We start from the raw sequence: 72,089 nt of genomic DNA, 5'->3' as shown, positions 1-72,089 counted from the left end.
TCTCTCAGCGGTTAACTAAAGATGGGGCGAGGAATGTTCTCGGCTTAGGGATTGGGGGTGTGCTCTGGCTATGTGCTAGACCGTGTGGATTGAACAACAGTATTAGGGTCATAGTTTAGCTAGAATATTTATACAGGAGTATGTCCGACGCGAGTATAAAGGTCCAGACTGTGATGTGGGCGGTCTCGCGCTCGTGGTGTGTCAGAGAGGCAAAGCAGACGATTTTGAGTCATCATAGGTGACTTAGGTTAGTGGCTTCGTTTGCCAAAATTTTCTTGTGTTTGGTGGCGGAACACGAACTGACCATCAGAACTGAAGCTTGGCTTATTTGTATAGACAGAATGTGATATAAATCAATGTGGGTTAGTGCACGTTAGTGCACGTTAGTAAACGGAAGCAAGCATTAGTACATGTTAGCCAACGAACATGGGTCGGTAAAAGGACGTGGTGGCCGGTAGGGACTTTAACTATTTCATTTCAAGTCCAGGTGGGTGTGGCAGTGGCGAAAATTGATTCCAAGTCTAGGTGGACGTAGCAGTTTTCCGCATCAGAGAGGTTAATTAATTGATCAGATTAATTAAATAGTCATACGGACTTTGTTACATTCACTTGCGGAGGTACTAAGCTAGGTGCGCGCGATGGCTCATGTGTACGGACGTGTGTTTTCGTCAAGATCCTGGATTAGATAATCGAAGCATGTGGGCTGAATAATGAGAATCATGTGATCAGTTAACTTAGTGAGAGCGTTCTTTGTCTGACAGAGCCACGTGGTCGATCGCTCGTTGTGACGTCAAGAAAGTCTCCAACTCGGTAGAAAAACCATTCCAGTTCGAGCGTGTCGGTTCCTGTCTATCGGTCTTGAATTGCAAAGTTTATGGGGCTGAGGGCGTCCTTTGTGCTCCATCACACGTGCTGGTGGGGCGGTATGTGGCGTGAGGGTGGTTTGGACTGAGCAAGTGTGTCGGTTCCTGTCCGTCGGTGCTGAGAATTTGCGAACTTTAGGACCAATATAGCTTTTAGCGTGTCACGTGATAGAACTTTCCAAACATCTCGGGCGGTTGTGCAAGGTAGGTATCGGCAAGTTCGAACCTGTTCAGAAAAATAAATTTGCGGTGGAACGTGTCCTTTGTCCAGCACGTGGTCGTCAGTTTCCATCCTGTCCAGTGTTAAGTGCTCGCGTGCGCGGAAAGATGTTTACGTAGTCGGACTCTGAGGCGAGCGCCGCTGACCGTTTGTGGTGGGACCCTGAAGGCCAGTTCCCACTAGGGCTGCCGCGCGTCAAAACCGCGCGTCAGCGGCGTGGTTGCCATGGAAACGGCGTCAGCGGCACGGCGCGGCGGGCTCTGCGTCGCGGTTTGCCCATGTCGAACCGCTTCCGCTGCCGCGTGACGCACGCCAGGTGCGCGCCGCCAATCACAGAACGCGCTGAGCGTGACGTCAGGTACGGCACTCCGGGCCACACGAACTTCCGCCGAAGCGCTGGCGCGGACGCGGCGGCAGCTATGAAAAACATATCATCCGATTCCAAGGAAACTATTCGGTAGAAAAATTTGATTCTTGGGCATGTTATAGCCTGATATCTTCTCTCGATAAAGGACCGAATTTCTTTTCGTTATTCGTCGTAGTTACTTGCTGTATCGCATTTACATAAACCTTTACACGAAATTTTAATGAGTGTGCAGAGGTGAAAACGCATTGCGTGGACTTTGCGTACAGTTCATTTTAGGTTATACATTATTGCGTATGAAATTTAGTCAACATATCGAAATTGTTTTTAAAGCTGAGAGCAGATCGATAGCTATCACCGTTCTCGAGATATTGAATGATATGTCGGCGGACGGGCTGTGCCGTGACCGACCGCGGCTCGCTCGCGACGTGACCGGTACTTCGTCCTGCTCGTCGTAAACCATGTGGTTGTATCAACCGCAAATTTCGTAAACGTTTCAAGAAATCGAAACGTGTGTTTTTGCAAACGATAACTTGTGAAAAGTCATGTATTTCGTCGCATGATAAATATCCTAAATCTGTTTATCTACCGAAATATGAAAGTAACTACAGTTTTTCAGAAGGGATAGATGAATTTTTTTAAACGGCATTAATAGCATGTCGAATGAGAAGTTAAACTGAAACTAATTTGCTGGTATGTCATAAGATGTAATTTACTAAATATGTAGAGCTATTGATTATTTCCTTTCTTTTTTCTTTATCCAGTGTACTTTACTGATTCAAGACGCGTTTCGCCTTTTACTTTAAGGCATCTTCGGTGGAATCTAGAATGATTCTGTTTTGTTTTGATATGTGATACTTGCAGATTATAAAACAGTTCACATCTTTTTTTACGTGAATGACTGATTACTTTCAGTGAATCGAATTTTTGGCGGACATATACGTCACCCCTCACCTGGTCACATGCTGGAGGTTGAACTAAAACTTAGATTATGGAACATAAGCACATTTTCATGTTCGCTCTTTTTTCTTCTGTCACTAGCAGTAGACGTTTTACTGAAAACTCTGATTTGACGCCGTAACTACAGTGTGTTCACCTCATGTCCCTTCCTGTCTGGTTTGTTTATGTACATGTTGCCAAACTGCAGAATTATATGCTGAAAACTAATGTTTGTTTATTTTCGTTCTCCTTATATCTGTATGTGTGTGTGGCTAGCTGGTGATAGTTATAGAAAGTTGAAAGTGAATCCAGTAGTTGTCAGACAGTGGTTGAAAGATTTGGTGTTCAGCTGATTTCAGTTTTGGTTTAAATGTTTTGTGGAGGAGTGCATGGAAGAGTAAATTCACTGCTTACATTAACAGATAAAATAGTAGAATAGTATTTCAACAGATGATTATTATCAGAATAGTATCAACCAACCCCTTTGTCCTCACTCTTTGACGCCCCATAATACGTCCTGTCAACTAACCCCTATTGTTGTCAAAGTTGTGCCATAATTTCCTCTTCCTCCTCTATTTAATTCCGTACCTCTTCTTTAGTCACACGATCCTCGTATCTAATGTTCAGCATTCTTATGAATCACCACGTTTTGAAAGCGTCTATTGTCTTTTTGACAGAACTGTTCATCATCCACGTTTCACTTACGTACAAGGCTGCACTCCACACAAATACCTTTGTATAATAGTATCCAACCATTAGAATTTATATTCGGCATGAACAAATTTTCTTTTTCAGAACGCTTTTCTTGCTATTGACAGTCTTCAGTCAGGTTTGCGTCTGCATCAGGAAATGCCTTACAATTTAAAATCTGGTTTCGAAAACTGTTCGAAATATACACTCCTGGAAATGGAAAAAAGAACACATTGACACCGGTGTGTCAGACCCACCATACTTGCTCCGGACACTGCGAGAGGGCTGTACAAGCAATGATCACACGCACGGCACAGCGGACACACCAGGAACCGCGGTGTTGGCCGTCGAATGGCGCTAGCTGCGCAGCATTTGTGCACCGCCGCCGTCAGTGTCAGCCAGTTTGCCGTGGCATACGGAGCTCCATCGCAGTCTTTAACACTGGTAGCATGCCGCGACAGCGTGGACGTGAACCGTATGTGCAGTTGACGGACTTTGAGCGAGGGCGTATAGTGGGCATGCGGGAGGCCGGGTGGACGTACCGCCGAATTGCTCAACACGTGGGGCGTGAGGTCTCCACAGTACATCGATGTTGTCGCCAGTGGTCGGCGGAAGGTGCACGTGCCCGTCGACCTGGGACCGGACCGCAGCGACGCACGGATGCACGCCAAGACCGTAGGATCCTACGCAGTGCCGTAGGGGACCGCACCGCCACTTCCCAGCAAATTAGGGACAATGTTGCTCCTGGGGTATCGGCGAGGACCATTCGCAACCGTCTCCATGAAGCTGGGCTACGGTCCCGCACACCGTTAGGCCGTCTTCCGCTCACGCCCCAACATCGTGCAGCCCGCCTCCAGTGGTGTCGCGACAGGCGTGAATGGAGGGACGAATGGAGACGTGTCGTCTTCAGCGATGAGAGTCGCTTCTGCCTTGGTGCCAATGATGGTCGTATGCGTGTTTGGCGCCGTGCAGGTGAGCGCCACAATCAGGACTGCATACGACCGAGGCATACAGGGCCAACACCCGGCATCATGGTGTGGGGAGCGATCTCCTACACTGGCCGTACACCACTGGTGATCGTCGAGGGGACACTGAATAGTGCACGGTACATCCAAACCGTCATCGAACCCATCGTTCTACCATTCCTAGACCGGCAAGGGAACTTGCTGTTCCAACAGGACAATGCACGTCCACATGTATCCCGTGCCACCCAACGTGCTCTAGAACGTGTAAGTCAACTACCCTGGCCAGCAAAATCTCCGGATCTTTCCCCCATTGAGCATGTTTGGGACTGGATGAAGCGTCGTCTCACGCGGTCTGCACGTCCAGCACGAACGCTGGTCCAACTGAGGCGCCAGGTGGAAATGGCATGGCAAGCCGTTCCACAGGACTACATCCAGCATCTCTACGATCGTCTCCATGGGAGAATAGCAGCCTGCATTGCTGCAAAAGGTGGATATACACTGTACTAGTGCCGCCATTGTGCATGCTACCTTGCCCGTGTCTATGTGCCTGTGGTTCTGTCAGTGTGTTCATGTGATGTATCTGACCCCAGGAATGTGTCAATAAAGTTTCCCCTTCCTGGGACAATGAATTCACGGTGTTCTTATTTCAATTTCCAGGAGTGTATATTATTCTTTCGTGATTCTTAAGCAAGGTGCTGGCGATGATTACATTATGCTCTGTGGGAAATTCTATCAGGTGGCTTCCACTTTCTTCCCTTCCCCCTAGCCTTTGTGTTCTTACTGTTTCGTGTACCTGCTACCGTATCACATTTTAAATTTTTGTCTCGCTTAACTATCTGAATAATTTCTTTTGTTGTACATTGTTTCAATGTGTTAGGAGATAGTGAACAATCGTGAACGGTAGTCATGAAATCTGTTCATGGTGAAATGAGAAAACATGAATAATGAAATATGTGAAAGAGTACATTGTACAGAAAATGAAAAATTGGTATGTCTTCACCCAACTTCGTCTTTCCTTCATGTAGGTGTAAGATATAGTTAATCAAACGCACCGCGCGTTTCGGTGGGTCCCACCCCGTACCTCAGTGGCTGTCCGTCATTGGCTACCGCTAACGTCTGCCGCTTCCAGATGGGGACGCCAATTCCGCGAGCCGCCGCGTCAACGCGGAAAACGCTTGCCGCTGCCGTTGCCGCACGCCGCGCTCTAGTGGGAACCGGCCTTGAGGCGCCGCTCGCTGCCTACCTGGCCGTAGGGGTGTGCGGGCACTGCTGGTCGCTTGACGTCAGCCGGCCAGGGAGCTGCCGATGGAGCGGGCTCAGCCGGACACGCATACGTCAGCTGCGCTCTGAAGTTTCGCTGTGTGAGCATTGAGAAGTCAGTTGGGACACACCTGCATGACCGTCATGTCTGAAAAAAGTGTCATTTTCCAGGTATTTACAGAAGGCTATGTCTGTCGCGTCTATGGAGGATGTGTGACGTAAGCGGGGCGGCGGCGCAGCGATTGTACAGTTATTACGCGCGCGCGAGAGCGAGTCAATTAGCGAGCGTTCTAGTGCGGACCAAACGTGCTGTTATATAGCCATGGCGGATTCCACTGTCGAGCAAACTTTGCCGCCAAAAGTGTAGCACTGCGTTCTCGATCGCACAAGGACACGTGGTGGACGGTCAGCGGTCGGCATCGACAGGTTTGAACGTGGCGCCGAAAGTGTTGCAGGGAAATGGCCGACCGTTGTGCGATTCAGCTCCGAGGCAGACAATTTTGGCGGGAAACGTGTGGAGGCGACGAATACACGTGGTGAGCGGACAAGGGCCGTTGTGACGTCAAACTCGACAAGTTCCAGCGTGTCCAGCGAAAACATGTTTACGACGTGGGAGCGATCGCTGGGCTCGCCCCCGCGCTAGTGGTCGGCCGCCTCACGTGACAGGCATAGGCAGTGTCTCTGCGCGCTGGCCAGGCGGTGGCGAGGATTTGAACTAATTCAGTAGTAGCGCAGACGTCGTGGTGACTGCACTCCGATATCAAAGATGTGTGTGCTGACTGTGTTGGAGAACAAGTGACGAACGTACTGCTTGAAATAAAGTCTTCAGTCCCTTCCCCCCTGCAAAATCAAAGGACGTGAATTACGTTACTATAAGTGCAGTTTATTATTTGACGCGATTATGATAGGCTACCAGTGAAAAAAGATAAGTGACGGAGAAAGCTCGTACATGTGATCAATTATGGTGTTGGGGATTTGAACTTGTGATAGATTTTTGTTATGGATGTAAGGAGAATGGCTTTCTCACCGAGAAAATCGGACATCTTGAATAAATAATAAATGATAATAATACATAGAAGTACAGTTTTCGAGAGAATATCGTGTTGGAATTTGAATTTGGCGCATTTTCTAGTGGAGGTAGGCCTATAATAATAAATGATCATGAATGATAATAAATCCTAATGAGTGACAATAAGTGATAATGAATGATAATAAATGACAATGAATGATAATGAATGTTAATAAACGATAATGAATAATAATAAACAAAAGTAAGGTTTTGCAGCCATTATCATGCTGGAATTTGAATTTTGAGGGAATTTTCTAGTGGAAGCAGGTCAATAACAATAAACAATAATAAATGATAATAAATAATAATAAATGATAATAAAAAAGAAGACTTCCCAGAAGCGCAAGAAATAACTGTTTTCACGGTCTTTAACGGCCAAATTTGTATAATAATAAAAATAATAATGATAATAAATAATAATATACGATAATGAATCTTAATAAATGATAATCAATAATAATGAAGAAAAGTTCGGTTTTGTATGCGTTATCATGTTGGAATTCAAACTTCCTGCCATTTTTTCTTGAGGTCAGGTGAGTGGACGTAGCACAATTGGCCTATTCTCCCGCCATATTGGATGACGTCATGCGATGTTGCCAAGTGTACATGCCACCATCTTGGATGACGTCATCGCCGCCATCTTGAATAAATTTGGCAACAATGCAATGTGTCTTGGTGCGCCCTTTTCCCTTAACCGTCAGCAGCCGGTGGAGGTCTGCAGGTGTCCTAGTTGCCGATCCTCTTCAGGACAGGTTGCCGGCAACTTTTTCTTCTTTATGCCTCTTGCATGAGCGGAAACTGACCGGATGTGCGCCGCCGCATAGGTGGCATGTAGGGGATTCTCCTCTGCTGGGTGAGCATTCCCTGCTGTCGTTAAACTAAGTTACACTAAGGACAACTCACACACTCATGCCCGAGGGGAGCCACCCGAACTGTGACAAGGTGCCGTAGACCGCATGGCTACCCTGGGCGGCGTGGCAAGAATCTTGACACCGGAAACACTGAACCGGGCTGTGGAACTTGAGGAGCTGTTCCACTGTTATACAAAGGTCGTAGAACTGTGAGAGATTGTAGATTTCTCTGGCAGCCAGCGGGTCTGACAGTATGACAATGCAGCGTACAGTGAGCTGGTTGGTACCTGTCATCCCGTGGTGCTTAACGCTCAACGTGAGGAATCCGTGGTCTTCCAGCTTTTCTTTCACATCATCATTTGAGAGCGACTTAGGAACTCCCTTAAAGAGTGCTTTGAGTGTTGGCGGGCGCACCGCCGGAAACATATAGTTGAACATCTGTTGGTCCATCATGGCCTGGAGACATGGGCGTGTGCAGGGAGGAGACCCCCAAGAGAGATCATTGCCGATAAAATTTTATTAAATAATTTTTCCATTCATAATGTACGGCCGTAGCCGGCTTGGGCATACTTTGGTGGAAGGTGCTGGCCGGAAGACCGTGGTCGGCACATTCCCGCCACGTGCTCCCAGTCAGACTCTAGTCCCACGGTTTGGTTGCGCTGATGTGGGTACACTACTAGCAAGGCGGGTTGGTGGAATCAACCCTCTAATCAAAGACTAGTCGTGTGATCACGTGGGAAGGCTGCCGGGAGCGGCGAGGGTGGCTTGGAAACAGCTCCGCACTCTCTTAGCTTCAGACCTCAGCCCCGAGTAGTAGCTCCTCTAGCTTCTGCTGCTCTCCTCAAACCTCCTGATGAGCAGACGGCAACCCTTCTTGGGGCTGCTCAGCCCTATGTAGGCACCCATGTACCAACGTTAAATGAATAAACAGGGACCATTTCAACTTCACTTCTTTTAATTTTCACAACGTCCACCTCTCCTGACCTCTATCTTGACGAGCAGGCGGGTAAGTACTTTTCAATGTCAATAAATGTCACCAACGGTCGTGTATTTTGATATATTTTATTTTATTCCGAAAGTAATCAGTGTTGGCAGTTCATTTTGCAATCTTCAGGCCTGTGCTTTCAGAATGAAGTAAAATATCTCAAAATGTATGGCTCTTGGTGAAGATGATTCACATTGAAAAGCAAAAAAAAAAAAAAAAAAGTATAGTTGGGGACGCCATCTTCTCCTTGCATGCCCATTACCATGACGTAATGATAATGAATGATAATAAATGATAATGAGTATTAATAAATGACAATGAATGATAATGAATGTTAATAAATCATAATGAATAATAATAAACAAAAGTAAGGTTTTGCAGCCATTATCGTGTAGGAATTTGAATTTGGAGGCAGGTCAATAATAATAAATAATAATAAATAATAATAAATGATAATAAATAATAATGAATGATAATGAATGATAATGAATGATAATAAATGACAATGAATGATAATGAATGTTAATAAATGATAATGAATGATAATGAATAACAAACAAAAGTAAGGTTTTGCAGCCATTATCATGTTGGAATTTGAATTTTGAGGGGATTTTCTAGTGGAGGCAGGTCAATAACAATAAATAATAATAAATGATAATAAATAATAATAAATAATAATAAATAATAATAAATAATAATAAATAATAATAAATGATAATAAATAATAATAAATGATAATGAATGTTAATAAATGATAATAAATAATAATGAAGAGAAGTACGGTTTTGCATGCATTATCATGTTGGAATTCAAACTTCTCACAATTTTTTCTTGAGGTTAGGTTCGTGGACGTAGCACATTTGGCCTATTCTCCCGCCAAAATCCGCCATCTTGGATGATGTCATGTGATGTTGCCAAGTGTACATGCCGCCATCTTGGATGACGTCATCGCCACCATCTTGAATAAATTTGGCAAAAATGCAACGTGTCTTGGAGCGCCCCTTGTCCTCCTACTGCTGACACCAGGTCTTGGCCGATGGTCATGGATTGTCGAGCACCAAACACCCTCTCTGATTCTGGATATGTTGATGCACTGCGCTGGCCGTCGCAACCGACTGCCCCACCTGGCACATAACATCACAACGCCCACCTGTACCGGCATGCTCCACTGTTCCGCAGAATCAACAACAGCAGGCGTCTTCCACCTCGAGGAAAGCACCTCAGCGCACTCCTATAGACATCATGACACTGCTAGCGCAAAAGACAGATGTCACCAAACAACTGGCGCAATTACCCACCACCATTGTCACCGCCGTCGAACAGGCGATCAGCAGAGCCCTTGCGGCAACCACAGACGCATCCACCACCGTTCATCATGGCTAGAGCCCCACGATTGGACGAACAGCGGATTGTTACCTACAAGCCGATAATCTCACCCACGATGTGCCTCAATTACAGCAGTTCATCATGGACGACAATATTGACATCTGCATGGTCACTGAGACCTTTTCAAGTCTTGTACACGTTCGAACATACCGAACTTTCGCTGTTATCGAACGGACTATCTGATACATGGTGGGGGAACAGCGATCTTCATGAAACAGTCCATCCATCATTGCAAAAAGCAGCCACCTGCCTGCCGCACCATCGAGACAACTGCCATTCAAGTTGAGACGCAAGTTGGACCCACCACATTCGTCTCTGTCTGTCACAGCCAGAGAAGAGTGCTGGATCTTGACGATGCCCGAACGATGCTTCGCATGCCTGGGAAATAATACTTCATCGCTGGTGAGCTCAACAGCAAGAATGCACTGTGGAACTTTCTTTGGCACCAACATGAGCGGCCGCCTTCTTATGCAAGGAGTTGAAGAGCTCATACGTATGTCTATGGCCCTGACGAACCCATGTGTTTCCCATCTCGTGGTCGTCCCGACGTCCTCGACGTCGCTATTACTAAAGTAATACCGCACTACATGACAGCTGAGGTAGTCCACAAGCTAAACTCCAACCACCTGCCGGTACTTTCCACTCTTTCACCAACCTGGCGGGATTAACCTCAAGAGATCAGATTGGAAGGCCTTCAAGAATTATGTCTCCTTCTTGGTAGATGAACTCCAAGATACTGAAGCAATGTCTGAATACTCTGTGGAACGCCTGAAGGCGGTCATCACGGAAGCTCTCGAGCTAGCTACTCTACCAACGATGCCTCCCCACCTACCTACACCTGGGCTCCCGCCAGACGTTTTGGATGCTATCTGGGAACGAAATAGGCTCTGCCGCGAATGGAGCATCACTTGACACCAGACCTCAAGAGATACATAAATCGTCTGCAGCGGGACATCAAGGCCAGCATCATTGTCCATAAAAATCAGCAATGGTCGGCAAAACTCCGGTCCTTTACCCTGGACCCACTTTACTGTCATACCATCAAATTTTTCACGAAGAGCTGCACCAGGATATCGCCGCTTACGCTGCAAGACAGAACGGTCTATCGCCCCAAAGAAAAAGCCAACATGTTGGCTGACACATTTCAAGCAAATTTCCAACCGCTGAAAAATGGAGTGGACCCACATCGAGTCGCCATGATCGAGCAGGAAGCTGCAGCCCTCCTCCCAGACGATGAAGCAGATGCAGACCCAATCCTGCCTATCACCACAGAAGAAGCAACAAGCCCATGATTGCAAACAAAGCTCCAGGCTCTGACGATATCCCGGCCGCATAGAGAAGCAGCATCCATGGCTGTTCAACTGGAGCCTCACATCAGCGGCCTACCCCACTCCCCAAGCCAGGGAAGAACAGAAAGCACCCACAGAGCTACCATCCAATTAGCCATTTCAGCACATTAGCAAACTTCCCAATCTCTTCCCAAGATCTAGGTCCTCAGCGGACGCCAGAATCTCCACCTCAACCTCAGGCACAGAGCTTGTAGGTAGCGGTGGTGTGGGTGCCACCACAGTGCCTTGGTTCTTGGGGGTGTTCTTTTTTTAAGGTTTCTCTCACTGCTCCTTTGGTTTGTCCAGCTGGGAGGACTTCACTGAATCAGTCTCAGGGACTGAGGAGGACCTTGAAGCCCCACAATTTCCCAATCAAATGAGTCTGACAGCGCCTTGGTGGCGAAGGCTGTGTGAGGATGGGCGTTGTTGTGCAACAAGCACACTCCTCTCGTCGCCATTCCCCTCCTTTCGTTTTGAGTGCTGTTTTTCAGTTCCTTTAGGGCCTCACAATATCGTTGTGCACTAATGGGCTCCCCCTGAGACAGAAATTCGACGAAAGCGATGCCTATTCAGTTCCAGAACACTGAGGCCATGATTTTTTGCCCGAAATTGTGGTTTTCAACGTTTTGGCAGATGGGGTTCAAAATGGTTCAAATGGCTCTGAGCACTATGGGACTTAACTTCTGTGGTCATCAGTCCCCTAGAACTTAGAACTACTTAAACCTAACTAACCTAAGGACATCACACACATCTATGCCCGAGGCAGGATTCGAACCTGCGACCGGAGCGGTCACGCGGTTCCAGACTGAAGCGCCAAGACCGCACGGCCACACCGGCCGGCGGCAGATGGGGAATTAATGTGCACACGACTGTCCCCTTGTCTCAGGTGTGTAATAATTCACCTAAGTTTCATCTCCATTCAAAAGATAGCTCAGAAAATCCTCACCTCCCAATTCAAGTCGCTCAAAAAACCCCCGGGCGCTACTGACTCGAATTTTCTTGTGCTGCTCTGTCAGCTGTGTTGGGACCCATCTCGCGCACAGTTTCCGGTACCTCAGCGTTTCTCTGAGTGTCTCGTATAAGAGAGCTGGAGAGTGATGAAAACATAAGGAAAATTTCATGCACTGTCAATAGCCGCTGTTCACTAACAGCGTCCTCAATTTTTTGCACCAAATCATCAGCCGGCCGGGGTGGCCGAGCGGTTCTAGGCGCTACAGTGTGGAACCGCTCGACCGCTACGGTCGTAGGTTCGAATCCTGTCTCGGGCATGGATGTGTGTGGATGTGTGTGATGTCGTTAGGTTAGTTAGGTTTAAGTAGTTCTAAGTTCTAGGGGACTGATGACCTCAGAAGTTAAATCCCATAGTGCTCAGAGGCATTTGAACCATTTTGAACCAAATCGTCAGCCTAAATCGAAGGTCTTCCATTCCTCTGTTCGTCTCCACTTAAAGTCATTCTCGTATCGTGTGGGCTTTCACGGCCGGCGTTTTCGTTAATTACAACTTCCGAGCTAAGAAGCTGTGGTCGAACAGTAGAAATTCTTCCTCCTGACGTTTCATTGCCAACTGCGGGTAACATCTTCCGAGGTGAGCCAACGACTCGTTCTGTTCATAACATCTTCATCGTAAACCGTTTATCTTCACGAAAAAATTTCGGTACTTGTTATATCTTCTGCGAGTAGGAAGCGGATCACAGCAGGTGCTTGTACTTGGCGGGATTTATTACCAACACCTTTCACAGAGTTGGACACTAAAAAGTGAGTTTACGTACTACCGTGTTTCTGTGACCCTCGTTCTGGTCAGGGAACCAACCTTTTACAACTCAGTGTTGCCAATCCACAAAAAAAAAAAAAAAAAAATACGACTGAGCCGTGGTAAAATTTGCTGTTTTGAAGAGCGCGCCACAGCGCGTTGTGTGAAGCACTCGCCCTCCGTTTCTGCCGGTGGCGCCGCTGTGGGAATCGCGGCTTTGGTGTTCTCTCTGGTGGAAATGGGGAAAGGTTTCCTGTTCACGTGCATTTAAGAGGCGCTATAAGCTCAGTCAGTCGGAGTGAGGTTGGGTGAGTCTCGCGTCACCAGTTGCTGGTATGTCTCTCGTTCGCATTTCTGCGGCAGTTAGTCTGTCGTTTGGATCAAACTTTAAAGCCCGAAAATGAATCTTGCCACTCCGCCAGTAACAGAACTCAGCTAGTGGTCACCCGGTCGGGGCTGAGTTCCTGCTTCTGAGTCTGTGCATTTGGCCGCCAGTCTGCTCGAGTTGCTCGGGCAACGGTCATTGGCGGTTGGATCATACGGTTGGTCGGTCGCGCACTGAGACACAAGGTGACTTGTCCACCTTGAGCGTCGGCACATGTGAGGTTCTCACGTCAGTCCAGTGAGCCGCGGCGCATAGCGAGGGGAAGTGACTTCGCGGTCGACACGAGAGCAACAGGAGTCAAACCATGACATCGGGCTGGCCGGTGCGAGCTGCGACGCCGTGAGGCGGGAGATCGGCGCGCCTTCCTGTGTCCGTTGAAGCGGCTGGCAGCGGACGGTTCGGGAGAGCGTCGGGGGTGCTGCGCCAGATCTTCACCAGAAATCGCAGGTTATTAGAAGTTAAGAGATTGGAGATATGTTGTTTCATTTACTTGTTAAATTCTACTTGTTTTCTTGGTGAGGTCACCAGCCGCTTTGTTTCGGGGTCGTCCCACCTTTCTTCTCCGTTTGCCCATTCGCGGGAAGGTGGTTATTTATGAATTGGGTGGTCCGTTTTTCCCTTGTGGAGTAGGGGCGGGTTAGAGCAATCTGCGGTCCGGGTTGTTCAGTAATCCCCCTGCCAATCTGCCATACGTTAATAGCTGCCTCTGTCATGTTTGTCTGATTCGGTGTTAACGAATTTATTGCTTGAAGTGTAACGGCCTAATTCCTGAAATACGTTTTTATCTTGCCTATCATCTTGAGAGGCGGTATATGTGTAATGTAGAGCATGTCTGTAGATTTTATGTAAGACTGCGTTTCATGGGTTTTTATTTGGTCATTTTAGTATATAAAGTTGCCACCCTTCCACCGAAAGAGTTTTCTTTTAAAAACAAGTTGCACTTTCGGTGGCAAGAAATTTTTTTAAATGTGGGTGTTTTGTACCATTCCCATCCCTCCTACGGGGTGCATAGTTTATGTGTTTGTGTGAGTTATTAAAATTTTTAGTTTAAAGTAATCTGGTGTGTTGCAGATTTGCACCAGTGTAGTCTTTCAGAGGTTGTTGTGTTGTTGTGAGCGGTCGTGACTACGGCCGTGTTAAAACGGAGCGGCAAGGTTCGCAGCCCGAAAGCTCATACTGTCAAAAAAAAAAAAAAAAAAAACAAAAAAAAATGTTATTTCTGCCTCTGAATAAATTGTAACTTGATATTTAGAGGGTGCTTTCTGATATTAGTTTTTAAATTTGTTTTTTTTTTTTAAAAAAAAGAAAGAGTTTTTAGGAATAAAATTTCCATTTGTTGAAAGAAATTTGTTTTCATCAGTTACTCACTGGCAACTACTTCCACGCTCATATAGTGTGATTAAATGTGTTAATGTTCTTGATGAATCGCTAGTAAATATAGTAAATTCTTTAAGAAAAGATTTTGAAAGTAAATCCATGGTTCAGCGGCCCTTTATGGTCACAGTACACTTACTTTCTGAACATGTCTCGTACAATCTCTGTTTCAGTACACTCGAGGGACTCCGAGTACTAGGAACAAAATATTGGGAAAAAAAAGAAGTACTAAGTGCCTTTCTTCCGCGTTTCGTTCAATCAGAGAAGGCCGGAGCTGCTCTCGGAGAAGACGCTCAGCGACTTGACAGGGGTGATTCTGTTTGGGGTGCTATTAGGCGGCAGCACGTGTCCCGGGGGACGGCGGCGAGCTGTAATCGGATTACGGGAGTCGGGGGCCGGCCGGCAGCTGACTCGGCGCCTGCCTGCCTGCCGCTAACAGAGCGGCCTTTCATCCGCCTCCACACCGCGACCAAGCGCCACCTACGAGAGCGCCGAGCCGCCCGTCATTTGTCACGTCTCAACAGGGCCGCCAACCGGCTGTGGTGGCGTTTCACTTCCGTTCTAATTAACAACACGGCGCAACAGCGTAGGAGAGGCATCTGTAGCATGTGTTCTTTTTCATTTAGCATTAGTTAGCTTTTGGAGAAAATGGAGAGGGAGAACATCAGCCATAGTGGCTATAACAAATTACACTCCAATAGATCTCCTGGAATAATAACGATTGATTGTTCTAGAAATGACGTTATCCGTATAATTTTCAGGTTGTCTTCCTTTTCTTTAGAGCAATAATTATGTGACTGCTTGTTTTACAGATTTAGCAGCGATATTGTACGGTTACTATCTGTTTTGTTTATCATGATGTAATCTCGATAATCTTTGCTAGTAGTAGGCCTGCGTTTGGTGGTCTTGTGAACTCTCGGGCTATTTTGTAGTATTTTGTGTGTCTATCTACTTTCTTCACGTTCTCTTGATTGACACAAGACCACCTACGATATCACCAGCAAAGATGACCGAAATTACAGCATGATAAACAAAACTGATTGTAACAAAACATTATCGTTGGTACATCTGTCAGATAAACTTCACCTAATTACTGCTCTAAAGAGAAGGAAGACAAGCTGAAAATTGACAGATAACAAGTTGTACCTAGTGTAACAAACCGTTATTACTCCAAGGACGCTAATGGAGTGCAATTAAATCAAAGACCTTGACAGAACCACGATAACACATGGATAACAAATTAACTTTTGTCGTTTAATCAACTACCATGCTGAGAGAGATGTATATCCGTGAACTCGATGTGTTAGAATAGGTGCGATAAATTCGTTGTTCTTTTACATGAAGCAAAGGAAGTTTCTTAGGATCTTACTTCACACTCTTTCTTCTATCTAGACGCATATGAGATAGCCATGTTTGTAGTTTTATGCTAATTATGAATAATAATCTCGTTCTTCCATTAAAACGACTTACTATTTATTGAATACGTACCTTAAATATCACTAACTCTCAGCATAAGTTTCTTACATGTTTCAGCAGTTAAATTCCGCTGGGAAGCGAGAGTTTGGTGACTGACGATTACGCGGCACAAGCGTGCTATCATATCTATATTTGCATCCTTTTTCTTAGAACCCGCAGCCTAAATTGTTTATTATACGAAGTACGTTTATTCTTGCTATGGACTAAGACAAATCTCATCGCGTGGTCCTCCATTTTTTAGACGGAGAACAACTACCTAACTTATCACCCGCCTACAGCGATCTCTGCCCCTGGTTTCATCGTAACAGGAAATTTAAAAGGTAACAAAGCACAGAATCAGCTTCAGCGAGGAATTTATTCAAATTATATCTTAACTGAATATTGAAATGATCATTTTCACCCCCGCTCCAGTCTTTCTGGTTTATCCCGTCTTTGAACAATTGGTATTCTGAGACTATATCCGTTACCGTTATAATTTGCTTGTAAAATGACTGTGACACAACACTAACCTAACTTCCACCATCAATTAACGCCTGAGTTTCCATTTCATATACAGTAATAGGTATCATAATTCGATCATATCGCTTCGGTTCATTACACTTCCCTTCCCATAACAGGTCTTGTTACACTTCCAAATCACAAGGCGTCATGCTGTCTACGTAGCTTATACGAGGGTTTTACCCGAATTCCCCTGTTCCCTTGTGACACAAAACGTACCTTATTTCATCCTTACTCGAATGATCGACAGGTTCACTTTCATCGTTATCATCGCCTCCGCGAGTCACATCTGTTTTGACTTCATATACATTACAACCATCTGCTCGCTCATTAATTTTATTCGGCTCTTGTAAGCTATATAATCAGACTGCACATCAGTCTCTGGCTAGTCGATCAAATACGACGAATTTCGCTGAATCGGGAAAGGCATCTACCAGACATCTACCCATCTGCACCTCACGTGCCCCACCATACCCACTATATTCATTAATCTCATCATCATTACTCTTTATGTTCCTATTAACTTCATTTGCTTCGCGCAGGTCTCCCTCAGATCGCCTGCCCCCACTGCCACACACACTTCACAATTTTATCATCCTCCACACTGACTAATTTTCGCACCAAAACATCCTTTCCTGTTTCTTTTCCACTCCTCTGACCCATCATACACTTCACCTAATTGCCTCAGCCATTCCTAATCTTTGCCTACTGTTCTGACTTCATTAACTACCATAACACGCGTCTCCACGACCGGTCACTGCTCTTTTATCGTCGCCGCTGTACCACTTGTACTCACCATACCCGCTACCGCTTCGACATCACAAACAATTTCATTTGTTATCGCTTATGATTTGTCCTGTATACGAAGTTCATTGCTCTTTCATTGTTTCCTAAATACCTGACTCCTTACGTGAGCCCGCCACCGCTGTTACATTGTTTTCTTTGTGAGAGCCGGGTACCGCCAGCCTCACCAGTTTGCCTGACCCTTTTCTGTTGCGGACTTGCGTTTTCCCAGCAGTAATTTTCCCAAACTCAGCCGTTAAGACGACTTATTCCACGACCGTCACCTCTTCCTCCTCTCCTACCTCCATCTACGTGCACACCTCACGTCGTAATCACTGTGACGGTTATTGTTTCGGTTGCTATTGAAATTGTTGAGAAAGTATGGTTCAAATGGCTCTAAGCACTATGGGACTTAACATCTGAGTTCACCAGTCCCCCACGCGACCGCTACGGTCGCACGTTCGAATCCTGCCTCGGGCATAGGTGTGTGTGTTGTCCTTAGTTTAGTGAGGTTTAAGTAGTTCTAAGTTCTAGGGGGCTGATGACCTCAGACGTTAAGTCCCATAGTGCTCAGTGGCATTTGAACCATCATCAATCCCCTAGACATGGAACTATTTAAACCTAACTAACCTAAGGACATCACACATATCCATCCCCGAGACAGGATTCGAATCTGCGACCGTAGCAGCAGTGCGGTTCCAGACTGAAGCGCCTAGAACCGCTCGGCCACAGCGGCCGGCTCAGAAAGTATGTTTTATCGTTTTCGCTCATAAGATAGCCTCGGATACGCCACTATAATTTTCCACGAAGTATCGTTAATATACTCTTTCCTGACATCCGAACTTCACATATTCTACTTTTTTAAATAGCTCCTCGAAATACAATTTCAAATTTGTCTCTTTTAGCCGGCCGAGCGATTCGAACCGCGCGACCGCTACGGTCGCAGGTTAGAATCCTGCCTCGGGCATGGATGTATATGATGTCTTAGGTTCGTTAGGTTTATGAAGTTCTAAGTTCTAACCTCAGAAGTTAAGTCCCATAGAGCTCAGAGCCAGTTTTTAAACCATTTGCCTCTTTACTCAGTCGGTATGGAGAAGCTTACATAAATTTCTGCAAAACCTCGTCCTGTTTATAAAAAGATCAGTATTTCTCTTCAAATTTCCTCAAAAATTCATCGTCAGTGGCATGCACTACTCTGCTACTTCCGTCCCCTACTAACTTCGTCCTCGCTATTCTGAATCGATCCTCATCAGGCAATGCTGAAGGGATTATCTTCCTGCAAGCGTCTAGGAAAATAACTGGATGCATTCCTCCCTTTGGATCGAACTTTTCAATTTTGAAGGTAGCGTGACTGGGATATGCCCCTCCTAAAGTGAACAAAGAAGCCAAATTCGCTACACTTTCTAGATTTTTTTACCTGCTCTTTGCTTTTATTAGTTTCAGATCTCAAATTCTCTACTCCATTGTTTTTGAACTCCACAAGTTTGTGATTTACGTCAGCTTCTAAAGAATGAGTTTTGTCCTGAACATCAGTAGTAATCGCCTCTAGTGTTTCTTCTAATTTCTTTTCTGTTTCACTTGGAACCTTCCCTATCCAGTGGCGGATTTACGTATAGGCCCACTAGGCACAGGCTTAGGGGAGGTACCTTAGGGGGGGGGGGCGGCATTTTTTGCTCGGTACTCGTTTTAACCTTTTACGTTTTAAAATAACTGATCTTACAAACGACAAAAAATTTTAATATTGTTAAACAACTTGCTAGTTTAAATAAGCCCGAAGAACGAAATTTGACAATGCAAGCTTGGAAATATACATAGTTTACTTGGTGACTGAGTGGAAATTTAACATTGGGCTTCTGTCTGGTATCATCTTCTTGACTGTTCAAAATATTTTGAAGTAAGCTGTAAGGACGGCAATCTACAATACAATGTTTGAAACGTTATTATTCCGAGAATGTTGTCGACTTCTACTTAACCCTACCATCTTTTCCCCTCGAAAATACCGGGACCCCTGAAAAGCTGTGATAAACCAATCAGCAGTTTCTTAAATAATGTAACATGTGTGGGCCTCAGTATGTAAAACCCGACTCTACTTAAATTTCTTGTAGAAATTACGGGTAAGTATCAAGTCAACCCACCATTACTGTAATTAATGTGAAATCTCTGTGGTCTTCAATATCTGAGCTTTGATTTAACAAACATGTCGACACTGGGAATGTTTCACATTTTTAAACACATGTTTATACGAAAAGAACATAAGCGGAATATCTAATAATGTGTGGAATAGACTTCACAACAGTTTAAAAATTTTATTTATTTATTTTCTTAGTTATTTTTTTTGGCGAAAAAAGGAGAAACCAACTTTCGTTTGTCTCATTTATTGTGCTGCAGCCTGCACGATATCAAAGTTCCCACTTTGTGCAATAGAATAGTACGTGACATTGCAAATTTTATATTAAACTTCTTAACTAAGCTTTTTTTCTTCGAGGAAAAGTTATTTGTATTTTATGTTGGAACAAAAGGTGCATTTGCGTGTAGACATAATAGCAGTGTTCACAAAAATAACAACACACCACTTCAACTGCCAAGAAGATTACTTAAACTTTGTAGTCTGTCATCTCTACCCACAGAAACCTCTAAAATGTTGTAACAATAAGTGGGATAAGAAATTACAAAAATTATTTAATTTTTAAATTAGAAAGACACTGTCAAGAATATTCAGAACATATTTGCGTCCCAGCTAAAATTCCGCTGACGCGGGAAACAGAAGCCAAGAAAGGGACTGTCCCGTTTTCTTTACGAGACGAATTCCAGCCGGCATGTGTGATTCTACTGGTCACTGACAACATAGGAACAGGCGACAGTGAAATTAAATTATTCTGCATTGTCGTTCTTTCATAGCACAGTTGCGTCGAGTAATCCGAGTTGGTCACGTCATTGCTCCGAGTTTAAAGGAAAAATCTTTGTGCTCGTGTGCCGTGTTCAAAGTAAAAAAATTTGTGCTCATGTGCGGATTAGTACGATTGGAACTGGATACAATCTTTCTTTTTTTCCTTTTGCTATTTTTTTTATTTTGTTTTGACTGTTGGTTGACATTTTTGTAACTGCCTTAACATGAATAACAGTGAAAAAAAGCAAATGTACAAAATTAACTGGGGCGGCATTTCGGAAATTGTCGAAGGAAAGGCGACAACGGGAAGCCAATGTTCTAAAAGCGCTTGGCACAGTAGATAAATTTTTCGATTTCAAGTAGTACGTATTATATTTCTGGCACTGCAGCTGCTGAAAAAGAAGTTAATAAAGAAGAAACAAAAGTCATTTGTTCCTGATTTCGAGTTTTACTAAAAACTAACTGCCGAGTCAGACATTACAAAAAGAAATAACCTTGTTAGTGATGATCCTGCAGAATGGTGTGTCAATGAATCAACATTTGACATTCCCTTACAAAGTAGCATTAATCAAAATTGCAACGGTGATTTTTCTAAATCAAGATCAATAGGCGATAAATCCAGATATTTGAACAAAAATGTATTTTACCGTAAACTTTTAAATGGTGAATCAACTTTGCGTGATTTTCTAATATACTCCCGTAGCACCGGTGCTGTTTTTTGTGCACCATGTAAATTGTTCGGAGGTAAGGCCGCCATTGCTACTAATGGTATTGCAGATTGGTAAAATATTTCTAATGTTTTATCCATCATGAGAATTCACTTGAACACAAAAATTCTGAGTTATCACTCTTAACAAGAAAAAAAAACCACTTGAAACAATAGATAACCATTTCGAGTCATACGTTGAGAGAGAAGAACTGTACTGGGCAGTGTGCTGAAAAGCGTGTTTGCAGTAGTGAAGAAGCTAAGTCGTGGACTTTCGCTACGTGGACACGTTGAAAGAGTCAATCCATAACATAATGGTCAATTTATGATGTCTCTTGAACTTAGAGTTTGACCCTTTTCTCGCAGAACACACTGAACAATATGGAAATCCAGGGCAGGGACATGCAAGTTATCTTTCTTCAGCAATCTGTGATGAAATAATAGAGCTTCTTTCTGAAGGAATAAAAAGAATTATCATAAGTAAAATAAAACACGCCAAACATTTCTCTATAATAGTAGATTCTACTGCACACGTTTCACTTTTTCATCAATTATCTTTCACGTTAAGATATGTGAATGAGAATGGTGAACCTTGTCTACGTTTGAAACTTCCTGGCAGATTAAAACTGTGTGCCCGACCGAGACTCGAACTCGGGACCTTTGCCTTTCGCGGGCAAGTGCTCTACCAACTGAGCCACCGAAGCACGACCCACGCCCGGCACTCACAGCTTTACTTCTGCCAGTACCTCGTCTCCTACCTTCCAAACTTTACAGAAGCTCTTCTGCGAACCTTGCAGAACTAGCACTCCTGAAAGAAAGGATATTGCGGAGACATGGCTTAGCCACAGCCTGGGGGATGTTTCCAGAATGAGATTTTCACTCTGCAGCGGAGTGTGCGCTGATATGAAACTTCCTGGCAGATTAAAACTGTGTGCCCGACCGAGACTCGAACTCGGGACCTTTGCCTTTCGCGGGCAAGTGCTCTACCAACTGAGCCACCGAAGCACGACCCACGCCCGGCACTCACAGCTTTACTTCTGCCAGTACCTCGTCTCCTACCTTCCAAACTTTACAGAAGCTCTTCTGCGAACCTTGCAGAACTAGCACTCCTGAAAGAAAGGATATTGCGGAGACATGGCTTAGCCACAGCCTGGGGGATGTTTCCAGAATGAGATTTTCACTCTGCAGCGGAGTGTGCGCTGATATGAAACTTCCTGGCAGATTAAAACTGTGTGCCCGACCGAGACTCGAACTCGGGACCTTTGCCTTTCGCGGGCAAGTGCTCTACCAACTGAGCCACCGAAGCACGACCCACGCCCGGCACTCACAGCTTTACTTCTGCCATTACCTCGTCTCCTACCTTCCAAACTTTACAGAAGCTCTTCTGCGAACCTTGCAGAACTAGCACTCCTGAAAGAAAGGATATTGCGGAGACATGGCTTAGCCACAGCCTGGGGGATGTTTCCAGAATGAGATTTTCACTCTGCAGCGGAGTGTGCGCTGATATGAAACTTCCTGGCAGATTAAAACTGTGTGCCCGACCGAGACTCGAACTCGGGACCTTTGCCTTTCGCGGGCAAGTGCTCTACCAACTGAGCCACCGAAGCACGACCCACGCCCGGCACTCACAGCTTTACTTCTGCCAGTACCTCGTCTCCTACCTTCCAAACTTTACAGAAGCTCTTCTGCGAACCTTGCAGAACTAGCACTCCTGAAAGAAAGGATATTGCGGAGACATGGCTTAGCCACAGCCTGGGGGATGTTTCCAGAATGAGATTTTCACTCTGCAGCGGAGTGTGCGCTGATATGAAACTTCCTGGCAGATTAAAACTGTGTGCCCGACCGAGACTCGAACTCGGGACCTTTGCCTTTCGCGGGCAAGTGCTCTACCAACTGAGCCACCGAAGCACGACCCACGCCCGGCACTCACAGCTTTACTTCTGCCAGTACCTCGTCTCCTACCTTCCAAACTTTACAGAAGCTCTTCTGCGAACCTTGCAGAACTAGCACTCCTGAAAGAAAGGATATTGCGGAGACATGGCTTAGCCACAGCCTGGGGGATGTTTCCAGAATGAGATTTTCACTCTGCAGCGGAGTGTGCGCTGATATGAAACTTCCTGGCAGATTAAAACTGTGTGCCCGACCGAGACTCGAACTCGGGACCTTTGCCTTTCGCGGGCAAGTGCTCTACCAACTGAGCCACCGAAGCACGACCCACGCCCGGCACTCACAGCTTTACTTCTGCCAGTACCTCGTCTCCTACCTTCCAAACTTTACAGAAGCTCTTCTGCGAACCTTGCAGAACTAGCACTCCTGAAAGAAAGGATATTGCGGAGACATGGCTTAGCCACAGCCTGGGGGATGTTTCCAGAATGAGGTTTTCACTCTGCAGCGGAGTGTGCGCTGATATGAAACTTCCTGGCAGATTAAAACTGTGTGCCCGACCGAGACTCGAACTCGGGACCTTTGCCTTTCGCGGGCAAGTGCTCTACCAACTGAGCCACCGAAGCACGACCCACGCCCGGCACTCACAGCTTTACTTCTGCCAGTACCTCGTCTCCTACCTTCCAAACTTTACAGAAGCTCTTCTGCGAACCTTGCAGAACTAGCACTCCTGAAAGAAAGGATATTGCGGAGACATGGCTTAGCCACAGCCTGGGGGATGTTTCCAGAATGAGATTTTCACTCTGCAGCGGAGTGTGCGCTGATATGAAACTTCCTGGCAGATTAAAACTGTGTGCCCGACCGAGACTCGAACTCGGGACCTTTGCCTTTCGCGGGCAAGTGCTCTACCAACTGAGCCACCGAAGCACGACCCACGCCCGGCACTCACAGCTTTACTTCTGCCAGTACCTCGTCTCCTACCTTCCAAACTTTACAGAAGCTCTTCTGCGAACCTTGCAGAACTAGCACTCCTGAAAGAAAGGATATTGCGGAGACATGGCTTAGCCACAGCCTGGGGGATGTTTCCAGAATGAGATTTTCACTCTGCAGCGGAGTGTGCGCTGATATGAAACTTCCTGGCAGATTAAAACTGTGTGCCCGACCGAGACTCGAACTCGGGACCTTTGCCTTTCGCGGGCAAGTGCTCTACCAACTGAGCCACCGAAGCACGACCCACGCCCGGCACTCACAGCTTTACTTCTGCCAGTACCTCGTCTCCTACCTTCCAAACTTTACAGAAGCTCTTCTGCGAACCTTGCAGAACTAGCACTCCTGAAAGAAAGGATATTGCGGAGACATGGCTTAGCCACAGCCTGGGGGATGTTTCCAGAATGAGATTTTCACTCTGCAGCGGAGTGTGCGCTGATATGAAACTTCCTGGCAGATTAAAACTGTGTGCCCGACCGAGACTCGAACTCGGGACCTTTGCCTTTCGCGGGCAAGTGCTCTACCAACTGAGCCACCGAAGCACGACCCACGCCCGGCACTCACAGCTTTACTTCTGCCAGTACCTCGTCTCCTACCTTCCAAACTTTACAGAAGCTCTTCTGCGAACCTTGCAGAACTAGCACTCCTGAAAGAAAGGATATTGCGGAGACATGGCTTAGCCACAGCCTGGGGGATGTTTCCAGAATGAGATTTTCACTCTGCAGCGGAGTGTGCGCTGATATGAAACTTCCTGGCAGATTAAAACTGTGTGCCCGACCGAGACTCGAACTCGGGACCTTTGCCTTTCGCGGGCAAGTGCTCTACCAACTGAGCCACCGAAGCACGACCCACGCCCGGCACTCACAGCTTTACTTCTGCCATTACCTCGTCTCCTACCTTCCAAACTTTACAGAAGCTCTTCTGCGAACCTTGCAGAACTAGCACTCCTGAAAGAAAGGATATTGCGGAGACATGGCTTAGCCACAGCCTGGGGGATGTTTCCAGAATGAGATTTTCACTCTGCAGCGGAGTGTGCGCTGATATGAAACTTCCTGGCAGATTAAAACTGTGTGCCCGACCGAGACTCGAACTCGGGACCTTTGCCTTTCGCGGGCAAGTGCTCTACCAACTGAGCCACCGAAGCACGACCCACGCCCGGCACTCACAGCTTTACTTCTGCCAGTACCTCGTCTCCTACCTTCCAAACTTTACAGAAGCTCTTCTGCGAACCTTGCAGAACTAGCACTCCTGAAAGAAAGGATATTGCGGAGACATGGCTTAGCCACAGCCTGGGGGATGTTTCCAGAATGAGATTTTCACTCTGCAGCGGAGTGTGCGCTGATATGAAACTTCCTGGCAGATTAAAACTGTGTGCCCGACCGAGACTCGAACTCGGGACCTTTGCCTTTCGCGGGCAAGTGCTCTACCAACTGAGCCACCGAAGCACGACCCACGCCCGGCACTCACAGCTTTACTTCTGCCAGTACCTCGTCTCCTACCTTCCAAACTTTACAGAAGCTCTTCTGCGAACCTTGCAGAACTAGCACTCCTGAAAGAAAGGATATTGCGGAGACATGGCTTAGCCACAGCCTGGGGGATGTTTCCAGAATGAGATTTTCACTCTGCAGCGGAGTGTGCGCTGATATGAAACTTCCTGGCAGATTAAAACTGTGTGCCCGACCGAGACTCGAACTCGGGACCTTTGCCTTTCGCGGGCAAGTGCTCTACCAACTGAGCCACCGAAGCACGACCCACGCCCGGCACTCACACTCCGCTGCAGAGTGAAAATCTCATTCTGGAAACATCCCCCAGGCTGTGGCTAAGCCATGTCTCCGCAATATCCTTTCTTTCAGGAGTGCTAGTTCTGCAAGGTTCGCAGAAGAGCTTCTGTAAAGTTTGGAAGGTAGGAGACGAGGTACTGGCAGAAGTAAAGCTGTGAGTGCCGGGCGTGGGTCGTGCTTCGGTGGCTCAGTTGGTAGAGCACTTGCCCGCGAAAGGCAAAGGTCCCGAGTTCGAGTCTCGGTCGGGCACACAGTTTTAATCTGCCAGGAAGTTTCATATCAGCGCACACTCCGCTGCAGAGTGAAAATCTCATTCTGGAAACATCCCCCAGGCTGTGGCTAAGCCATGTCTCCGCAATATCCTTTCTTTCAGGAGTGCTAGTTCTGCAAGGTTCGCAGAAGAGCTTCTGTAAAGTTTGGAAGGTAGGAGACGAGGTACTGGCAGAAGTAAAGCTGTGAGTGCCGGGCGTGGGTCGTGCTTCGGTGGCTCAGTTGGTAGAGCACTTGCCCGCGAAAGGCAAAGGTCCCGAGTTCGAGTCTCGGTCGGGCACACAGTTTTAATCTGCCAGGAAGTTTCATATCAGCGCACACTCCGCTGCAGAGTGAAAATCTCATTCTGGAAACATCCCCCAGGCTGTGGCTAAGCCATGTCTCCGCAATATCCTTTCTTTCAGGAGTGCTAGTTCTGCAAGGTTCGCAGAAGAGCTTCTGTAAAGTTTGGAAGGTAGGAGACGAGGTACTGGCAGAAGTAAAGCTGTGAGTGCCGGGCGTGGGTCGTGCTTCGGTGGCTCAGTTGGTAGAGCACTTGCCCGCGAAAGGCAAAGGTCCCGAGTTCGAGTCTCGGTCGGGCACACAGTTTTAATCTGCCAGGAAGTTTCATATCAGCGCACACTCCGCTGCAGAGTGAAAATCTCATTCTGGAAACATCCCCCAGGCTGTGGCTAAGCCATGTCTCCGCAATATCCTTTCTTTCAGGAGTGCTAGTTCTGCAAGGTTCGCAGAAGAGCTTCTGTAAAGTTTGGAAGGTAGGAGACGAGGTACTGGCAGAAGTAAAGCTGTGAGTGCCGGGCGTGGGTCGTGCTTCGGTGGCTCAGTTGGTAGAGCACTTGCCCGCGAAAGGCAAAGGTCCCGAGTTCGAGTCTCGGTCGGGCACACAGTTTTAATCTGCCAGGAAGTTTCATATCAGCGCACACTCCGCTGCAGAGTGAAAATCTCATTCTGGAAACATCCCCCAGGCTGTGGCTAAGCCATGTCTCCGCAATATCCTTTCTTTCAGGAGTGCTAGTTCTGCAAGGTTCGCAGAAGAGCTTCTGTAAAGTTTGGAAGGTAGGAGACGAGGTACTGGCAGAAGTAAAGCTGTGAGTGCCGGGCGTGGGTCGTGCTTCGGTGGCTCAGTTGGTAGAGCACTTGCCCGCGAAAGGCAAAGGTCCCGAGTTCGAGTCTCGGTCGGGCACACAGTTTTAATCTGCCAGGAAGTTTCATATCAGCGCACACTCCGCTGCAGAGTGAAAATCTCATTCTGGAAACATCCCCCAGGCTGTGGCTAAGCCATGTCTCCGCAATATCCTTTCTTTCAGGAGTGCTAGTTCTGCAAGGTTCGCAGAAGAGCTTCTGTAAAGTTTGGAAGGTAGGAGACGAGGTACTGGCAGAAGTAAAGCTGTGAGTGCCGGGCGTGGGTCGTGCTTCGGTGGCTCAGTTGGTAGAGCACTTGCCCGCGAAAGGCAAAGGTCCCGAGTTCGAGTCTCGGTCGGGCACACAGTTTTAATCTGCCAGGAAGTTTCATATCAGCGCACACTCCGCTGCAGAGTGAAAATCTCATTCTGGAAACATCCCCCAGGCTGTGGCTAAGCCATGTCTCCGCAATATCCTTTCTTTCAGGAGTGCTAGTTCTGCAAGGTTAGCAGAAGAGCTTCTGTAAAGTTTGGAAGGTAGGAGACGAGGTACTGGCAGAAGTAAAGCTGTGAGTGCCGGGCGTGGGTCGTGCTTCGGTGGCTCAGTTGGTAGAGCACTTGCCCGCGAAAGGCAAAGGTCCCGAGTTCGAGTCTCGGTCGGGCACACAGTTTTAATCTGCCAGGAAGTTTCATATCAGCGCACACTCCGCTGCAGAGTGAAAATCTCATTCTGGAAACATCCCCCAGGCTGTGGCTAAGCCATGTCTCCGCAATATCCTTTCTTTCAGGAGTGCTAGTTCTGCAAGGTTCGCAGAAGAGCTTCTGTAAAGTTTGGAAGGTAGGAGACGAGGTACTGGCAGAAGTAAAGCTGTGAGTGCCGGGCGTGGGTCGTGCTTCGGTGGCTCAGTTGGTAGAGCACTTGCCCGCGAAAGGCAAAGGTCCCGAGTTCGAGTCTCGGTCGGGCACACAGTTTTAATCTGCCAGGAAGTTTCATATCAGCGCACACTCCGCTGCAGAGTGAAAATCTCATTCTGGAAACATCCCCCAGGCTGTGGCTAAGCCATGTCTCCGCAATATCCTTTCTTTCAGGAGTGCTAGTTCTGCAAGGTTCGCAGAAGAGCTTCTGTAAAGTTTGGAAGGTAGGAGACGAGGTACTGGCAGAAGTAAAGCTGTGAGTGCCGGGCGTGGGTCGTGCTTCGGTGGCTCAGTTGGTAGAGCACTTGCCCGCGAAAGGCAAAGGTCCCGAGTTCGAGTCTCGGTCGGGCACACAGTTTTAATCTGCCAGGAAGTTTCATATCAGCGCACACTCCGCTGCAGAGTGAAAATCTCATTCTGGAAACATCCCCCAGGCTGTGGCTAAGCCATGTCTCCGCAATATCCTTTCTTTCAGGAGTGCTAGTTCTGCAAGGTTCGCAGAAGAGCTTCTGTAAAGTTTGGAAGGTAGGAGACGAGGTACTGGCAGAAGTAAAGCTGTGAGTGCCGGGCGTGGGTCGTGCTTCGGTGGCTCAGTTGGTAGAGCACTTGCCCGCGAAAGGCAAAGGTCCCGAGTTCGAGTCTCGGTCGGGCACACAGTTTTAATCTGCCAGGAAGTTTCATATCAGCGCACACTCCGCTGCAGAGTGAAAATCTCATTCTGGAAACATCCCCCAGGCTGTGGCTAAGCCATGTCTCCGCAATATCCTTTCTTTCAGGAGTGCTAGTTCTGCAAGGTTCGCAGAAGAGCTTCTGTAAAGTTTGGAAGGTAGGAGACGAGGTACTGGCAGAAGTAAAGCTGTGAGTGCCGGGCGTGGGTCGTGCTTCGGTGGCTCAGTTGGTAGAGCACTTGCCCGCGAAAGGCAAAGGTCCCGAGTTCGAGTCTCGGTCGGGCACACAGTTTTAATCTGCCAGGAAGTTTCATATCAGCGCACACTCCGCTGCAGAGTGAAAATCTCATTCTGGAAACATCCCCCAGGCTGTGGCTAAGCCATGTCTCCGCAATATCCTTTCTTTCAGGAGTGCTAGTTCTGCAAGGTTCGCAGAAGAGCTTCTGTAAAGTTTGGAAGGTAGGAGACGAGGTACTGGCAGAAGTAAAGCTGTGAGTGCCGGGCGTGGGTCGTGCTTCGGTGGCTCAGTTGGTAGAGCACTTGCCCGCGAAAGGCAAAGGTCCCGAGTTCGAGTCTCGGTCGGGCACACAGTTTTAATCTGCCAGGAAGTTTCATATCAGCGCACACTCCGCTGCAGTGTGAAAATCTCATTCTGGAAACATCCCCCAGGCTGTGGCTAAGCCATGTCTCCGCAATATCCTTTCTTTCAGGAGTGCTAGTTCTGCAAGGTTCGCAGAAGAGCTTCTGTAAAGTTTGGAAGGTAGGAGACGAGGTACTGGCAGAAGTAAAGCTGTGAGTGCCGGGCGTGGGTCGTGCTTCGGTGGCTCAGTTGGTAGAGCACTTGCCCGCGAAAGGCAAAGGTCCCGAGTTCGAGTCTCGGTCGGGCACACAGTTTTAATCTGCCAGGAAGTTTCATATCAGCGCACACTCCGCTGCAGAGTGAAAATCTCATTCTGGAAACATCCCCCAGGCTGTGGCTAAGCCATGTCTCCGCAATATCCTTTCTTTCAGGAGTGCTAGTTCTGCAAGGTTCGCAGAAGAGCTTCTGTAAAGTTTGGAAGGTAGGAGACGAGGTACTGGCAGAAGTAAAGCTGTGAGTGCCGGGCGTGGGTCGTGCTTCGGTGGCTCAGTTGGTAGAGCACTTGCCCGCGAAAGGCAAAGGTCCCGAGTTCGAGTCTCGGTCGGGCACACAGTTTTAATCTGCCAGGAAGTTTCATATCAGCGCACACTCCGCTGCAGAGTGAAAATCTCATTCTGGAAACATCCCCCAGGCTGTGGCTAAGCCATGTCTCCGCAATATCCTTTCTTTCAGGAGTGCTAGTTCTGCAAGGTTCGCAGAAGAGCTTCTGTAAAGTTTGGAAGGTAGGAGACGAGGTACTGGCAGAAGTAAAGCTGTGAGTGCCGGGCGTGGGTCGTGCTTCGGTGGCTCAGTTGGTAGAGCACTTGCCCGCGAAAGGCAAAGGTCCCGAGTTCGAGTCTCGGTCGGGCACACAGTTTTAATCTGCCAGGAAGTTTCATATCAGCGCACACTCCGCTGCAGAGTGAAAATCTCATTCTGGAAACATCCCCCAGGCTGTGGCTAAGCCATGTCTCCGCAATATCCTTTCTTTCAGGAGTGCTAGTTCTGCAAGGTTCGCAGAAGAGCTTCTGTAAAGTTTGGAAGGTAGGAGACGAGGTACTGGCAGAAGTAAAGCTGTGAGTGCCGGGCGTGGGTCGTGCTTCGGTGGCTCAGTTGGTAGAGCACTTGCCCGCGAAAGGCAAAGGTCCCGAGTTCGAGTCTCGGTCGGGCACACAGTTTTAATCTGCCAGGAAGTTTCATATCAGCGCACACTCCGCTGCAGAGTGAAAATCTCATTCTGGAAACATCCCCCAGGCTGTGGCTAAGCCATGTCTCCGCAATATCCTTTCTTTCAGGAGTGCTAGTTCTGCAAGGTTCGCAGAAGAGCTTCTGTAAAGTTTGGAAGGTAGGAGACGAGGTACTGGCAGAAGTAAAGCTGTGAGTGCCGGGCGTGGGTCGTGCTTCGGTGGCTCAGTTGGTAGAGCACTTGCCCGCGAAAGGCAAAGGTCCCGAGTTCGAGTCTCGGTCGGGCACACAGTTTTAATCTGCCAGGAAGTTTCATATCAGCGCACACTCCGCTGCAGAGTGAAAATCTCATTCTGGAAACATCCCCCAGGCTGTGGCTAAGCCATGTCTCCGCAATATCCTTTCTTTCAGGAGTGCTAGTTCTGCAAGGTTCGCAGAAGAGCTTCTGTAAAGTTTGGAAGGTAGGAGACGAGGTACTGGCAGAAGTAAAGCTGTGAGTGCCGGGCGTGGGTCGTGCTTCGGTGGCTCAGTTGGTAGAGCACTTGCCCGCGAAAGGCAAAGGTCCCGAGTTCGAGTCTCGGTCGGGCACACAGTTTTAATCTGCCAGGAAGTTTCATATCAGCGCACACTCCGCTGCAGAGTGAAAATCTCATTCTGGAAACATCCCCCAGGCTGTGGCTAAGCCATGTCTCCGCAATATCCTTTCTTTCAGGAGTGCTAGTTCTGCAAGGTTCGCAGAAGAGCTTCTGTAAAGTTTGGAAGGTAGGAGACGAGGTACTGGCAGAAGTAAAGCTGTGAGTGCCGGGCGTGGGTCGTGCTTCGGTGGCTCAGTTGGTAGAGCACTTGCCCGCGAAAGGCAAAGGTCCCGAGTTCGAGTCTCGGTCGGGCACACAGTTTTAATCTGCCAGGAAGTTTCATATCAGCGCACACTCCGCTGCAGAGTGAAAATCTCATTCTGGAAACATCCCCCAGGCTGTGGCTAAGCCATGTCTCCGCAATATCCTTTCTTTCAGGAGTGCTAGTTCTGCAAGGTTCGCAGAAGAGCTTCTGTAAAGTTTGGAAGGTAGGAGACGAGGTACTGGCAGAAGTAAAGCTGTGAGTGCCGGGCGTGGGTCGTGCTTCGGTGGCTCAGTTGGTAGAGCACTTGCCCGCGAAAGGCAAAGGTCCCGAGTTCGAGTCTCGGTCGGGCACACAGTTTTAATCTGCCAGGAAGTTTCATATCAGCGCACACTCCGCTGCAGAGTGAAAATCTCATTCTGGAAACATCCCCCAGGCTGTGGCTAAGCCATGTCTCCGCAATATCCTTTCTTTCAGGAGTGCTAGTTCTGCAAGGTTCGCAGAAGAGCTTCTGTAAAGTTTGGAAGGTAGGAGACGAGGTACTGGCAGAAGTAAAGCTGTGAGTGCCGGGCGTGGGTCGTGCTTCGGTGGCTCAGTTGGTAGAGCACTTGCCCGCGAAAGGCAAAGGTCCCGAGTTCGAGTCTCGGTCGGGCACACAGTTTTAATCTGCCAGGAAGTTTCATATCAGCGCACACTCCGCTGCAGAGTGAAAATCTCATTCTGGAAACATCCCCCAGGCTGTGGCTAAGCCATGTCTCCGCAATATCCTTTCTTTCAGGAGTGCTAGTTCTGCAAGGTTCGCAGAAGAGCTTCTGTAAAGTTTGGAAGGTAGGAGACGAGGTACTGGCAGAAGTAAAGCTGTGAGTGCCGGGCGTGGGTCGTGCTTCGGTGGCTCAGTTGGTAGAGCACTTGCCCGCGAAAGGCAAAGGTCCCGAGTTCGAGTCTCGGTCGGGCACACAGTTTTAATCTGCCAGGAAGTTTCATATCAGCGCACACTCCGCTGCAGAGTGAAAATCTCATTCTTGTCTACGTTTGCTTCTGTTTTTACCAAACGTGGGACGCTAGTCCGAAAACTTAGCTGAGGCAGTGCTAAAATCCTGTCTACAAGTTCCATTCATATTACTGACTGTAGAGGCCAGTCATAACACAAAGCCAGCAATATGCCAGGAACCTACACTGATTTGCAGTCACTCATTAAAGAACGAAATCGGAAAGCGCATTTATGTGCCTTGTGTTGGACATTCTTTGAATTTTGTCGGTACTAGTGCTACAAGCCGTTGTCAGGAAGCATGTTCATTTTTCAATGCAGTGCAAAAACCTTTATAATTTTTTCTCTGCTTCTATACAGCGCTTGGATAAACTTGTTTCTTTCGTGAAACCAGGAAGCAAAATGGTAAAATGTTTATCAAAAATACGTTGGTCAGCAACAGAGGAAGCCACGTTGGTCAGCAACAGAGGAAGCGTGTGTGTATGAAAACTGGCAGGGCGCCATCAACGCCCCCACACTTATTGCCAATAATTCGTTTGAAAAGCCACTTGTGCGAAATGAGGTTTCAGCTTTATTGAATCAACTCAGCAGACTAGAAACAGTATTCATGATGACACTTTGGAATGGCATTCTTTAGAGATTTAATAGTGTAAATCTGAAGTTGCAAAGTGTAAATGTTGATACTACAATAGTGCATGAGTTATATGAATCACTTGTAGGAGTTATTGCATCTATCCGTGGAATGTTCGACTATTATGAAAATAAATCCGTGGAGAATGTGACTGATATAGACTATGAATTCACCTATAAAAGATCACGAAAACAGAAACTTCATGATGAAAAAGCGAGCTCTGAAGAAGTTTTTCTGACTGGTAGGGAAAGTTTTAGAGTCGAAACATTTCTCCCAGTACTCAACAACTTGTACGCCGAATCAATGAGGAGGAAGGAAAGCTATAGAACACTATTGGACTCCTTCACAGTTTTCAGTAAGCTTAAGAACAGTTCACCTGACGATATTGCTGAACGTGCAGCAAAACTCCAAGTGTCATATGACACAAATTTAGAGCCTTCCTTCCCTAGTGAATGCGTACATTTCGCGGAACTTTTGAAATCTTCTGAGATTAGTGATATACCAGTGGAAATGAGTAAATTTTTACGAAAAGAGAGGTTACAGTCCGTGTTTCCGAATGTTGACATTGCTCTTATAATATTTCTATGTATGGCATTTACAAATTTTTCAGCAGAACACTCGTTTTCGGCTCTTAAAAGACCGAAATCGTACCTACGTTCTACGTTGTCTGAGGAGGGATTGAACGCCTTGTCCATTCTTCACATCGAAGCCGACCTCCTAACTGATAACCGTCAGAACGATGAAAATACGGTCAACGAGTTTTCTGCCGTCAAAGTCAGACGCGAACTTTGCTGACTGGTGAGTTTATTTATTTATTCATATTAGTTTAAAAAATTTAAAATTGTAATGTGATTTTTATTATACCTTAGAGCACATTCATTGGATTTACAAACTATATATTACCTGTTTCTTTTACAACTGTCCATGGCAGAACGCGGAACTAAACCTCGTTCACGTGCAGACGTGACCGAAGGCGCCCGACAATAACGAAATAATACCCGAATGATCCAGGGCTCTCGGCGCTGTACGGTCAAGTCATACCCATACATTACATGTATATTACATCATATATTACAACCTATGCGTATTCTTGGCGTCTGCTGAAATGTGTAGTTATCGCGAAAATTACGTTATCGGAGAGTACGCTCAGATGAAAGAGTGTTAATAAATAACGTAGTTCAGTTCTGTCGATGAATACGTAAAAGCGTTGCTAATACCGTTAGAAAGAGCTATGGTGAGAGCAGTAGCTGCACTACAAAACTGTTCGGCCTTACATGGATTAAAGATATTGTGTACAGTTATTATGCAGCATCTGGCTACACAGACCCTAATGCTTTTACGCGTTAACTATTAGATTATAAAACAAATTTGATTTTTCCACATTAGTCTGTAAAATTATGCCCTAGCAGATCCAGTTCCATGTTGTTCACCTGTATTTAGTTATTAGTTCCCGCACCGAAATCTCTATTTCATTTTCATTTCTTACGCTTTCCTATAGATTCAAGTATTAATAACGAACGTGTTTTCTTATCTGCTACACATTCAAGTTATTAGATCGTAAAACGACAGTTTAATTTTAATTTTCAACGCATCTCTGTAAAAATACGCATTAATTTCTAATGTATGACACTTGCGCTTCAATTTTAGATCGTATCACGACTATTTTCATTTTCAACTGTTTCCTGTAAAAGAACATATTAAAAGAGAATGTATAACAAAATTCCGTGGTCACCTACACGCTCTGCTGAATTTTTAAGCCATAAAAGAGAAGTTTTTTTCCTAGTGTTCGTTTCTGTTGCAGTTTTAAGTTTGTTTTATCTACTGCCATACACCGAGTACAGTTCAAAAACCATATTACATTTTGATTGAGCGCGACTAGACAGCTGACGCGTCCTTCAGAACAACGAATAGCGGAGTACGGAAACAGCTCACAGCGCTCCCACCCAAAACGGCAACTGTGACGTGATCGCTAATAGTTATTATTTAAAACATGTATTTTTTGGAGGGGGGCTCATAATACGGTGTGCTTAGGGGCGCAAAATTTTTAAATCCGCCACTATCCCTATCTGTCCCTTCAGATCGATCCAGTTCACTACGGGTTTTCGTCTGCTCATCACTCACTGTTTTAAGTTCCTGGTTTACTTTAGTTTCTAAGTCTCTACGGACCGAATCGATATATCTGGGTAATGTGCTATCAACTGCATCATACAATTCCTCGTTTTACTTTTTTATTTCACTGCTTGCAGATTTTTGTAAGGCCTCACCAATATTCTCTGTTACTTTATCGCCCAAATCTTTGCGTACTGAAGAAGATATTTCATCTTTTAACAAACCCATATCAGTTCTTAATCCACACTTAATCGAACTCATCCTGTCGTTTATTGAGCCTATATCAGTATTATTCGAACACACATTTGAAATAACTTACCCCAATTCTTTGAGTTCAAAGCGCACGCATGATTTTGTTTCTGTCTCAGTGTCCTGTACTTAATTTTCGCCCTCCGGGAACATTTGTCCCGAATTCTCCTGATAGGAATAATCAACCTCTTACTTTATAGCCCCTGTCGCTACCCAGCTCACCGTAAAAAAGTTCCGAGTTTGGCCCACGCATTTGAGGCTGCCGCCTCGCTTGGATTGTCGAGTTCAACATTTTTGCTTTTCTATTGTTTGACCGAAAATTCCACTAACCAGTTTTAATTTTAAAATCAAATTTTGAAGGTCCGTGCCACTGGACAATCACAAGATTGAAATTGTCCTGTCACGCGGCACCCCCTTCCTCTCCGGGTGGTAGACTAATTAAAAAGTTACCGCGTTGCTAATGATTTGATATTAATTTGGAATAAGGCATCGGATCTGAAGTGAAATTATTACCCAGAAGAAGTCAGGTACTGTCACAACTTGATCGTTATTGTGCGATTTACTTTGCGCAATAACGATTGGCCGAAATAAAAATGTACCAAATAATACGAAAACTAGCTAGTGAAATTTTGGTCCGAAATGATGAATTAATTTTGACTCTGCTTGGAAATTATTCTAAATGAACGGTCGCCAGCTCACTTACCGTCAGCGAAATCAAATTAAATTACACTACTATTGCAGCATGTTGGCAGGCGCGGACAGTCAGGGTCCCCCTGAATAGGTCCCCCTGAACAGGTCAGGCGTGCAATACACGCAGGAAGCGGCTGCTAGGGTAGCGGGGTACGTGTGGAGTGCACATGTGGGTTTTTTAGGCTAGAGAATTCCCTCCCTAGGCCCGACAAGATGCCTCCTGAGACGCGGCAAGGTAGGAGTAGGCAAAATGCAACAGGGAATAACAATATTAATCTGCTAATAGTAAGCTGCAGGAGCCTCTATAGAAAGGTCCCAGAACTGCTCTCATTAATAAACGGTCACAATGTCCACATAGTACTAGAGACAGAAAGTTGGCTGAAACCAGATGTAAACAGTAATGAAATTCTTAACTCAGATTGGAATGTATACCGCAGAGACAGGCTGGACAGTGAAGGGGGAGGCATGTTTATAGCGATAAGAAGTGCAATAGTATCGAAGGAAATTGACGGAGATCCGAAATGTGAAATAATTTGGGTGAAGGTAATGGTCAAAGCAGGCTCAGACATGGTAATTAGATGCCTCTACAGGCCCCCTGGCTCAGCAGCTTTTGTGGCAGAGCACCTGAAGGAAAATTTGGATAATATATCGAGTAGATTTCCCCACCATGTTACAGTTCTGGGTGGAGATTTTAATTTGCCGGATATAGACTGGGAGACTCAAACGTTTATAACGGGTGGCAGGGACAAAGAATCCAGTGAAATTTTTTTTAGTGCTTTATTTGAAAACTACCTTGAGCAGTTAAACAGAGAACCGACTCGTGGCGATAACATATTAGACCTTCTGGTGACAAACAGACTCGAACTATTTGAAACAATTAACGCAGAACAGGGAACCAGCGATCATAAAGCGGTTACTGCATCGGTGATTTCAGCCGTAAATAGAAATATTAAAAAAGGTAGGAAGATTTTTCTGTTTATCAAAAGTGACAAAAAGCAGATTTCAGAGTACCTGATGACTCAACACGAAAGTTTTGTCTCAAGTCCAGATAGTGTTGAGAATCAGTGGACAGAGTTCAAAACCATCGTACAATATGTGTTAGATGAGTATGTGCCAAGCAAGATCATAAGAGATGGAAAAGAGCCACCGTGGTACAACAACCGAGTTAGAAAACTGCTGCGGAAGCAAAGAGATCTTCACAGTAAACATAAACATAGCCAAAGCCTTGCAGACAAACAAAAATTACGCGAAGCGAAATGTAGTGTGAGGAGGGCTATGCGAGAGGCGTTCAATGAATTCGAAAGTAACGTTCTGTGTACTGACTTGGCAGAAAATCCTAAGAAATTTTAGTCTTATGTCAAAGCGGTAGGTGGATCAAAACAAACTGTCCAGACACTCTGTGACCAAAATGGTACTGAAACAGAGGATGACAGACTGAAGGCCGAAATACTAAATTTCTTTTTCCAAAGCTGTTTCACAGAGGAAGACTGCACTGTAGTTCCTTCTCTAGATTGTCGCACAGATGATAAAATGGTAGATATCGAAATAGACGACAGAGGGATAGATAAACAATTAAAATCGCTTAAAAGAGGAAAGGCCGCTGGACCTGATGGGATACCAGTTCGATTTTACACAGAGTACGCGGGGTACCTAAGTTACACTGGCTGTGTGAGTGTGACAAATGTTCGGAATGTGGCGTATGCTGTGACGTGTTAGTGACTGAAACATTTTTCATTTCTGTCACTTTAAAACGTTCGTCAATTTGGCTGTTCTGTTGTTCACATTTCTTATCGACTTCCGCATCCAGAGTGTGTGAAAGTTCTGGTGACATTAATTTAAACTCGTCGCGTAATTGTGTTGCTTTTTCAGAACATTGTTTACCAACTGCACTACTTTCATCTGTAAGTAATTTCGTTGTGGCTACATATGTATTCCTTAATTCTTGTGCAACAGATCTAGTTTCTTCACTACTGCTCCTAGCACAAGCCTTGATTTCCTCACGTAATTGTTCTTTAGTATCATGACATTGCGCGGCAACAGCTGTAATCTGTTCACTAAGTTGTTTGTTCTGTTCATTAAGTTGTTTGAAATTGTTATCTTGCTTATCATTCGACTGTTTGAGACTTTTATTCAACTGTTTGAAATTGTTATCTTGTTTTTGATTATGTTCATTAACTTGTTGTTTGAGATATTCATTAAGTTGTAGCATTAATGCTATAACTCGATCCCAGTCAAAATTAGCGGCTCTATTCTCTGTACTGTATGATGGTGTATCTGCTTTTGTCGCGTTTTGTGTAACCATTTGGTCATTCTCTGATTCTTGAACAGGTTCGCCAATTGGATGTGCATTATTAGTCACTACCTCGGAATCAAATAAATCTGACGTATTTTGACTACGTTGTTCATCTTCGTGAGAAAAATTTATCTGTTCACAATTCAAATTTTGCAAAACGGGTGTGTCAAACTGGGCAACGTTCATTGTATCGGAACGTGCCGCATCATCAATTGTTACATTTACTGCGGACATAATTCCATTTGTTTGTTCATCATTAGGATCAAAATCATTACTAGTGATCAGTAGGCACTGATTATCTGTAATTAGACGATTATCACTATTACACTGAGTGTTGCAAGTATCATCGGTCAAATTATTCGAGTCGGCTATTTCACTCATTGCACATCGCGATGTACTGTTAACAGTTTTTTGCGGCATTTTTCACAAATCAAAATTAAGCCCAAAATGAAACAAAGCCAAAGCAAAAATGGAACAAATACAATTACAACAAAGAGCAATAAATTGCCTATGATCTGTGAAAGAAAGCGTGACAAATTAGTAAATGCATTGTGCCAGATGCAAACTACATTTAAGTAAATAAGAGCAGATATATGACTACTCCTCGGAGATTCAAAAAGGAATACGATCCTAACAGGGTCGCCAAGTGTAACCTCCCCACAAAATTTTTAAAAAAATAAATAATATGAATAAGATTCTAATTTAGTGTAACCTCCCCACAAAATTCTTTCTCATTTGTAACCTCCCTACACAAAATTCTTTCTGATTTAATCTAAGCTCAAAATTCATTCACACTTAGCGTAACCTCACAACAGAAAAATTCCTAAACCTCTCAACAGTAAAAATTATAATTATGTCGTTCACATTCAGTGTAGCGTTCCAATAAAAAAAAATACAGTAACCTAGTAATAAAACAATGTAACTAACCTCTCAATTAAATTGTCGCTCACTTATGACTTTTCAATAATTCACTGTGAATTTAACCTGGTAAATTTTGGACGACAGCAGTGCTGCGTCATGGTCCTAAACGATCATTCTGAATAAAAAAAGGAAACATTCTTACCTCAATAAAGTCGCCGGATATATCTGCTTTTACACTAAATTTTTCCGGCGCAGCTGTGTGCAATGCTGGCCGATATATCTCTCATTTATGAAAGGAAGCAACTGATTTTTCTGTTGCAATAATCGGGATGATCATGGATGGGAGAAATTAGTAAATCCTTTAAATTGAAATGAATGGTCGTTAAAAGTTACTTTTTATAAGGAAAATTATTATTACGAGAGTTTTAAATCATTTACATGCGACTTGAGATAACATTACTACATATGTGCGAGACTGCTTTTTTAAATTATACAATAATACTCAGGCTCCGACATCGCTGCACCGCGACCGGGCCAGCCAACACAATACACCATACCAGACCAGAGCAGACTCCAGACTAGCAACAACTTACTGCTACAGCTACACAGTTCCTACTGCAGTCAACATTGCTCTCTAGTCAGAGACCTTGCATATCGCAGGCAGCGCATGAGCAATACATCGAAATTACATCTGCTCGGACCTCTTACAAGGTGTCGGACAAGATTCATGTGACTGGATACGCAACAAGTTTTCCCACGGTGGGCTAGTTGCACTGTGTTGACCTCTTCTGTGATTTGCGTACAGGAAGGTGAATTTGTCACGCATAGTTTAATTCTGCGGTCTCTTCGGCAGCTCTTTTCAAAGCAGAAAACCGCATTCGCAACCGAAGGGGACCGACAGGTGCTTGCTGCAAATGCAAAGCAGTGCCTATGGGGCTTACTTCTTTGGCCAGAGCCCTTGGGATGAACGTCCTGTGATTAAGCCAGAACAACCAGCCAGGCACCTGGACGCTCATTTACCACCAAGGCGAACTGAAACCTTTCTCCAGAGCTAGGCAGCTCTGTGCGCTCTCAGACATAAATAAAAATGAACAAATATAATGATTAAACGTCGCATAGCGTTTTGTGCTTATAATGTTATAAGATACACAAAGTGACATTGCACTAGTTCAGACAATAACGGAATTTGTCTAGACGAAGATCGTTAGTCCTTGTCATATTCTCCCAGGACGGGACAGACAGACAATCGAATTAGACTTGCAAAAACAAAAATAATTAAAAACGAGACTGGCCTCATTTATCAAACAATAAAAAATTATACCCTGTCATTCCAAAAAGTGTCTAGAATGGATTAGTAACGTGTAGGAAAAAGTTAAGATGTTAGTTTTAATGCTTCAGATCTTCTACATAGTATTTGAGTACAACACACAGAATGTTCATACAAGCCTGTGACACTGTCAAAAAAGTACTTCTTTCGGATACTGTTCAATACATTGTCTTTAATGTCGCTTTTGTCATCAAAGGGCTAACCCTTCATGCGAATTTTTGCACCTCGTCGTTTTGTATTTGATTCTCTTTCATAACACTAAGTCAAGTCCAACGGATGATTCTTTTCTAGAGAGGAATTGTCTGTGTTTTTCATTTTAGTCAGGTAGCGACGCCAGCAACTGACTGGTCGAATGTACATCTATTGTTTACAGTTGTTAGTTTAAGCTGCCACCGTACTGATTGGCTGACATCGCTTATACGCCAGGAATAAAATCACTCTCGGAATATTTTTGGACGGTCGGTGAGAACTGAGTATGCATTACACTTCATCAGGGATTCAGAGATCTTGTGTAACCTCTTCACACAATTCCAAGAAAAGTGGCATTAGCGACCTTCAATACATGACGAACTCGTAAAATATATGTCAGTATACTGAAGAACATACCTGTATGAGTCAGTGTCACAGCTTGTATTAGACTTCATTAGAAGAGTGAAAATTCAGAATTAAACAAGGAGTAGGGCAAGGAGATTCTATGTTTCCATAACTGTTATCAACAGCCGTCAACGTAGATTTTAGATACCTAAACTACGGAAGCGAAGAAGGAGAACGTGTTAATGGAAAATACAATGATAAGCCAAAACATTGTGACCACAATAGCACGGTTCTGGCTCCTCGACAAGGACAATTATACTGATGAAAGATGACATCGCCGTCAGGGAAGACATCAAGCATAAAGGGGTGCAGGTTGTTCGCAATTGCCAGTGTGTCTTCGATTACTAACACAGGTCCCACGCAAGCGCAGGAGAATGTCTCTCATAGCATAATATTGTTCCCACCAGCCTGTGTCAGTGGCGTGCTGTGCATTTCGAGCCGCCGTTCGTCTCCATGGCGGCGTTTGTGGAGACGATATCGACCTAGTGTACCAAAAATGTGATTAATCCGAAGAGCCGACACGTTTCCATTGACTGACGGTCGGATGCCGATGGTCCTGTGCCGACTGCGGTCATAATTGACAATGTCGTTGAGTCAACATGTGAATAGGTAGGGGTGGTCTGCTGCGGAGCTCCATGTTTAACAATATACGATGAACGGTGTGCTCTCAGACACTTGTGGGTGTACCAGCATTGTGCTCTTTCGACAGAGATGCCACAGATCCTATTTTACAGGGCTGACAAGCCTCCGAACCCCACGTTGTGGACGTCCAACCATTTAGCGCCTATTGGTAGTTTCACTGTCTTTCTACCTTTTTCCGTAGAAAATCACGACAGTAGCACTTGAACATTCGACCAGCTTCGCCGTTTCCGAGATACTAGCTGACAAGCTCAGTGAATAATCGTCTGCGCTTTGTCACAGTCGCTTATCTAAATGGATTTCCCATTTGTAGTCCATATCTTCGCTCTGTTAATCCCCCGTCCGTGTATGCTCCGCTTCCTTTCTCCAAAAACTTTGTGCTGTATGCCTGTAGCGCATATGGCTATTAATGAAAGAATGTGATACTGCATGTTTGAAAATAGACCTGAAAACTAGTTGTAATGAGAGAAAATGATGTGTAGTCAGCTTCTTGAAAAATATGTTTTTAAACTTTGGTAACTGAAGACAACGACTGAATAACAGCGAAAGCAGTAAACATAAGATTGAAAAGGTTACTTTTGGTAAATGTGGCAGAGATTTCGAAAAGGAGATTTCAGTTTGTCTGGAACAGAAGCCTTATATCCTCCAAACACTGGGGGAGGGGCAGTTTTGGAACAAGGAACACGGTCCTCTCCACCTTCTTCTGCCTTCCCGCCATCTTTCAGTCTCCACCTGCATTCAGTCTCCTCCTCCCTTACCGACGCAGTCCTTGCTCCTTCCAGTCACCTGCCTCTTGGTCTTCCTCTTGGTCTTCTTCCATTTCCCTTCATCTAGTGCATCTTTCTGGAGAGCCTCTTCTCTTCTCTTCTGTTAATGTGTCCATACCATCTATCCTGCAACTATTCCTCCTTCATTAATTCCCTGATTCTCTCATTCCTTAACTTGTCCATCTTTGTCACTCCAATACTATTTCTCAAGAATTTCATCTTACTGGCTTGTATTTTGTTTCTCTCCCGTCCTTTTATTACGAGGCATGCGTCAGCGTAGGAACATAGCACGCCAGATATACAATACTTTTTAATAAATGAAAAGCACCAGTTTGCTTTTGTTCTACAATATTACTTTTATTGTAAATCGGTGTTCGGCTTACGGCCTTACAAGGCCTTGTAAACCGAAAACCGGTTTACAATAAAAGTAATATTGTAGAACAAAAGCAAACTGGTGCTTTTCATTTATTATAATTTAGTTCTACCAAGAACCGACGGAAGATTCTGTTAATACAATACTTTTGTTGCTTTGAGGGACTCCTTGCTAAAATCAGGCTTCCTACGCTCTTCCGCAGTGCTTCTGCTTTCTCCTCCACTCACTTGTTTATCTACATTTTCTTCCCTTCTCTTGTCTTAAGCTTCTCATATACTTGAAGCTTCTGCAGTCGTTTCCCACCAAATGATATTCCAGTTGTAACTCTCTTCATCTCCCTGGTTGTGATCATCATTTTTAACCTACGGCAGAGATCTGGCGAGTTAGTTACGAAAACTGTTTAAAAAAATGAGGATCCCTCAGCGAGAAATGAAGAGGCGCACTAGGTCAAACAGAAATACATACAGATACGAGATTGAAGTCTAATTGAAATTATGATCGTAGTGAAAATGAAATGGTTGTGAGCCGGACGTGGAGTGAGTGAGAATGGAAGTTCATTGCTGGAGGGAAAGCAGGTAGATGCCAGAAAACATACTGGAACGGTATGGATGCGGAGCTCTGAAGACGGTGGTTCATTGAAATCCACAGATGAAGTTCTTATCCAACACTGAATGTCAAATGATTTTATAATTGACATAGTTTTTTCAACAGTTTCGTAAGTATTACAGAGACGTTGTGCAGTCGCAATTGGCGGAAGGTGAAATATTGGGAAATTTTCCCCTCTAATACGAATATGAATTCGCGTTTGCAGTTCCCAATAGACAGGAACTGCAACACATTCGGAGACAAACTCTTTCAGGAACGACTGACATTATTGGAAGAATAAGCCGTTCCACAGTAGCAAACAGTTCTACCTGAATTCGTTTAAATCTCCGTCAGCTTTATTGCTTTAGTTCGTAATTTAAATAGAACATAATACGTAATTTTCTGACAGCATTTATTATTTTTTCTATTTATCAGCATCGCTTAGCACTGAATTTCTCTGGCATGGGTCTCTATTTTCAGAATGAAAGTAGCTCTGCAGCAGACTGTAAGCTGATATGAAATGTCTTGGTAGATTAAACCTGTGTGCCACATTGGAACTCAAATCCAGATCCTTTTCCTTTTGAGAAAATTGAAAATTTGTGGTAAGTTCCTACGGGACCAAACCGCTGGGGTCATCGGTCGCTGGGCTTACATACTTCTTAACCTAACTTAAGCTAACTTACTCTAAGGACAACATACACAGCCATGCCCGAGGGAGGACTCGAACTTCCGACGGGGCAAGCCGCGGGAACCATGGCAAGGCGCCCGAGACCGCGCGGCTACGCCACTCTACTTTCCTTTTGAAGGCAAGCGCTTTACCGACTAAACTACCCTATCACGATTTCTGTCAGATTTAAACTGTATGCCGGTGTGGGACTCGAACGTTTTCCATTCTGCAGCGGTGTGTGCGCTGATATAAAACATCTTGGCAGATTAACACTGTGTGTCAGATTTGGACGTGAAACCGGGACCTTTGCTTTTCACGAGCAAGTGCTCTACCGAGTAAACTATCCGAGTACCACTCACGACCTCTCTCCACAGCATTGCTTCCGCCAGTATCTCATCTCCTACCTTCAAAATTTAACAGAAGTTTCTTGCCTAACATGCAGGACTAGAACTCGTGGAAGAAAGGCTATTACGGATTCATGGATTAGCCACAGCCTGGGAGGATTGTTTCCGGAATGAATTTCCACTCTGCAGCGGAGTGTACACTGACGTGAAACTTCCTGGCAGATTAAAACTGTGTGTTGAACCGGGACTTGAAACCTGGACCTTTGCCTTTCGAGGGCAAGTGATCTACCAATTTAGCTACCAGAACACGGTTAATGACCCGTCCTCACAGCATTACTTCTGCCAGTACCTCACCTCCCACCCTCCAAACTTAAGAGAAGTTCTCCTGCCTAACTTGCAGTACCTAGTACTCCTGGAAGAAAGGCTACTGCAGAAATACGGCTTAGCCACAGCCTGGGGGGTTGTTCCCTGAACGAAATTCTGAAATTCCAGAAACAATCCCACGAGCTGCGGGTAAGCCGCGCCTTCGCAATATTTTTATCTTCCAGGAGGGCTAGGTACTGCAAGTTAGGCAGGAGGGCTTCTGTGAGTTTGGAAGGTGGGAGGGGAGGTATTAGCAGAAGTAAAGCTTTTTCCCCTCAAGTTACTGCTTCGGCTTGTGTCTCCTTATAAAATGTATTCAAACAGAATGTTGATAACTCATACCATTCGTGTGCTTCTATCGTTCAAAGTTATAAATGCTAATAACGAGCTGCAGGCAAGTTTCTGTCGTCAGATGTAGCATGACTAATGTGCCTTTCTCGGTCTTATTAACGAGTCGATTATGAATCCTTTTAAAAGCTATGTGCTCTTCTCGTTCCGTCACCAAATATTCCAACAAGCGTAGAATATTATGTTTCATTTTCAATTGTGATTTCTTTTCAAGAGTTTGTCGCGTGCATATTAAAATCATAGCGTATATTCTTTAGATTTAATGCCATCAAACATCATGGTACCAACAATTTTCGACATCTTTACTGCTGAAGATTCTCACTCTGAATTTGTCTGCTTCCATTGTCTAGGAGTTCACTTAGGTGCTCCTTATCACTATTATCATCAAATAACTGTTGCCGGCCGGAGTGGCCGAGCGGTTCTAGGCGCTTCAGTCTGGAACCGCGCGACCGCTACGGTCGCAGGTTCGAATCCTGCTTCGCGCATGGATGTGTGTGATGTCCTTAGGTTCGTTAGGTTTAAGTAGTTCTAAGTTCAATGGGACTGATGACCTCAGCTGTTAAGTCCCATAGTGCTCAGAGCCATTTGAACCATTTGAACTAACTGTTAAAGGTGGACAAACACGCTGCCGGTCACCACTATTATCTTCTGTTTAATAACATCAGTGTGGTTGCCTTATGACTCAAACATTTTAAACAAAAAAATAATATGTCGATGTACTGCAGAAAATAATTAGTTAATTTATGAGAAAGCAGACAATAACGGTTGTTTTACATTGGAGTTCCCCCTCGTAGTGAATTATACTGCAGCAGTTATTTTGAATACGTCGTTGGAAGTTAGCACTGTGCTCGAACGTTTGAATACAATCATACAATTTCATTTAATTTCTCAAAGAATTAAACGCATGACAAATGTACATTGCGACATCAAAATGAACAAGGCTACACTGCACGCGAAATTATTATATGGCTTTGCGAACAAACGAAGCTACGTGGTACAAAATGGAACAGTCGAAATTTTACTCAACGAAATTACCTAATTTGGCACTTTCTCTAATTAAATGAACCGATATCCCGGTACTTTGCATACATTTAATACTTTGCGAGTTTAACAATGAATGTTTAGCAGGTATGTGTAATAGAAATACAAAACGCTGCGACGAGTCACTCTTTGAAATTTTTGTTTATTTCTGCAAATTTGTTTACGAGCCTTTTTAGATTATCTTCAGGTGGGATGGACGTATTACTTTTGTAGCGTGATGCTGGGTACTGGCTCTGTGACAAGAAGGTAGGGAAACGTCGGATAATCGCAGGCGGAGATGGTTATAAGGCGAGGTGCGTCCAGAAACGAATTCTTTTATTCACTACATCAGTGGGGACAGAATAGTAATTAGCGTCCACCTGACGGATTTAATTTTCATTCCTAACTGGCCACAGATTATTCACTTTTCACTATAAATATAAATACTAACTGTCACCATTCATCTGTTTTCAGCCAGCACGTCCTGCAAAATTTGTTTATATAAAGTCTTTGTATACCACTGACGTGTAATACAAATAATTTCACTCAAAGATATGACACATAATTAAGAATCAATTATTTTGTCTTCCTGCGTAAAATACAATCGATGATTGTGAAGTGTCATATCCTGGACTGAAAATCTTTGCAATATGCATCCGTTGCACAGCGCAAGCTGATTTGTGGCTGATTTAAGGTGATCATCAGTATTCACATTTGTAGTGATCTGTGGCCAATAGCCAACTGAAATGAAATTTGCCTTGTGGATACTAACTACAGTTTCGCCCATACCGACGCAGTAAGTAAAAGAATTCATTTTTCGACAGAGTTGGCCGTATAAATATCACACATGCGATACATTCACGTTTTCCTGTCTTCTTGTCACGCAGCCAGTACCCAGCATCGATCTACGAAAATAAATAACTTGGGTGTACCTCAACCGCAGATGTGTCTGTAAAGGTTCGGATATTAGTTTGTGGGAATAAATAAATGGTTCGAAAAGTGTATAGCAGTCGTTTTCTATATTTATACCCTATACACAGTCACGGGTTCTTAAATGTTAATGATGGAGCCGGCCGGGGTGGCCGAGCGGTTCTGGGCACTATGGTCGCAGGTTCGAGTCCTGCCTCGGCCATGGATGTGTGTGCTGTCCTTAGGTTAGTTGGGTTTAAGCAGTTCTAAGTTGTAGGGGACTGATGACCTCAGAAGTTAAGTCCCATAGTGCTCAGAGCCGTTTTTGTTAATGATGGATAAGCTTAATCTGATCAGTAAGTGTTTCTGTCGGCCTTTCCACTGATATCGTTGATCGAAACAAAATGCGCTCTGTTTGAGCGCACCCATCAGAGATATTGTCATTTGTTACCCGTCTGTACTACTACAGCTCTGGAAGTTCTGGGAACATGCTACGAGTGGTAGAGAACCGTTGTTTGAAGGTAGGATACCGAAATATTCACAAAAGAAGATAATTAAGAACCAGAATAAAAGAGGAGACCTGAATACAGAGCTTCTAATGAGTTCGGAAACTAGATATCATTACGTACAGTGTCTAGGTATCAGCTTGTTTCAGTTTTCCTCTCACTTTTGTGGTAATCAGGGTGAAAGTGCTCGTGTGCCCAATAAGAACTATCGTTGCAGAACGTTAGTAATTAGACACTAGTCAAGAAACTATCACTCACTAGGAGAACACGGCAAGTGTCGTAACCCGATTACTCAGAAACTTTGCTTAGTGGAAGAGGAGACATAATAAGTGAACACGTGTCTCGGCTTATCTGCAGAAACTCGGCGGCTTCTGAAGAAATGATGGTCAGTCTTCGAGGCAATTTATGTGCTTTTTAGCGGTTAAATCGTTCGGCTGAAGGGGTGGCACAGTTGTTAGCGTCGCAGTTTAACATTTCTGCCTCCCGTGCTCGAAACCCGATCATTACTTTTATTTTAGTTTTTCATTTATCTCCCCATGTCCGTAGAAGCTTACTGCACGAATGTTTTCCGGTGAATATTGAAATAACGTTGTCCTTATTCGTGGTGAATAAAAAAAAGTGACAAACTTATTTGAAATTGATTTCTGTGAAATTCCTGCAGTGTATATTGATTCATAATGAACTGCAAGCTCCGTTTTGTACAAAGTGATCCGTTATGTGTGGTTTGCCTCGAAATTACTGACATGGCTTAAAATCTAAAGGAATGTTACCGACGTTACTTTACCGAGTGAGATTCATGCGATGTCACTGTGGCAAACCTGCCCCTGCGTGATACTCGTGGTATTCTGAATGTTCCTACGACCGTTATCATCCAAGGGAATGGACCAAACCTTCCTGAAGAAAAAACATAAGAATAAAATAGAAGAGGTTCAATAGACTGGAAATAACAAACACCCAGTTGCAAAAAACAGGTTTGCTAAACCTTGGCCGTAGCTTCGAAGTTTTAAAACTGTTTTTCATAAGGTATTGTATGTAGAATGACATTATCTGTATCCATGTATAGATAATGTGATTCTATGTAAAATACCTTGTTTTAAAACTGTCGAAACCATGGTGAAGGTTATAAACCTGTATTTTGCAACTGGTTGACTGTTATTTCCATTTGATTAAAGCTCTTGCATGAACAGTTCCTGAAGCGCAGCCATGTTCAGAATCTTAATAAAGTATAAGAATTAACGTAAGAGTTGATACAAGAATATGAGAATTTGAAAAGATAGTAACTATATAGTAAACGTACAACACTTCTTATGAAACCAAATTTTAATTGTTCAATTAATACAACGCCCTTGTATCCCCTAACTTGATAGAAAGATTCGTTTAATAACTTTCTATGGACGTGGGAAGATAAGTGAATGAGCAATAAATAAATACAATAAAAACAGCAATTGGTTTTCGAGTACAGGGTGCTAAAGTGAGAGGCTATGACGCTAGCTGCTGTGCCACTATTACAGTTGCAATTAGCGCGCGCTAAAAAGCACCTAAGTTCCGTTGAAAACTTTGACCGTCGTTTTCTCACTGACTGTCGAATAGCTACGCATAAGCGAGGACATGTGTTCCCCTATTTTGACTCCTCCTCCACTGAGCAAATTTTCAGGGAAATAGCGTTATGGCACTTGGCGTGTTCTACTCGTCAGTGGCAGTGTATGTTTGCACAATGTTTTCAGCCTATTTCCCAGAACTGATTATTGTTATCATTTTTTTATATTATTAGCTTTTGGGATGTGCCCATAGAGTCATTTCAACATAGCAAAGATGATACGACGTTGTGCTACGACAGCTGTACGAATTCCGTTGTGACCTGTCCATGCTTGCTGTTAGCCAGGTAGGAAGGCTGCCGCACGTCATCGGCCGTTCTACTGCCGTTCAGGCCAAGGTAAGCCCAGCCCAAGAAGGCTAAGGGAAACTTGTTTGCCTGCCCTCTTCCAGCGGTGTTACGCTACTTAATAGTTTATTCTGTACGTTTTCTCTGTAGTGTTATGAATACGGTTCCGATGTTTTTTACCCGAGTATTTCAAGACGAGGATCAATATGCTACATACATTCATTCTGAGTCATTGTAGCCCAGAAAATTATTGATTTTATTTGTCCTTTTTTCCTTTTCGGTGTATTTATTCGATATGAACGGTTTTCTCTGCAACTTCATCCTCTTTGGACTAGTACTAGCTGTTTTCAGCTCGAACCATCATCAGGTTCTCTATAGCAAGCAGAATCATTTCTGCACTTAAGAACCCGAAGTTGTCTATTATACTGTAACGCAAACTAAATTAAGGTTTTGAAAGCCTAGTTGCTGTAACCTTTGTGTGTTTCAGCCAAATATAAAGCAAGTTGTAATAATTTTAATTAGTTTCCTAGATGTGTATTGCAGGTACGCTGAATAATAACTGGCCTTAATGACTAATTCTAATCCCCCAAACGCATTTCAGCAAAAACGAAATAAGTTTTCCGTATTACGTTAATCTAAAAAGTATGAGTATGAGAGAAGAAACTTTTCTTTCGAATTAAGCTTTTTCCCTGCACTACGTTGCGTATCATCAGAATGTGGTTTTTGATATCCATTGAGTCATATATTTTTCCCATTTCAGTCAACGTTTGTCCTAAACTTAGAAAGCCCATATACTGCTAAATGACCTCCAGTATTTAGCACACATCTCCACACACTTTTCAGCCACTAACCTTGTCCTCTAAAGTATATATACATGGAGTGAGGAAACTGATGGTGAAATTTACAGACATGTCTAACATACTTGAAGTTCCCGAATGAGTATTTACTAACTTTTTACACAATTTGCACTGCCACATACCTACCTATTCATTTGAAGTTGGCTCCAAAACACACGAAAACTTTTCCCATGCTGGACTTGCGTTCCGTTTCGTGACTGGTATATATTTCCCAACTCTTAATTTCTTCTCAGTCTCCTTTACGTTTGATTTGTTCATTTTGCTGCTTCCACAGTTATGATAGTTGAGCTGCAGTGAAATTACCAATTGGTCCTTCTGTAGTCACGCTGGATTGACAGTGCAACGTGTTGTCAGATGCAGCAGGCTGACTGGGCTTGCAGAAACTGTTGCAGCGGGATAGGGGCAGGTAGGCTGGAACGAGAATCTGTACACATCTGCTGTTAACTACGTACGGCACAGCGCAAAGGACACGTTTGTAGGATAGCCCGCTGCCATTGAGTTTAAAGAGTACGATGAAACTTGTTAATGACAAAAATGCCAGGGAAAGTACACTGAACAGCCAAAACTTACGACCATTGTTCACCGCGCCATAGACTGTCACCTGGAGACGTTGCAGAAACCTTAAATTGTCCCACGTCCTCGGCGCTGAACACATGCAAGCCGAAGTAGTATGGATACCTTTTCAAGAATGTTATGGATGACCTTATGGTTATTGTAGAGGGAATTATAATAGGGAAGGGAAGCACTGAATGGAGAATATAGCCGTAGATGGTCAGTAATTGTTTGACGTGGAAGAGACAGTCGTAACGATAATGTCTGGACAAGACAGGGATAAAAGATCCGAAGATAAAAATGCCACAGGTCAAGGAAATTAGTGAAGTTTTTACTTCTGCATCTACAATCCGCAAGTCATCTCACAGTGTGTTGGGTATCATTGTTATTTCCCCCCTACCGTGCTACATTCGCAAATATTGCGTGGGAAATGGTCTTGTCGGTAATCGTCCGTATGACTCTTTTGTTATTTTCTCGTTATGATCATTTAGAGAGACATATGTGGACTGATACTATACGGAAAGAGGAGGTTCGGTGGAGAATCCGTGAAACAAAGAACATGTGGAAAACACTGACAAGAAGAAGGGACAAGATGATAGGACATATGTTAAGACATCAGGAAATAACCTCCATGCTACTACAGGGAGCTGTAAAGGGTAAAAACTGCATGGGAACACAGAGGTTAAAATACATCCAAGAAATAATCGAAGACGTACGGTGCAAGTGATACTCTCAGATGAGGAGATTTCCCGGAACGTACGTTTGCGGATTTTTGACAGTAAAGCACAATCCCTCTCTTGGAGTGTCTACCACTGGAGTTTATTAAGCACCTCCATTATGCCACCTTGCTTACCAAACGACCCTGTGAAAAAATGCACTCCTCTTCGTAGGAACGTTTCTATCTCTTCTATTAAGTGGTGTTTCAGACAGGTGAGCAATACTCAAGAATCGGTCTTACAAGCGTTTTGTAAGCCACTTCTTTAGTACATGAATTACATTTTCTTTGCATTCTCAGTCTGGCAACCACTTTCTGTACAATTAGTTTTACTTCAGCATTCCACTTAAGGTCGTTCCGGACAGCTACTCCCAGTCTTTTTATGTTATTACTGTTTTCAGTTATTTGTGGACAACAGTGTCAACGCTTGCGAGTTAGCGAAGTGATCCAGAATCTGGTTGATTTTACGAGGTGAGTTACCGACTGTTGGTCTGGTGCACCAGCCATCCTAAGCATGGTTTTAGGCAGTTTTCACGATCGTTTAGGAAAATGTGTTGCTGGTTCTTAATCTAAAAATAAACAAATGCGACACACGGACAGTGAAAAAACCATAATAAAAAGTTTAATAAAGTGGGTTGCAATGCTTTGGCGACCTTGTCCAACTCGCCTTGTGTACTGACCTGTCTCCCTGTAGCGTGTCCACAACCTATAAGTGACACACGGTGAGGCGTTGACATCTGCCGAAAGTCTATCCTTTCTGGAACAAACGGACCTCTCTTCAACGAGCACTGCGCTGAGGTGTTGCTTTTCATGTGCTTGGTTGAATCCAACGTCCACATATGGCAACTGCCATCTGTGTACACGCTGCGCGGGGTAGCCGTGCGGTCTAGGGCGTCTTGTCACGGTTCGCGCCGCTTCCCCCGTCGGAGGCTCGAGTCCTCCATCGGGCATGGATGTGTGTGCTGTCCTTAGCTTAAGTTATTTTAAATTAGACTAAGTAGTGCGTAAGCCTAGGGACCGATGACCTTAGCAGCTTGGATCCATTGTCCTTACCGCAAATTTCCAAAAAATTTCCGTCTGTGTACCTCATTAGAAAACACAGGGACACCGGTATCCGCTTCCTTCTGATGGGTCCCCTGACACAGTAATGCATAACACAACCAGTAGGAGGCGAATGATTTTAATTGTTGCCTTGATTGAAAGCGAAGATCTCAGGTAACGCCTGTATCAAAACAGATTTAATATACAGGACATTGATGTTGCAAGGGTTTTCAAATGGTTTCTGCTATTGTAAATAATTCATCTTTACTGTACTGGGACAAAGATGAACGAGGGTACTACACGAGTAGCGAATAAGATCTTTAACTTTGTTTAGTTTTACCTGTGGTTCAGATGTTAGTCAGCCAGTTGTACAGCGATGGGGCATCCTTATTTGAGGCATAGTAGTGAGTCGGTGAGTTTAGCAGAGAATAAGATCGGTTATCTGTGATTCTGGGAGGAACTATCTGGAAAAGTTTATTATGGAGATGAAAAATTCTATATAAAGCTATTTCATACTTTTTATTAATGGAGAAGGTTTTTGGAGGAATTTTTAAAGGCAACCCATGCAAGCACAAGAATAAAATTTTTGTTTGTCAGAACTATTAACTGAAGGAAATCTTGTCCCTCAGATATATAACAATATTCCTGATTAGTATCTTTGTTTTTATTATGTACGCCTGTCATTCTTGTAATGAAAGAGTTTCGTAACTGTTAGTATTCTTGTGTTACATAGTCCTTTTTGTCAATAATCAGAGTTTAATTTTTCAAGAACGATTTTCTTTAAAGTAAAAACCACCTCCATCAAGTAAAGTTTTGAGTATATTGACGCGTGTGTATTGCACCTTAGGCCACATGGAGCAACAGATAGTTTCTGACAAAAAAAGAGTAGATTGTAGGTTATTCTTTTTAGCTGTTGCATCTGCTGATTTGTATTTGCTTTCGAGGACGCCAGTAAATTACACAAAAAATAGCATGCTGAGCAAGAGGTACGCCACTTTTATTTCAGGGCAGATCTCACCTTGCATTCTTATGAGGGAACATTACATAGTCAGAATTATCGGTGTTGTGCTAAGCAAGCAGATTAATTTTCGGTGAACAGTGATAGTAGTTTCATATAGTTATTTTTTTGGAGTAGAGCAGTAATTTATTGTTGTGGTTAATCCAAGTCAAACATTGCTCTTCATACCATGCAGCTTTCTTATGTACCTCAGTACTAAGTTTCAGTTATATGGTTTTCACTGAACACACACTTAGTTTCTTTTGGCAGTAGATACGTTTGCACTATTTCAAATTCTGCATTTCATTAAGTTCAAAATTTTGTTTCACGACACTGTTCACATGCGGAACACAGGGCCAACCAACAGTCAGTATTAGTCAGCAGCTGAACACTATATCGAAAGTACACGTTACACTAGGAGAAAGTTTTGGATAACAAAACATTCAGTACTGACGTATATAAGTAATTTTTTAAAAGAAAGGTTACAGTACCTGTGTTCCCTTATTTCTTTTGAGCAGTGTATAAATAAACTAATCATAGTGTATAATACTGCATTAATTAATTAGACTATTACATATAACATATGCTGGTCTGGTAATAAAAGTATTTTACATGCAGCTCATGGTGTACAGCATGGCGCCTTTTAACAAGTGCGGAAATGTATCGATGTCAGGGAACGCGGCATCAGCCGGGGAACTCTCATTAATGGCGCTCTGGATCTCATCTACATCTACATCTGCACTCAGCAAGCCATCTTACAGCGTGTGGGGAAGGGTGCTTGTGGTACCACTATCAGTTCCTCCTTTCCTGTTTGCATGAAAAATGAGTGTCGGTGAAGCTTTATATGGCGTCTTATTTGTCTAATTTTCTAGCAAGTCTTCATCCGCAAGTGTTCCTACAAAATGCTAGTCTTCTAACCTGATAAGGCGCTAAAACTGTCCATGAATACATTCACAGAATCTTCAGAGTTATCTACTAATCAGTAATATAAATTGTGAAGACCCTATATCAAACCAATGATGTACCTCCGTATTTGCCTTTAAATGTCTATGTTGTTGCGTTAAGAACTAGGTGTTCAGTTCTATTTGCGAGTAAGTAATATATCCTAGCACGAGTCTTGTCTTACAGTTGGTAGCTGGCATTTTGTTCAGTAAACGCTAATGCGGAACTACTACGAAAGAGATTTTTCATTCCTCGAGAACGTGATAATCCTTGATCATAAAACATGACTCATAATCCTGCAGCAGATAGACGTCAGCGATGTGCGAGGTGTGTGAGGAAAGTAATGAGGCTGACAACAATGCGAGCGGTCTGACAAGACTGTGTTGTTGTGCTTATGTAAACCGGTGTGTTCGTATCTTCCATATGCTCAGTCCGAGTTTCAGTTCGGTACAGCCATCACGTGACATTTGAAGGTGCTATCTATGAAGGTGTGTTTTTGTTGTGTTACGGAAATGGAACAGCGGAAATTAGAACAATATTATGCCATAAAATATAAACGTCGTGTAACTAAGGCCTCCCGTCTTGTAGACAGTTCACCGGGTGCAAGTCTTTTTCGATTTGACGCCACTTCGGCGACTTGCGCGTAGATGGGGATGAAATGATGATGATTAGGAGAACACAACACCCAGTCCCTGAGCGGAGAAAATCTCCGACCCAGCCAGGATTGACATTCTGTCGCGCTGACCACTCAGCTAGCGGGGGTGTACACATTATACACTGCTGGCCACCGTAAATGCAACACCCTGAAGGAAGCATCCGAATCGAGTGAAATTTACACCATGAGTTTGCAGCGATGAGATATGCAACTGATTAGAATTTCAGCGCAGACGCACATCACGCGCGCCTGTGGCGCCACCTCATAGCGCCATTTAAGGCTTGGCGATTTCGACGAGTGTACGTTCGGCACGTGTGTTTACCTTGTGGTTGTTTCACAAGACGATCAGTTATGCCTCGTAGACAACAGCGAACATCTTTTGATCAAGTATCCGAGTTCGACAGAGGAAGGATAGTGGCTTACCGAGATTGTGGATTATCATACAGAGAAATCGCTAGTCGTGTTGGACGAAACAAAACAACTGTAATGCGGATATGTGACCGTTGGATGCAGGAGGGTACGACGGACCGACGTGGTCGATCGCATTCACCTCGGTGCACCACTGCACGTGCTGATAGGCAAATTGTGCGCATGGCAGTGACGGGTCGCTCAGTGACATCCCGAACCATAGCACAGCACATTGCGTCTGTAACGCATCATCCAGTGTCTGCGCATACCATTCGACGCCGTTTACAGCAGAGTGGTCTGTCCGCAAGACGTCCATTGCTTCGTCTACCATTGACGCAGAACCACAGACGTCTCCGTCGCCAATGGTGTGATGACAGACGGATGTGGACGGCAGAATGGAATGACGTTGTCTTTACTGACGAGGCACGCTTCTGTCTGCAGCACAACGATGGTCGGATTCGAGTGTGGAGACACCGTGGAGAGAGGATGCTGGACAGCTGCATTATGCACCGCCACACTGGTCTTGCAGCGGGTATTATGGTATGGGGCGGTATTGGATATTACTCTCGCACGCCTCTAGTACGCATTGCCGGTACTTTAAATAGCCGGCGCTACATATCCGAGGTGCTGGAGCCAGTTGTCCTTCCTTACCTTCAGGGCTCGGCCACAGCCATATTTGAACAGGACAATGCGCGACCACACGTGGCACGTATTGTCCAAAGGTTCTTCGTCAATAACCAGATTGAATTGCTTCCCTGGTCGGCTCGCTCTCCGGATCTTTCGCCGATAGAAAACATGTGGTCCATGGTTGCTCAACGAGTGACCCAGATTACATCCCCAGCTGCCACACCAGATGATCTTTGGCAACGCGTGGAAGCTGCTTGGGCTGCTGTACCCCAGGAACACATCCAACGTCTCTTTGACTCAATGCCGAGACGTGTGGCAGCGATGATCTCCAACAATGGCGGCTACTCTGGCTACTGATACTGGCAGGAACCACATGTCACAGACGTCTGTAAACGTAATCATTTGATACTTGGTCAACATGTTATCTACAAAATAAATTGTGTTGTGCTACCTCTTGTCTTTCTTGGTGCTGCATTTACGGTGGCCAGCAGTGTATTATGAAATTTTGTTTTAAGCTCGGGAAATCCACGAGAGCGAAAAGTTGAAACAGACGTACGGGGAACATTCCCTATCAAGAGAAGAACTTTCCGCTAGCACATAACATTTTTGGAAGGCTGAGAGCACGTTGAAGATGAACCTCACTCAGACCGATGTTTAACAACGAAGATGATGGAGGACCTGTTAAAATTAAAAACTGCCACTGTACATGAAATTTTGACCGAAGTTTTGCACTTCTGAAAGGTTTGTGTCAAAATGGTGCCGGAAAAACTCACAATTTAGCAGAAGGACAGTCGACGAAACGTGTACATTGATCTTCTAGAGAGGACTGCCAACGACCATGAATGATACAGTTGTGTGATCACAGGTGATGAATCCTGGAATTTTGAGTACAATCCTGAGACAAAGTGGCGAAGTGAAGACTAGCACACTTGAGACTCCTCAATCGAAAGAAACCTCGAATGAGCAAGTCAAAGATCAAAATGTAGAAGTATCATGCAAAAACAGTTTGTTTCTCCAGGACAAACTGTCAAGCAATTGTTCTACAGAGATGTCCTTGAAAGGCTCAGGAAAATGGTGATTCAAGTTGTAACCTCCCCATATAAATTTAAATAAATAATAATAAGAGTACGATTCTGATTTTAGTGTAACCTCAAAACAAAATTCTTTCACAGTGTAACCTCCCCACAAAATAAAAATAAATATTATGAGTAATGATTCTAATTTACGGTAACCTCCCCACAAAATTCATTTACATTTATAACCTCCCCACAAAATTCTTTTCACATTTGATCTCCCACACAAAATTATTTCTGATTTAATCTAAGCTCAAAATTCATTCACATTTAGCGTAACCTCACAACAGAAAAATTCCTAAACCTCTCAACAGTAAAAATTATAATTATGTCGTTCACATTCAGTGTAACGTCCCAATAAAAAAATAAATTCAGTAACCTGGTAATAAAACAATGTAACTAACCTCTCAATTAAATTGTCGCTCACTTATGATTTTTCAATAATTCACTGTGAATTTAACCTGGTAAATTTTGGACGACAGCAGTGCTGCGTCATGGCCCTGAAAGATCATTCTGAATAAAAAAAGGAAAAATTTCTTACCTCAATGAAATCGCCGGATATATCTGCTCTTACAATAAATTTTTTCGGCACAGCTGTGTGCAATGCTGGCCGACCTATCTGTCATTTATGAAAGGAAGCAACTGATTTTTCTATTGCAAGAATCGGGATGATCATGGATTGGAGAAGTTAGTAAATTCTATAAATTGAAATGAATGGTCGTTAAATTTACTTTTTATAACGAAAATTATTATTACGAGAGTTTTCAAACATTTACATGCGACTTGAGAAAACATTACTACATATGCGCGACGCTGCTTTTTTACCTTATACAATAATACTCAGTCTCCGACATCGCTGCACTGCGACCGGCCAGCCAACACGATACACCATACCAGACCAGAGCAGACTCCAGACTAGCAACAACTTACTGCTACAGCTACACAGTTCCTACAGTAGTCAACACTGCTCTCTGGTCAGAGACCTTGCATATCGCAGGCAGCGCATGAGCAATACATCGAAATTACATCTGCTCGGACCTCTTACAATGTGAGACCGGACATTACAGACAAGTGGACACCCTATGTGACATGATCACTTCCATTACGGAATTTTTGATCTCAAAAGGCATTTATGGTGTTCAACAGCCCCCCTATCACTTTATCTGAGTCCTTGTGACTTTTTTCTTTTCACGAGATTGAAAAAGTCTTAAAAGGACGTCATTTTAGGGTTCTAGAGAACATTCAAAAGAATATGACCGATATATTATAGACCATACCAGTTGAAGCATTTCAGCACTGCTATCAAGACTGGGAACAAAGACTCCGCCTGTTTATAGCTGCCGAAGGGAACTAATTTGAAGGGGACAGTACTGTTGTTGGAGAAAAATAATCTTCAATAGATAAAAAATCTGTCTCATTAATTTTCTCACACGCCTCGTTAGACCTATAGTTCTGAGCTTCAGCCCAACGACTTCACTTGATAACGGGAATGACCTGCAATTTATTCCAAACACTAGCTGGCCTTCGTTCCTCTGGTGATCTATGACACACTACTGGTGGAAGGGGTGCTGGTTGTTCCGCGTAATCCCTGTAGAACCTCACAGGTATCTCTGTGGTCCATGGGCTTTCCACTGTTGTGCGGTTTCAGTTGATTTTTCTATTTCGCGATAGCTTACCCCAGTATCTGCCATTTAGACATTTGTGCGGTGGTGGAAAGGAGAAACCGTTTTACGGTGTTCCGCGGTGATAAAATATCATCTCATGGACGATCAAAGCGAGGGGACCTCCGCAAAATGTTGATTTTTTAAGAGGAAATTTTCCATTAGTTTACTCATCTTGAGCGACCTCTAGATGAGTAAATCGCTTGTAAATAACATTTATTCTCGATTATCGGTTTCGGTAAGGATGGTTAGCATCTTCATATCTCGGTCAATGTAATAATCTTTTATCAAATGGTTCAAATGGCTCTAAGCACTATGGGACTTAACGTCTGAGGTCGTCAGTCCCCTACACTTAGAACTTCTTAAACCTAACTAACTTAAGAACATCACACACATTTATGCCCTAGGAAGGATTCGAACCTGCGACCGTAGCAGCAGCGCGGTTCCGGACTGAAGCGCCTAGAACCTCTGAGCCACAGAACCGGCCAATCTTTTATCACATAATAAACTTTTACCAGCTCCTTTGAAGTAAGGAGAGCTTTCGTCCTCAAGTCATAATGTTCCTTAATTGTACAGCAGATTGGCAGCAGCGATATAGGTCTACAAGTATGTACATCTGGTGTGATCAGAATTTGAAGAACTTCATTGGACACTGATTCTGTCGAGGAATATAACACAGTAAAAGTGCTCTGGAGTTCGTTCTAGTACATTTCCTGGGGCCCCCTTTGATAAGACAGAACAATGACGCTCCGGGAGAGTGTTATGTAGGGATTAGCCAGCCCGAAACGAGGCCGAGCGAAATATTCATTTTAACTCATCAGTGGGAGAAGCGACGCGGCAATAATGGATTAAGGGCGAATAATAGCGCACGCTTTTGTCGGAATGAAAGGGAACAGCCGGCTGTGGCAATAAAACCGCGAACCGTTGCTGCCCGCTTTCACACGGCAGCCTGCGGTCTAATTTAGGATATTGCTGCACCATCCGAAATGGTGTGGCTTGGGCGTGCCGGAGAACCTGCCTCCCCGTCATATGTTACGTCAGTTGCCTTTGGACGTGCTTCGCCCGCTGTGCCTCTCTCAGCTTGCACTGTTCACAAGATCACATATTGGATTCAATAGCGGCGTAGGGTTAGAGTGGGCTGAAGACACATATGCGTCTATTAAGAAGAACTAGTGATGGGATGGCAGACAGGTTTTAACAACCGATTGGACAGTGGATTGTTTTTTCTTTTAGTCGGTTTTTTCAGTCGAATGAAATAACGGAATGAACCTCTGCGGTCGCGTCAGCTGCATCGTTGTTTTCATTCATTTTCAGTCTTGTGGCCCAGACTGTGTACCAGTTAGGTTCCATTCGGAGTATGCGATGCACTAGCTCCATACTTAACAATCATGTACAACTGTTCGCTCGACGAAAGATCCGTACCCAAAGACTGGAAAGTTGCACAGGTCACACCAATATTCAAGAAAGGTAGTAGGAGTAATCCACTAAATTACAGGCCCATATCGTTAACGTCGATATGCAGCAGGATTTTAGAACATATATTGTGTTCAAGCAGTATGAATTACCTCGAAGAAAACAGTCTATTGACACACAGTCAACATGGGTTTAGAAAACATCGTTCCTGTGAAACACAACTATCTCTTTACTCACATGAACAGTTGAGTGCTGTTGACAAGGGATTTCACATCGATTCCGTATTCCTGGATTTCGGGAAGGCTTTTGACACTGTACCACACAAGCGGCTCGTAGTGAAATTGCGTGCTTATGGAATATCGTCTCATTTATGTGACTGGATTTGCGATTTCCTGTCGGAGAGGTCACAAAAAAAATGGCTCTGAGCACTATGGGACTCAACTGCTGAGGTCATTAGTCCCCTAGAACTTAGAACTAGTTAAACCTAACTAACCTAAAGACATCACAAACATCCATGCCCGAGGCAGGATTCGAACCTGCGACCGTAGCGGTCTTGCGGTTCCAGACTGCAGCGCCTTTAACCGCACGACCACTTCGGCCGGCGGAGAGGTCACAGTTCGTAGTAATTGACGGAAAGTCATCGAGTAAAACAGAAGTTATTTCTGGCCTTCGCCAAGGTAGTGTTATAGGCCGTTTGCTGTTCCTTGTCTATATGAACGATTTTGGAGATAATTTGAGCAGCCGTCTTCGGTTGTTTGCAGACGACGCTGTCGTTTATCGACTAATAAAGTCATCAGAAGATCAAAACAAACTGCAAAGAGATTTAGAAAAGATATCTGAATGGTGCGAAAAGTGGCAGTTGACCCTAAACAACGAAAAGAGTGAGATCACCCACATGGGCGCTAAAAGGAACTCGTTCAACTTCGGTTACACGATAAATTATTCTAATCTAAAAACCGAAAATTCAACTAAATACCTAGGTATTGCAATTACGAACAACTTAAATGGGAAGGAACACACAGAAAATGTTATGGGGAAGGCTAACCAAAGACACTTAGAAAATGTAGCAGACCTACTAAGGAGACTGGCTATTCTACGCTTGTCCATCCCCTTTAGAATACTGCTGCATGGTGTGGGATCCTTACCAGAGAGGACTGGCGGACTACATCGAAAAAGTTCAAAGAAAGGCAGCATGTTTTGCATTATCGCGAAATGTGGGGGAGAGTGTCACAGAAATGATACTGGATTTGGGATGGACATCATTAAAAGAAAGGTATTTTTCGTTGCGACGGAATGTTCTCACGAAATTCCGATCACTAACTTTCTCCTCCGAATGCGAAAATATTTTGTTGACACCGACCTACATAGGGAGGAACGATCACCACGATAAAATAATGGAAATCAGAGCTGGTACGGAAAGATATCGGTGTTCATTCTTTCCGTGCGCTATACGAGATAACGGAGAACTGTGAAGGTGGTTCGATGAACCCTCTGCCAGGCACTTAAATGTGATTTGCAGAGTATCCATGTATATGTAGGTGTAGATGCAGTCAGGGTGCGTGGAATAGGCATAACCACGAGACTGCTCCTGTCGCCATACGAAATCACATGACAGAGAATAAGTCCAGGAGTAGGCCCAGTGTGTTTAGCGCGCAGACAGGTTGCTTGCAGGCTCTCAACTGGTCTCCTCCTAACCCACGCACGACCATCGCTGGCACCGAGGCAGAAACAGCTTTCACCAGAAAACGCAACTGCCCTCCATTAAGTTCTCGCTTGACCACTCAAGTCGAAAATGGCAGTCTTGAGGTCAGTGGAATGCACGCTGCACAAAACGCACACTTCACAAAATTATGAACTATTCTTCCAATCATTGATGTCTCTGCTCTCCTTCTTCAGTCTTTGCAATTGCCATACTGTACTTTGGTTAAGACTGGAAGTCATGCAATAAGAACTATTACCGTCGCAAGTAAATGTGATGAATAGTGAGAGCAGGCGAGATGCGCTTAGACCGCTCACAGAAATGAAAACAACAAACGTGTATGAACTACGTTACAACAAAAGGAATTCAAGAGTTCAAACTTCCAAACCGTATCACAAGGGACATAACGTGAGGCACTTGTGTAGAACACGTCTCTTGGACCGTTCACTGTTTTTATTTAGCTTCTTTTTCCTCAGTTCAGTACACCTTCTTCCTGCTCTCTTGCTTGATCTGTGTCCATTGTTGACGGGCTGTTCACTGGGTCATCTTGCCACTAAATCCGAGGGTGGTGCGATGTGGAGTTTCACTTTTCCATAGTACCACGTGCCCGTCTGGCGCACGGTCTACTTTCGACCGTTCATTCTCGTGAACACCGCTGCCAGCAATCATGTACAGTGGCTTCATTCCTGCCAAGTTTTTCTGCAGTATCGCAAAAGGAACGTCCAGCTCCTCGTAGCCCTTCTACACGACCTCGTTCCAAGTCAGTGAGGTGTTGATAATAGCGTCTTTGTCGTCTTAAAGGCATTCTTGGCTAACACCAACTCACCACGTCCATTATCAAAGATAACGCTAACACTCACTCTAAATACTCGTGCTGCGAGCTACAAACCAAGAGTTCTGCTCAATGGACAAACGTTGCGGTACAATCCTTTCCCAAAATGTTTCGGAATCACTCTAGATAGAACCCTGAGCTACAAAGAGCACATCACCAAGCTCTCTCATAAAGTTGCTGCAAGAAACAACATACTACATAAGCTCAGTGGTACCACTGTTTCATGAAATGAACCCCATGCCACTGGTTCCCTGTATTGAGTCACATCCTTTCACCTCACTTGAGACGGAAACAAGCTCTACTGAGGGAGGCCAAGAAAATCTCTGCATCACCCTCTCCACCACTGCACCAGGAATTCTGTCATCCGCCACAGCAACGATTGCGATCTAGAAGACCAGCAAGTGTTACTGCAGGAAAACTCATCGTGGATGGTTTTGATCTAAATGAAAGCTGGAAGCATGAATGGTGAACAAAAACATTGGGAACAAGAGCCCATCACCTTGATCCCACAAAGAAGCCAAAAGTGTTTGACCTACCGAGGAACCTCTGGTGCCGCCTCAACAGGTTAAGGGCTGGACATGTTTGTTGTAACCACTTCAGGTACAAATGGGGCTAGATCAGTTCACCAATGTGTGAATGTCATCAAGAAGAGCAGGCAATTGAACACCTACTCCAACGCTGTCCACTTCATTCATACACTGGAATTCCCGACGACTTGTTCACTCTCACACCCAGCTTAATTAATAGTTTGAAAAACAGGACTCTAAGGTTTAATCTTGTCGTATATCATATGTATATTGTATAAAATCACTTATCTTATATCAAGTGTATTTGTAGAAAATCGCCATACGATTAAATAAAAATAAACTCTAAATACAACGTGTATTTAAAGCAAACTATAATTGCATCTTTATAGTGGCGCTACTGGCGCCACTCTTTATGAGACTGGTGCGAAATTTGAATAAACATCATCTTTCAGATGTAGAAAGTCGTCTACCAACTTTGTTAATGTTGCACCAATCCTTCTTGGTGTTTCGACTTCTTTTTCGTGAGTGTGGTTTCAAAACGACGCATTACTTACTGACATGTGAATTTTTCGTATTTCTGGAATTCCACACGTTTTTCAAGCTTGAGCTGTCCCTCGTTGGAAGTATTATTTTGGCAAGAAGTATATCATGATTTCTTAATTTTTGTTTAAATTTCCTTAATATATATAATTTCGAAATACGAATCAGCCTTGCAGACATCATTTTTCACATTGAATTTATCTTGAGGTTCACTTTTTATCTATTCAAATTATCTCTTCCAATCCAATACCACTGAGCGTTTCGGCATATTAATCGAGACAAAGTTCACTATTAAGTAAAGGCTTATTCATAGATATTAACTAAAAACTGTGTTAACAACTACTTCTTGGCACTTAGGGGAAAAGTGTATACCGAAACGACAATAACAGTGACAACAGGCAATTACAGAGTGTGCAAGACGCCTGCCCGAGCTAACCAACCTTTAATTATCAGATTTAATAGTCTGTCCTGGCTGGACGGGCTGCATAATAAGAATAACAACGATGAAAAACAAACAAAAGGTATGACAAACATTGAACTTAGGCATGATTTAACTGAATATTAGATTAGCTTTGCAAGGCCTGCAAGGGATAGGTAGGATGTGAGTGACCATCATTCCATCTAGTCGTTCTATAAAATTCATAATCACAGCTGGACGTGTAATGACTGCTCTGATCAAACCACGAAGTATGGTGTAGATTTCACATAGGAATGCCTAAACTTGCTCGGTCACTGGTGATACTACAGTTATGAGACTAGAAAAAACTAAGCTGCCTAACCATGTCTGGTGTGAAACGAATCGAAAGCACCTAATCATGATCCTCCCAGGAAGACACGAGCTGCAAACTACTCTAACCAGAATCGATAGCTCATGGGGGCAGGCCTGCATCTGCTGCGGCCTGCCAGCAGCAGCAACTCGCCGTTGATGGTATGATGAACCGATTCTCGAGGTTGCAGGCTGTGACTCTCACCCCAGCTCCCAGCCAAGTCCATCTCCTTCCACGACTCTACCCCAAATCTCCATGCCTCGAGCCATAGTGTGCTCTTCTGTGTCCTTATATACTGCCTCTCTGCTCTGCACCTGCACAAATGAGCTTCCACCAATGGGAATGGCTCAGCCAGCGATAAACCGAGAAGATTTTTGTAAACTGCGCTTCAGCATCCGACGTAGCAGATCTTTTTAATCATCCAATAAGCCGCGTTCCCACGCATGAAATTTTGAGAACCAGAGGTCCAAACTCCCACCTATCTGATGTTTTTTAAATTAGCCAGTGGGCTGCTTTGTCGATTGCGAGAGAGAGAAATTTGCATCCATGTGGAGTAGCGTCTGGATGTCACAAACCCGCTCCACAAATAGGAGAACAAAAGAAAAATCGAACTCCTGGAAAGCCTCCCACATGAAAGCAATGAAATGGCTACCTCTCGGCCAGCTCCGATTTTCTCATTTTCTGGATAGACAAGTCTGCAAGATACAAGGCACCAGACAGGGATAACGTCTCGTAAAGTAACTTATTTTGTATTAGCCAGGATGTGCGTCATTGTCCCACAGATCAACTGTTGTCAGCAGTGAGTGGTCACCTGCTGTTCTCGTGTTTCGTGTCCCGGTGTCTGCACAGAACATGATTGATAATAACTAAATCATGTTTGATGGTAGCCTCACATCAATTTACTCCAGAACGAACATCTCTCAGAAAACGCATATATGCATTGGTGGTGAGTTGTGTAATGTTCCCCGAAATCTTTCCTTTATGTATACGAGATGTGATTGGAAAGTTTCAAGAATGGGCTTGTAATTGTACAATGGCGGTACTTACATGCTACTGTGATGCATCTCCTTCAAAGTAGTCCACTTCTGACTGAACACACCGACTCCAATGGTGTTTCTACTTTTGGAAACATTCCTGGAAATTTTTTTCCTGAAGTGTGTTAAGGATGCTCTGTGTATTTGCCTGGATGTCTCCAATCGAGTCAAATCGCTTCCCTTTCAGTGAAAATTTCAGTTTAGGAAACAGGTAGAAGTCCGCATGGGCCAAATCAGGGGAATATGACGGTTGTGGAAGCACAGGAATTTTGAATTTGGTCAAAAATTCAACGATGGAGAAGGCACGATGACCCGTAGTATTCTCATGGTGTAGCACCCAACGCCTGTCTTTCCACAATGCAGGCCATTTCTTCCACACCTTAGGATACATTTTTAGTATTCCTTGTTAATTGACTGTCCTCCAGGAGTAAATTCATGATGCACAATACCGATAGAATCGAGAGAAAAAATCACCAACGTTGTCTTCACCTTCGACTGACTTTGCTGTAATTTTTTCGGTCGTGGTGAACCTGGAGTCTTCCACTGCGAAGACTGCAATTTGGTTTCATGATCATTTCCATATACCCACGATTCGTCACCTGTAATTACCCTGTTTAACAAATTTGGGTCATTTTTAGTCCGATTAATCACTTCTTGGCACACTTCAAGCCGGTATTGTCTCTGGTCACTTGACAACACTTTTGTAATAAATTCTGCTTACACTTGACGCATGTTCAGATCTTCAGTTTAAATTGACTGACTAAATCGCAAACTTCCACAACATTTTCATTCGTTCTTGAGGTGGACCGTGGTACATCTTTAAATGATTCACAGCCATTTTTAAATCTGTTGAACCAGACAAAAACATTTGACTGGCTCATACAACTATCTCCAAAACCTATTTATAATAGTTCGAAAGTCTCAGAAGCTGATTTCCCAGTTTTAAAACAAAATTTCGCACAAACTCGTTGCTTCGTTTTTACATCCATTTTCACCCAGACAGAATCAAGCAACAAATCGTAACACACCCGCACTCAACATGCTGCCACAACAAACTGAATAAAGGAAACGCAGTTTCCTGTCAGAGGGCGTTCAAGGACAAGGCAATGACTGACTCCCTACCCTCCTTGTACCTGCCCGCAAAACCAGTAAGCAGTAGCGGATCCATTCTTAAAACTTTCCAATCACACTTCGTACATATAGTTTGCTCTTGTTTGTTAAGCGTAATTACTTTCATAGGTTTTGCGGCATTTTTGTGCTCCAATTCATGTAATCTTCAAAATGTTATCCTTCCACTCTCAAAATCAGACATTCAGTGGCTTCATTACCCATTCGCACTGTGACTGTCCAAACAAAGTAACTTCAAGAGAGAACTAAAAAATCATTTGGTTTAGTTCGACGTCAGTCGTCGTTTTTGCTCTCATTAACGTCTAGCCACAGCATGTTGATCGCTTTATTCGTTGATTGGATACCAAATTGCCTCGTCCCTGATAGTTCTTTCAACCCCTGTAAGGCAAGAAACTTGCTTACAAGTATCACAAAACCTCTCTGGTGCCTTTATCTTTACTAAAGCCAAACTGATCGTCATCTATCAGATACTACATTTTCTTTTCCATTCTTCTGTATATTATTCTTGTCAGCAGCTTGGATGCAAGAGCTGTTAAGCTGATTGTGCGGTATTTTTTGCACTTACATGTACTTACTATCTTCGGAATTGTGTGAATGATGTTTTCCGAAAGTCTGATGGTACGACGCCAGTCACATGGATTCTGCACGTCAACTTAAATAGTTGTTTCATTGCCATTTACACCACTGGTTTTTGAAATTCCAGTGAAATGTTATCTACCCCTTGTGCCGTATGTTAACTTAGGTCTTCCAAAGCTCTTTTAAATTCTGACTAATGCCGGATCCCCTATACGTTCCTTATCGATTCCAGTTTCTTCTACTGTCAAGTCTTCAGACAAACCCTCCCCGTCATAGACGTTTTCAGTGCACTATTCGCTCTGCTTTTAACAGTGGAATTCTCACTGCACTCTTAATCATGTGTAGTGCCGCTACCAAGCTTTTGAGTGAAAATTATTAGTCTCTCGTGAAAGTAATAATGAGCAGTGTGGAAGCCACCATAGAGCGTTGAGTTAACATTTGCGTCCCGGCAGCCGCCAGTGTGGCGACATGTGGGTCACGGTAATAGACACGCAAGTGGAATGCGGAGCCATGATAACCGAGCGCACCAGTAAATTTTATCTAGCAGCGGTAACCGTATTGCAATGGGGCAATGTAGCTATGTCAGGGCACACTTGTAATGTGCTATGTGACTAAGTGCCGGGTTTCAGTGAAACAAATGCACGCCTGAAGCATATAAATAAGTCTGAATTTTGAGTCAAGGATCTCTTCTCGCCGCCAGAGACCAACAGCACCATCACGACTCTACAGCTACGCCAGACAGCGAGATGACTGGGCACCACCAACAGCAGCCATAGGTTTGAGACCGGGCTCTCCCGGCCGCCAGCACGAAGTCTTTCACGGGACCCAGAACCCCGCCGACCTGCCGTGCGTGCCTACTGCCGCCGACGCCAAATTCCTGGTGGGGTTTGGCGCCACAGCGTCAGCCGCCATCCGACAGCCGTAGTCTGTAAAGGCTGCAGGTTGATCACGGGGCTTACGTCAGTAACGCTGAGCGCCAACTCAGCAGCCAAGGCAGAAACCTCCGCCGTACGTCCGCGCCGGCGAGGGACAACAGAGCAAGGCGTGGATGCCTCTCTACGGCATGCGTTTGAAGCCAATAAAAGTCATTCTTAACTGTCAACAGCGTTTCCACTTGGGACTTCGACCCCACCACTCACCCCAAACACTACCCACCAATAGAAACGTACAATATATTACTAAACAGTAAGACAAGCAGTAAGACAAGGCGTTACGCAATACGGAGAGGTTTATTATCGAAATTACGAGAGAGCACATTCCGGGAAGAGATGGGCAACATATTACTACCGCCCACATATATCTCGCGTAATGATCACAACGAAAAGATCCGAGAAATTAGAGCAAATACGGAGACTTACAAGCAGTCGTTCTTCCCACGCACAATTCGTGAATGGAACAGGGAAGGGGGGATCAGATAGTGGTACAATAAGTACCCTCCGCCACACACCGTAAGGTGGCTCGCGGAGTATAGATGTAGATGTAGGAACAGCACACTGTCTCCTCGACCCATAACATTAACTACATTCGTGTTCAAAATTAAAGCAACAAACCCGCTATTTTCTCTTCCTGTGTCTAATACACGATATAATCATACAAGATGTCAACAGATATGCGTACGATCGTCTTTGCCGGGCAGTTCTACATCCACAACCACTGTGTACAGTCACAGACGGTGCAGTATGGTACAGAGAAGACGTCAACCGGACGCTCTGCGGTGGATGGCCATAGGCAGACTGGCCCGATGGTTCAATGGCTTAATGTGAATCGATCTGTTGTTTTTCGGATGTGGTAGCAGTTTATAGAGACCGAAACTGTATCCTTAAGATTAGGGCGATGCCGGTCAAGTGTTACATCAAAAAGATAGGATCGTTTTTTGATTGTAATGGCACGACAGTGCCGCCTTTTTACTGCACAGCAACTGACATCTGACCTCGCAGCATCTACTGGACATGTTGTATCGAGGCAAACGGTGTACAGAAAGATTCGGCAGAGTGACGTTTATTGTCGGAAACCTGCAGCATTTGTACCTCTGGCGTGCCTGCACAAAAGACGACATCTAGACTTTAGTCGTCAGCGTGCCATCTGGACGGTCGAACTGAGGGCCAATGTTCGTTGCACAGATGGGTCCCGATTTGGTCTCGAGAGTGATTCTCGACAGATTCGCAGCTGGAGGGAACGTGGAATACAGTTTCGGGACACAGACATTGTGGAAAGAGACCGATTTCGAGGAGAATCCTTCATGGTGGGGGCAGGTATTACGTTGACCACTCGAACACCTCTTCATAAAATTGTACGAGTGAATCAGCAAGGTTTAACAGTTGTCAAGTATCGTGACGAGACCTTAGGATTTCATGTGCGGTTGTTGCGAATTGCTGCGGGCCCAGGCTTCGTTTTGCTGTATGATAATGCTCGACCCAATAGAGTTTTCTTGGAAAAGGAAGACATTGCACGCATGGCGTGGACCGACCGCTCCCCCGATTTGAATCTCATAGGGCATGTCGGGATGCACTAGGGAGACGGGTTATATCACCTCAGCACCCACCAACCACTCTCCATGACTGCGAGCGGCTCTGCAGGAAGAATGGGCGTTTCTGCCTCAACATGATAGTGATGACGTCATTCACAGTATGCGCCTTCGTTGTCATGCCTGTATTGCTCCCAGACGTGCTCACACCCTGCAATACGTGGTCACAGCCCATACTGAGCTCATTAACCGGTCGTCGGAATGTGTGTGCAAATCCGTTAAGTTGGAAAATTTTGTCTACTGTTACGGACGTTGCAGTTGTTTACGTTCTGTATACTTTACATTGTTCCCGATTTACTATCACCTGTTTATACGGTTATGTGAAAAAATAAAAGCAACCTTGCAAATTTTCCGTTTGTCACTTGGATTTTGGACATCAGTGTGGCCCACTCTGTGGAGGAAAGGGAAGAAATGTCACCACTCAAGACATACAAAAAGAAAAACTATGAGCTATAACAGCATTATAAACACAATGTACACTAATTAGTCAAGACATTAAGACTACTACCCATGGACGTAGGACGCCTCCTGGTGGCGTTATGCGCACGTGACGCTGTAACTAAAGTATGTAAGCGGAGCATACACGGACAGGGGATCACCCTAGCGAAGATATGGGCTGTAAACGGGGAAATACTTTGAGATAAGCGACTTTGACAAAGGGCAGATTATTATTAAACAGGGCCTATGAACGAGTATCTCGAAAACGCCGAAGCTGGTCGAATGTTCACCTGCTGCTGTCTTGAACATCTACGGAAAGTGGTAGCAGGAGATTTAAACTACACTCATGTTCATAAATTAAGGATAATTGCAGAATGTGGCGCTAATAGCATAGGCATAAAGGGAACACACACAACACAGACCTGTAAGTCCACCGTATTAGTGATAAGGTGAGAAAACCGTCTCGCAGCATATGTGCTACAAAACGCCACTACTTCCTGCGCATGTACCCCGACATCAATATGGAATATGATCAACATGTACACGTACACAGGCCGCTCAACGGGTTGGCGTGGTCTGTATCACGTGGTCGAGCAGCTGCTGGGATATAGCCTCCCATTCTTGCACCAGTGCCTGTCGGAGCTCCTGAAGTGTCGTAGGGGTTTGAAGACGTGCATCGATACGTCGGCCGAGAGCATCCCAGACGTGCTCGATGGTGTTTAGGTCTGCAGAACAGGCAGGCCACTCCATTTGCCTGATATCTTCTGTTTCAATGTACTCCTACACGGTGGCAGCTCTGTGGGGCCATGCGTTATCATCCATCAGAAGGAAGGTGGGACCCACTGAACCCCTGAAAAGATGCACATACTGGTGCAAAATGATGTACCGATACACCTGACCTGTTACAGTTCCTCTGTCAAAGACATGCAGGGGGGTACGTGCACCAAACATAATCCCACCCTACACCATCAAACCACGACCTCCATACAGGCCCCTTTCAATGACACTAAGGGGTTGGTATCTGGTTCCTAGTTCACGCCAGATAAAAATCCGTCGAGAATCAGCTGTTCAGACTATACCTGAACACGTCCGTGACCATAACCTGGAACCACTATTCCAATGACCATGTACTGTGTTCTTGACACCAGGCTGTACGGGCTCTCCTGTGATCAGGGGTAAGTGGAATGCACCTTGCAGGTCTCCAGGCGAATAAACCATGTTTGTTCAGTCGTCTGTAGACTGTGTGTCTGGAGACAACTGTTTCAGTGGCTGCGGTAAGGTCCCGAGCAAGGCTACCTGCAGTGCTCCGTGGCCGTCTGCGGGCACTGAAGGTGAGATATCGGTATTCTTGTGGTGTTGTAAACTATGGACGTCCCGTACTGTAGCGCCTGGACACGTTTCGTGTCTCCTGGAATCGTTGCCACACTCTTCAGATCACACTTTGCGGCACACGGAGGGCCCGTGCTATGACCTGCTGTGTTTGACCAGCCTCCAGTCGCCCTAGTATTCTACCCCTCATAACGTCATCGATATGTGTTATTTAAGCCATTTTCAACACACAGTCACCATTAGCACGTCTGAAAACGTCTGCACACTTACTCGCTGCAAAGTACTCTGACATGCACCAACACACCTCTGCGTATGTGGACTGCTGCCAGCGCCACCGTGCGACGACCGCAGGTCAAATGCACCGCATGGTCACACCCCGAGGTGATTTAAGCCCGCAAGCCGCCCACCAGAGCGTTGTTTCACCATGTATCAGCATTATCCTCAATTTAAGAGCATGAGTGTACTACTTGGCGCTAAATGGTTGGACGTCCACGACTCTTCACAGAACGTGGGGTTCATAGACTTATCTGTTCTGTAAAGTAGGATAGATGGCGATCTGTGGC

Source organism: Schistocerca americana, chromosome 1 (genome assembly GCF_021461395.2).
Source record: "Schistocerca americana isolate TAMUIC-IGC-003095 chromosome 1, iqSchAmer2.1, whole genome shotgun sequence".
Taxonomy (NCBI): domain Eukaryota; kingdom Metazoa; phylum Arthropoda; class Insecta; order Orthoptera; family Acrididae; genus Schistocerca; species Schistocerca americana.
The sequence above is the reverse complement of the archived record's forward strand: the minus strand, read 5'-3'. Positions refer to the sequence as shown.